The 72,089-nt window shown below is 42.9% G+C and overlaps 1 protein-coding gene across 2 annotated transcripts; it reads left to right on the forward strand.

The window, feature by feature from the left end:
* Positions 1–2,194: 2,194 nt before the first annotated feature.
* On the forward strand, positions 2,195–34,845 carry Zbtb10 (zinc finger and BTB domain containing 10). Of its 2 annotated transcripts, none has more exons than XM_075971484.1 (6): positions 2,195–3,142; positions 15,131–16,013; positions 26,633–26,731; positions 30,870–31,073; positions 31,234–31,406; positions 31,649–34,845. In XM_075971484.1, exons 1-6 carry the CDS (start codon positions 2,195–2,197, stop codon positions 31,952–31,954), a joined length of 2,613 nt encoding a protein of 870 aa, XP_075827599.1. In that variant the 3' UTR covers positions 31,955–34,845. The 2 variants fall into 2 exon arrangements, with proteins under 2 accessions (XP_075827599.1, XP_075827600.1); XM_075971485.1 differs by having other exon boundaries at positions 30,870–31,046.
* Positions 34,846–72,089: the final 37,244 nt, after the last annotated feature.

A 72,089-nucleotide genomic window follows, 5' to 3' on the forward strand; every position in this document is an offset into this window, starting at 1 on the left:
AGCTGGAGCTCCAGGAGCCAGCCAGTTCCTCGGAAGAACAGCTGTCCATCCAGCCTCCAGCATCTTGAAAACTGTAAAGTGGAGAGAATCTTTGCCGGCTCCCCTCTCCACCCCAGCCCAGCCCAGCCCACCCCACCCAAAAGGGAAAAGGGAGTCAGGCATGGTAGTATATACCTTTAGGAGGCTCGAGGCAGGGGAATCTCTGTGGGTTGGAGGCCACCCTGGTCTAGTGACAGCCAGAGTCTAGAGACCCTGTCTTTAAATAAATAAAAAAAAATCAAAAAAGGAAAAGAAAAAGGAAAAAGCCTGAAATAAGCTTGAACAAAAGAATTTTAAGATTAATCTTGTGGGGCATGGTGGTGTACACCTTCAATTCCAGCACTAGGGATACTGAGGTAGGAGAACTGCTGTTCACGATCAGGCTGGGCTAGATAGCAGGGCCCTGTTTAATTTTGAGATGAGGTCTCAGTGTGTTTCCTTGGCTGACGTGAAACTCGGAGATCCGCCTGCCTCCTGGAAGATCCTGTTTCAAAAAAAAAAACCAATAAAAAAAACAAATAAATGGAAACAGGTTATCACTCTGTAAATTACTAAAAGTCTAAACGTGTTAATGTTTTCCAAATAGAGCATAATTAAGGGGGAAGGTAAGTTTAAGGGCTAATTGGCAAGCCTCTTCCTGAAAAACTCGACTAATAGAAAGAACTACGGGAGGTTCGTTTGCGGCTTCGACCGTCCTAATCGCTCTAAACTCCACACGCGATGCCAACAGCGTCTTCTCAAAGTCCTGAAAATTCATTCTCATCCGCTCGGGCTGTCTCCGGAGCGGCTCTCTCCTCGCAGCCGCACGCAGCGCCCGCAGCAGCTGACTCCTCCCCGCTCGTGGGGAAAACCCTGCCTAATATTTATAACGCTATGACATACTGTAATACTCACAAGGTGGTTGTAGAAGTATAAACACGACTGGAGTCATCTGATTGGCTGCTGGTGATGTAACACCCATGTCAATACTTCCCAGTGAACGCACGTGTTCGACCTTTTATTTAAATTTCCATTTCATCACAGCAATAAGACACTCGGGGCGGTGCATTTTCTGCGAAACGATCACCGCCCGGGGCCAGAGGTGCTGCCCGGCGCACACAAGGCGCCCGAGGAGGTGTCCTCGCGAGGAAGGCACCGCCTGGTCCAGTCTTTTGTGAAGGAACAAAATAAGTTCACTTCCTCGGGCACGGCCACCCACCCCTCAGCAGATGCCACGGCTGCCGCGCGCTGCCAGCGCAGTTCCTCCTGGAGTCCCAGGTGAAGTCGTGGCGAGAGCCGGGCACGGTGCGCCGGGGCGAGCCGCGCCGAGGCGGTCCCTGACACCCGCCAGCTGTTTGTCCTGGCCGAGCCGGCCCCGCCCCGAGACCCCGGCCCCGCGCGAGCCCCGCCCGCCGCCCGCCGCCCGCTTCCTTCCCGCGGCCGCACCCCCGCCCGCAGGCCCGAGCGGCCGGCCCCTTTCCCGGTCCCCGGGCGCCCCCGGCCCAGCCCAGCCCGGCCCAGCCCGCCCCCTCCCCCGGCCGGCCCCCACCCTCTCCCCCTCCAGCGGTTACTGCTACCCCGGTGCATTGTGGGCGCACGGTCCGTTGTTCATTTGCCATTCGACCTCCGCCAGGGCCTGGTCGGACGGAAACGCTCCGCCGGCTTTATTGTCGGCTCGCTATGTGGCCGAGCCCGGCGGCTTAGCGCGCCTCTCGAGTCCGCGCCTCGGCAGCCGGCGTCGGCGGCGCGGCTCCCCCGAGGACGGAGAGCTGTTGGCGGGCCGGTGTGCGCGCGCGGCGCTGAAGCGGGGCAGCGGAGGGGCGCCCGCCCGCCCGCACTCCTCCTCAACTTCGAAGGCCGCACGCGCCCCGGCTCGCCGCTCCGCCGCCCGCCCACCTCTCCCGCGGGGGACGCTGCCCGGAGCGCGGCGGGGCGGGGCGGGGCGGAGAGGACGCGGCCGGGACAGCGGCGGCGGCGGACGCGTGCGGCGGCCCGGGAGCGAGCGCCAGCCGGCGGGAGGGTGAGGCCGGGCCGGCGGGAGCGCAGCGCGGAGCGGCGCAGCGCCGGGGGCGGGGGCGGGGGCGGGGGCGAGACGTTGGGGGAGCCGCGGCGAGCGCGCGGGACGCGGCCCGAGGCCGGGTGCGAGCCGAGGCACCGGGCGGCGGCGGCGCGCGCCATGTCGTTCAGTGAGATGAACCGCAGGACGCTGGCGTTCCGAGGAGGCGGGTTGATCACCGGCGGCGGCGGCGGCCCCACGAACAATAACGCCGGCGGGGAGGCCTCAGCTTGGCCTCCGCAGCCGCAGCCGCGACAGCCCGCGCCGCAGCAGCCCAATGGGCCCGGGGCCGACGAGGAAATGGACTCGGAGGGCCTGGAGCCCCAGGACTCGGAGGCCTCCGCCGGGGCGGCCGCCGCCGAGGACGCCAAGGAGTTGCTGCTCCCTCAGGACGCGGGCGGCCCCGCCTCGCTGGGCGGCGGCGCGGGGGGCCCCCTGCTAGCGGAAAGGAACCGTCGGACTCTGGCCTTCCGCGGGGGAGGCGCCGGGGGTCTCGGCAACAATGGCAGCAGCCGCGGCCGCCCGGAGACCTCGGCGTGGCCCCTCAGGCATTTCAATGGGCGCGGGCCGGCGGCCGTGGAGCTGGAGCTGGACGCGCTGGAGGGGAAGGAGTTGATGCAGGACGGCGCGTCCCTGAGCGACAGCACCGAGGACGAGGAGGAGGGGGCGAGCCCGGGCGACGGCAGTGGGGCGGAAGGCGGCAGCTGCAGCAGCAGCAGGCGGTCGGGAGGCGATGGCGGGGACGACGCGGAGGGCAGCGGTGTGGGAGCTGGCGACGGAGAGGCTGTCCAGCACTTCCCGCTCGCGAGGCCCAAGTCCCTCCTGCAGAAGCTCCAGTGCTCCTTCCAGACCTCTTGGCTCAAGGACTTCCCGTGGCTGCGCTACTCCAGGGATACCGGCCTCATGTTCTGCGGCTGGTGCCACAAGCCCCCCGAGGATGGCGGCGGCGCGGACCTGTCCCCGGTGGGGCACGACGAGCTTTCGCGAGGGACCCGCAACTACAAGAAGACCCTGCTCCTCAGGCACCACGTCTCCACCGAGCACAAACTCCACGAAGCCAACGCCCAGGTACAGTAGATCCTGCTCTTGCTTTTTTTTTTCTTTTAATTTTTGGAGATCTTTCTGGAAAGATTTATCAGTGAGAAAGACTAAAACTACAGCGGATAAAGAAAAAATAAAGATCCTCCGGGTGAAGGCGTCGTTCCCATCGAGAGAGGTTCGGGGGAGCTTCTGCGTAGGGGTTTAGAAAGCCTGGGAACAAAGTTTTCCAAAGTTGTGGATGTATTGGGGGAGGGGTGGAACGACAGTTCTCTAATGATAGCGCTGGATTTATCTTTTTTTTTTTTTAAATGACTAAGCGTTTGTTTAGGAGATTGAATCCGAAAGAGATTTTAACTTTAGGATTGACTTTCGGTCAAAAAGTTTTTTTTTTATCAGAGCAGATTTTAGAACAGCCTTGTGTTGGTACGCACGAAAGTGCTAGAAGTAGCCCGAGGAATGGATTTAAGCAGTTTTCTTCAGCTTTGGTGCTACTGGCAGTTCCCTCTTAAATTCTCATGTCAGGTCGAGATAATGTGAAATATGAGAGGCATATGTAAATGTGGAGGTGTCCATCTCTGGTGAACGCTCTTGGTAAAGTACTAACTTTAGTTTTAGTTGCTTGCTTTTGTCTGTATTTCTCCTCTAAGACTCTCTCATTGCCCTTTTCACAAACTTTGTTCAGGGTAGCATACATGAAGAGTTAAGCTCGGCTTTGGAAGTATTTAGTGTGAAGTGATTGGACATCATTCACTCCCTGGAAAACGGGCAGTCCAGTGTTACAAAGCAATTCTTTCTTAAAACAGTCTTATAATAACCTAACCATTTTGATAGCCCTTTTAAAGTCAAACAGATACTGATCAGTTCTCCTTTGAACTTCAATGACTCAGATGACCTGTGGTGTCAGCCTTTTGTATTGCTAGCCAGTCATTGATTTTTAGGAAGTCGGCATTCAGGTATTAGTACCTCACTGTGGCATTGGTGGGAGCCAGCCTGTTGCTCTTCATAGTACACTATGTAGTTTATTAGGCTCACAGCTAATCAGCTCATCTAGCAGAGGCTTTAGGTTTAAAAGCACGTTTGTTTGTTTTCCCCAGAAGGCAGGGAAATGGGGTTTGTTTGGATTGATTTTGATATTTTCAGAAATTACTTTTCCTAAATCTTACAAGGAAGATCACTGTTTTTTGAGATGAGGGTCTCGCTATGTAACTTTGACTGCCCTGGAACTCACTCTGTTGACCAGGCTGATCTCAAACTCAGGCCCACCTTGCCTTTGCCTGGGATTACTGGGATTAAAGGTGTGTGCCACCAAGCCTGGATGAAGGTCGCTTGTTTTTTCAAGAATGCCTAGAAATTTTTAGTAAATTGCCTTAAACCCTGGATGACAGCTGAGACTAGGGCCTATGTAATGAGAAGAGGCACTAACATTTGTCTTGTTGTAGATGTGCCAGGCTCATTCTCATTACTCTGGGCAGTAATTTTGTTTCTGTTTTACAGAAGATGCATTTCAGGCGTTAAAGAGTTAAGTGATACCTGAAGGTTTTTAGTAAGATGGTAGATGTCGTGGCTTGTAGAAATGGAAAGCTGTGTTTTTCATATATTGGTAGGTTAATATTTACAACTTTAAAAAAAACTTAACAATTTTGAAATTTTAAACTTAAAAAATGGATTGTGTTTTCTTAGTCTACAGTGGACCAAGAATATTCTGTTCTGTAGGCAAACATGAATGGGACTGAAAATTATAATTAGCTGCTCAGTGATCCGTATCTCCGGGAGAGGGAGTTAGTTGGATAATCTTATGGTAGAACTACTATGGGTGTATCCTGCAGGCATTTATTTACCTGGATCTCAGCTCATTCCTAGGTTTTTTGTTTTTTTTAAAAAATTTACTAAACTTGATCTCTGACCTACCCCTTCCCATCCCCTTAATGACAGTGCCTTTTAATGTGATCTAGGAGACATCCACTTTTTTAGGGCATTTTGTTAATTCCTTAGGGGTTATATATTAGTCTCCTTGATTGAATTTTAGGTGTTACCACTTTGAATTAATCATTTTTCTTAATTTGTAGCTAACCTTAGTTTGAGGGATAGCTTGCTCTTCAAAAAAAAAAAAAGCCACCTGAAACTCTTTCCCTTGCTAATATTAGTGACAGTTTCCTAGTACTTTGAGCAGAATTTGCTGTTTTGTTGTGGTGGTCATTGCCCTGTCACCTTTCCTTACCTTTAGGAGGCAGTGTAACACAGTCTGTAAGGGCCTAGGGTCGGTCTTGAGTCCTAATCCTCCACTTTCTCTGTAGGAAAATTCTTAAACATCTGTACATAATTAGTAAACACTAGCCCTATTTATTGTCATGCTTATTTTACTAAACTAAGATAGTGCCTTGTTGTAGTCCTGGCTGACCTGGTTGGCCTCACCCTTCTTTGGTCCTCTACCTGTTTCTCAGATGTTAGTACTACAGGCATTTCCACCACACCCCGCTGAAACTTTAAATTGATTTAAGCAGTGCTGGGTATCTAATCTGGGACCTTACACTTGCTAGGCTCTTACTGCTAAGCTTCACACCCCAGGCCCAAGGTTTCTTTATTTTCTGATCTCTAGCTCATCAGTGTCCTCTTACCCTTATTTTATTTCAGCAGGGTCTCTTTTAGCACAGGTTGGCCCCAGAGTCTCTCAGTGTCATCAGTTTTGAAGCCACTTTGTCATGGTGTTGCCCTTGATTCATACTTCCTAAGACCAAGGCCCATCATCAGCCTGGGCATTCATAAGTTTCACAGAGTATCTTGTATTAGCTTCCTTATTTAAAAAATGAAATGGCGCCTGAAGAGATGGCTCAGTGGTTAGGTGGTTATTACTCACTTGTTGCTCTTCAGAGATGGGGTTTGATTGACATCACCTACTCGATGCCTCACAGCCATCCCTAACTCCAGGCCAGGGGCTCCAACAGGCATGAAAGATGAATTTTGTATGCATACAAAAATGTTCTTATGTACAAATTTTAGCTTATGCGTGTAATCCCAGCTCTTGGATATATGTGTGTGTGTTTGCCTGGGCTGCCCAAGACACAGTCTTTTATTTTGTATTTGCGAGACAGAGTTTCACCGTGTAGCTTTGGAGCCTGTTGGAACTCACTTTGTAGACCAGGCTAACCTCAAACTCAACAGAGATCTGCCCGCCTCTGCCTCCCGGAGAGCTGGGATTAAAGGTGTACTGGGATTAAAGGCGTGCTCACCACCACCTGGCTAGTCAAGACACAATCTTAACAAACACTGTGTGGGAGTTCTAGAATTTAGGCAAAAACTGAGTTTGACTTGGGCGTGATGGCATACTCCCTAGAACTAGAGGCAGCAGGACCTCTCGGCTACATAGTTAGACCCTGTAAACTAGATTTACTTCCTCCCTATGGAGGCTTTTTCTTTTTTTGAGACAGGGGTTCACTTTCTAGCTCAGAATGACCTTGAATTCATTGTCACCCTGCCTGTTTGTGGTGTTCTTCAGTTGTGGGCGTGAAGAACCGCCACACCCCCCTGCTTCCTTATTCCCTCTCTCCTTCCTTTCCCCTACCCCCACGAGGTTTCACTGTAGCCCCAGCAGTCTGGAACTTGGTACATCGGGTTGGCTTCTAACTAACACATATCTGCCTAACTGCCACCTGAGTGCTGGGATTAAAGGCGTGTGTCAACACACCCAGCTCTCCTTTCTTTGACAACTGAGGATCGAATCCAAGGCCTCATTTATGCTAGGCAAGCACTCTACCACTGAGCTGCACCTGAAAGTCTCCCTTTTCTATTAAAAGACTGTATGTTGTAAGTTTTTAATTTTCATTTTTATTATGTGTAGATGTGTGTATGGGGTGTGAGGTGGCTGTGTACACATAAGTGCAGGTGCTTGAAGAAGTCAGAGACATGAGAACCCCCTGGGCTGAGTCTAGGGGCTTTTGTGAATCACTTGATGTGGGTGGTCGTAATGAAATTCCAGCCCTTTGGGAAAGAGGAGCAAGTGCTGAGCCATCTCTCCAGCCCCTTGTGTTTTTAAAGACAGGATTTTACTGTGCTTTGTACCGCAGGCTAGTATCCTACAGAAGATCCCAGTACTCCGGTCTAAGTGCCAGGATTCCCTGCTTGTACCATGCTGGAGTTTTTGTTCATTAGTGTTTTGAGACATAGTCATGGGTGGTCTGAAACTCACTTTGTAGACTAGACTGGCCTTGAACTCCCATGAGTTGCTGGGGTTAAAGGAATGTGCCATCACTCTTTGCTGCTGGAGTTTTGAGAATTCAGGCAGGTATTAGTACATTACTAAAGTTTATTTCTATTATTCTATTTCTCATTCCTTGGAGGTCAGGTACTGGAATTGAAGCTAGGGACTCTCACAAGCTAGATCAGAGCGTTACCACTGAACTGTATCTTTAGCCATCCTCTCGCCCCTCACCAGGTATCCCCTACCTAGGCTGGCCTGCAACTCTTACCCTACAAGACCTTGCACCTGTGATCTTTCTGCTTCAGCCTCCTGAGCTGTTGGAATTACAGACATGTTCCTTGCTATGACCAGTTTCTCATGCTTTATATAAATAAGAAAAGTTCTTTTAGTTTTTTTGTTGTTGGTGGTGGTGGTCGGGCTGGTTGAACTCCAAGCCTCCAGTGATCTGCTTCAGAACTCTTGGAGAGTATTACTGCACTTGGAGTTCATATTTGTCTTTTTAGTTATTAAGGACTGCTAAGGAGAAATGTTTTGGTGGTGGCAGTAGTATGTGGTTTTGTTGTTGTTTTTGAGACAGGATTTCTTGGCTGGCCTCAAACTCCTATTTTTAAAACGTTTGTGTATATGTGTATGGAGGTTTGGAGGACAGCTTTGTAGATGTTAGTCTCTCAGCTGTGACCTTCTAAGGGTTGCACTACTAGCTGTCAGGCTGTGTGATAAGCACTCTTACCAGCTTGGCAATCTGGGGCCCTGGCTTAAAATTCTTTTACTGCCGCCTCTGTCACTGTTGCTGGACTTATAGATGGGAATACCATGCCTGGTTTGGGGAGAGGTTATTTGGGGGAGTCTTTTGATCCTAGGGCCTCATGGATACTAGCTAGTCAAGTGCCACTGGTCTACATCCACAGCCCCTGGGGAGGGTTCCTTAAGATCCTCTGTGAATCTGTATTGAGGCTTTCTTAGTAAGAGGAGACCCTCCATTGGAAAGTGTCCGTAAGACAAACTTACTGGTTTGGTGCTGAAGTGTGTCAGAGTCAATTTCAAGAACTATCTCATTCAGAATTCGGCCATTTGGCCCAGAAAGATTTTAAAATTGCTTTAATTACAGTGATGACCACTGTAGCTTGGTTCAGAGCACTTTCTACCCGATTGTGAAATTCTCAGAGCCCAAATCACTCGTTCAGTCAACTCTCTGCAGTCTGCTAAGCCTACAACATGCACCCAAATTATTATTATTGTAAGTTTAGTTAACCTTTCCAGAAATTAAACAGTGGATTCAGCCTAGTGCTGTGATTGAAATTACTGGTTGGAGTGCATTGCTGTCAGGTAGAAAAGAGGAAGGTGAGGTAGGGCTTTGGAAACGGGAAGTCCCAAAGGTTGCTTGGTGTTTACTCTTACTTGGTTGGCTAGTTTTTAACAACTTAGGAAGAATTCTGAAAGTCTTTTTTATTGTGTTCCGTGTGTACATATGTGGTGTGTGTGGGAGTGTGTATGGAGAAGACAGCTTTCAGAAGTTGGTTCTTCCTACAGTGGGCTCTAGTGTCAAACTGTGCTTTTAGCTGCCGAGACATCTTGTGGGTCCTGAAAGTCTTTAAGTCAGGTTCTCATGTATCCCAAATCTACTTTCATATTCTGTATAGCTGAGGATGAACTCCTGACTCCACCTCCTGAACACTGAGGTGCGAGACTTCTAACACCACAGCTGGTGTATTCTGCATTGGGACTTGAACACTGGGCCTGATATATGTTGAGCAAATGATCCATGCCTCCTCAGCCCTTGAAAGTCTTCTGAGAGGGAAAGTTAGTATGAAAGATGAGGCTATGATCCATCAAATTACCATTGTATAATTTGTAATTGATTCATAAAACCTAGTTTATTTCTTTTGTGTGGAAATATAATTATTATATATCTAGAAGGGACATCTTCCTCCTATACTAGGTGGGTACAAGACATGAGGTAAACCTGAAAGACTTCCCTGCCCTCAAGGAGCAGCCACAGTGAAATGTAACCATGTAGAAATAGAGAACATTGGGGATTGGACAGAAGGCTCAGCAATTAAAAGCACTGGCTGCTCTTCCAGAGGACCCAGGTTCAAATCCCAGCACCCACATGGCAACTGTCTGTAACTCCAATAACTACCACCCTCACACAGACACGTGTACATAAAATAAAAATAAAAACTTAAAAAAATGAAGACACTACCATTCAGGCTGATGAGTCCTTCCTGCTAACTTAGGTTTTGACCAAGGAGGAAAGGGTGTTAGGCTGTGCATGAGGAAGGAAGCAACAGCAGGAGAGTGAAAATAGAGCTGATATGCCTGAGAGATGGATTGTTTAATTCCTGAGCAGGTGACAAATTAGGTTTTAACAGGTAGATCACCAGATCTTGAAGGATCTTTTTCATGCAATAAAGGTGGCGTTGTAAGGTACAGTAGAACATACCTACCATCCTAAACATTGTTTCGAGTAGGAAGTTTGTGGGAGTTCAGAGTGAGACCCTGTCTCAGTCAAACCAATTGAAAACAACAAAAGAATTGCATTGTATTCTGTTAGCAAATGAGCAACAATACCATTTTAAGTAGGGACGAATCAGATGTGTATGTGCTCCTGGAGACACCAGCATAATGCATATATAGGTTTAGAATTTGAGAAGGAAGCTGGGATAATGCATATATAATTGATTACCAAAGATGCCAGGGTTTAACCACCTGACACTCACCTTCTCATTCCCCAAACACAGAATTAGAATTTATAGTGGCTGTGGCATTCCACTACTCCCAGCCAGGTCTTTGAATTGGTCTACATAGTGAATTCCAGGCCACGGCTCTACATAAGGAAGCCCTGCCTTAAGCAAAATAAACGAAACAGAAGTAGAATTTGTGGGGATGGTGTTTAAGAGAATAGCATCATCCCACAAGGCTACCATGGAGAGGACAGACTACAGAGGAGAGCTGTGTCTTTCCCATCAGCTCTTGAATTTGCTAACACCAGAAGAAGATTGGGGTCATGTTTGCTATGGCCTTGTTTGTTCTCACATCCTAGAAGCTGGATTTTATTTTTAAACTTAGAAGCAGAAATTTTCTCTCTATATTGTTCCTAGTGGGTTCTTGAAGCAAATAATAGTGAATTTTTAGTACTTTAAGTTTATATTGATGATCGCTGAAAATAATGTTTTTTCTGCTATCTGATTATCATAAAAGGACTAAATTCTGAGTGAGAAAGAAAATACTTGCTAATTTTTATTGTTAATGATTTGATAAGCTATGATGAGGTTTTATTGCTTATTTATGATAAGCTTTTTCTCCTTCACCGTAAAAGGTGACTTGGCTAGTGCTCTATTAAGTGGTCTGCGAGTTGGAATATAGTTAGTTCTTCAAGGAAGAATGGTGAAAGTACAAGTTCTTCTTTGTTCTTTCTCCCATGTCTCATCCTTTAGGCTGTCTTATTTTCCATTAACATGTCTTTCCCTCCAGCTTACATTACACATGCACGCGCGCGCGCACACACACACACACACACACACACACACACACACACACCCTTTTTTGTAGAAAAGTTCTCATGTAGTAAAGGCTGGACTCAAATGCTTTTTTCTTTCAATGTAAAAGTATTTATTTTATGATGTAAATATTTGCCTACATGCATGTATGGATGTATGGATAGATGGGAACCACATGCATACCTAGTGCATATGCTGAGGCTAGAAGAGGGTGGAGGATCCATCCCCTGGAACTGGAGTTACAGACTGTGAGACATGGTATGGGTGCTAGGAACTGAGCCAGCCCACTTCTTCTGCAAGAACAGCAAACGCTCTTTCTTAACTACTGAGCTATCTCTCTCCAGCCCCTGAACTCATTCTTTGTCATTGAGGATGATTTTGAACTAATGATCTTCCTGTCCCATATGGGGTTGTAGATGTTTGCCACTGTGCCTAGTTTTATACAATGCTGTGGATCAAACACAGGACTTTATGCATGCCAGATAAGCTCTCTGCCAATTGAGCTACTATGTTAACACTGTTAATAGTAGGTTCTCAGCTGGTCACAGTAATTCTTGTTTAATTCTGTAGTATTGATCCCTCTTCACCATAGTCATTTCTTGAGTCTGTCTGCCAATCCAATACTGTACCTAATTTTTTAAGCCTGGATCTGGGTTCCACCACACAACACACAGACACATACAGACACACAAAACACGCATCCTACTTTTTGGGAGACAGAGGCGGGTGGATGGCTTGCTATGAGTTTGATGCCAAATTCCAGAACAGCCAGGGCTACACAAAGAAACCCTATCTCGTAAATTCTGTAATGCATCCGTAGCAGTGGCGCTTGCCCCTTTGAAAGATATACTTTCATTTATTTCTGTGGTGTCAGGGATTGAGTCTAGGGCTATGGTAGGCAGGTGTTACAGTTAGTTTTCTTAAATACTTTTTTGTTTGACCGGGTGTGTTAATGCTTTTAGTCCCAGTACTTGGGAGGCAGAAATAGGCATGTCTATGTGGTGAGTTGGAGGTTAGCCTGGTCTACATAGCAAGTTCCAGGATAGCCAGATTGACACAAAGAAACCTTGTCTCAAAAAACCAAAACCCACACAGGTCTTGAATTTGAGATCCTCCTGCCTTAGCTACCCCCAGTCACTGCCACCATTATAGGCCTTTGTCATCAGGCTCAGCTCTGTTATTCAATTTATTGCAGCCCTATATATAGTCCAGGGTGGCCTTGACCTTGTAATTCTCCTTCCCTACAGGCGTGTGCTGCTTGTTTATAAATCTGGTGGAAGTGAGACACGTTTATGTGTGAGAAATTTGATAAGTGCTTATTTGTGCCTTATGGACACTGGACACCTTGTAGTTCTTGTATAAATAAATCTAGAATTTTAAGGATGCTATAGACCATCTTGGTTATCTTTAAAATATCTCATTTGTTTAGAATGTTCATCCTCCTACCCTCTTTTTTCTTTTCTTTTCTTTTTTTTTTTTTTGAGACAAGGATTTTCTGAAACTTGTCCTGGAACTTACTTGCTCTGTAGACTAGGCTGGCCTTGAACTCACAGAGATCCACCTGCCTCTGCCTTTCCACCATCGCCCTGTTTTACCCTATATTCTTTATATAAAGATCCATGCATTAGTGTTTTGCTTACATGTATGTCTGTGTGAGGGTGTCAGTGTCCTCTGGAACTGGAGTTACAGATAGTTGTGAATTGCCATGTGGGTTCTGGGAATTGAACCCAAGCCCAGGTCCTCTGAAAGAGCACCCAGTACTCTTAACCCCTGAGTTGAATACCCTGGAACTAGAATTAAAGGAATAATATAGTAAGATCCCATCCAAAAGGAGAAAGTAAAAACCATAATTGGCAGTAGTTCTATCTAATTATTGCAGCTGTCCTAAGCTACGTCACTGGGTCCTGTAACCTATTTATGTAAGGTTTGTTGCATTTGTCACACAAAATGTCCTTATTTTTTGAAAAAATTCCCCAGTCAAAAGCATACCTACAACAGAACCTTCGTAGAAGTGCTGCCTCATTTGTCAAATGGTGAACACTTCTACTTCTTCCAAGGATTCAAACCTTTACTGTAATACCTGCTAGGTAGAACTTGGAACCAATCAAATGAGTCCATTTATATTTGCCAGATATACACCATTGACAGTTTAAAGCTAGGTTTGTACCAAAACAAACAAACAAACAAACAAACAAACAACAGCAACCAGAAACTTTCTCTTTCGTGTTTCCTACTGTCTGTGGAGAGCTTTGGTAAGTTAATGAATTTTATTCAGGTAGTCTGTTTTTAAAAGGATCCAGGTTTTTTATCAGGTCAGTGTGATTGGTTCTTTTATTTGAAGTTACGTTGTAACAACGCTTATTATAGACATTTTTAGAATTGTCTTTTGCATTTATTTACATAAGTCAAATATTTTTACTCACTTATGTTAAATATTTGGAAATTTTGTAATGTGGTTTATATACAAGATTCATATTTTAAAAATAACCTCATGCATGCATATTGTGCAGGAAGAGGGGAAGCACCCATCACTGAGCATCTCACCTTTTCACTCGCCTCTGCCTTAGTGCTGGATTAGAAGTTCATTGTGCCACACATTCTTCAGCTATCCTCTCAGTTTTGAAACCTCACTCTCTTTCAAAGCAAAAAGTTAGACTTACTCTACTGAATAAATAGATTTGTTGTTATTCCTGACTGTTAGAGTTTTAGTAGAAGAGAAATAGCTAATGTACAGTCTAGAAGATTGTGGTGTAAAAGGATGGGTTAGGAGGTATGCTGTGGTAGAATAACCTCAAGAAACCAAGGGTATACTGCAGTTGAGTCTATGTGTTGTCCACTCACCACTCCAGCAGCTATTTGTACCGCAGGTTTCCAGGTCCATCCTAGTCCACAGGCCTGGGAGCACTTCGTGTGCTAGAATGCTAATGCTTTGTTGCACATTTGTGGGTTTTATTTATTTATATTTATTTATTGACTGTTAACAATTGGAAAGCGTGCAGAAATAGTGCAAAGCAATATGAAGTTGATGGGGAATATAGAGCTCTGCCTGGAGCATTTGCCTACCTATTCCCTGAATGAAGCCACAGTTATTAATTAGAACTAATGTTTAATGTTGTTAATATCACTATCATTTAAGGCCTCAGGGAGAGTGAATTGCCAGAGGACACACATTCTGAAATTAGATCATACTCTTATATCATGTAGGTTTTTTTTTTTTAAGATTGTGTTTGTGTGTGTGTTGGGAAGATACAGTTGCACTGCACCCAGAAGATGGGTGCTATATCCCTTGAAACTGGAGTTAACAGATGGTAGTGAGCTCACCTGTGTATGCTGAGAATTTATAACCAAGGTCCTATGCCAGGAGCATTTAGGGCTCTTAACCACTGAGCCACCTTTCCAGCCCTGTGTCATATGACGTTTTGTTTTTCTTGCAGTGCTGGGCATTGAACTCAGCTCCCAGCCCCAGTCCCTCTCCTTTTTAAGCTGACCTCAAACACACGGTGTAGTCAGATGTCCGTGAACGCCTCATCCTCCTGCCTCAGCTTCACCAGTGATGGGACTATAGGCTCGGGCCACTATGTCTAGCTTAATTGCTCTCTGGGAATCATGCTAAATAGAACTATAATGAATACCTGTTTGCATCATGGGAAGTAAAATTTATATACGTTGAACCCTCTTGAATTCAGGAACTTTTAATCACCTTATAGATGAGATAGTATTTTGGGACCCTAAAGAGAAAGCATTTTGAAAGTTGACTAGAATTATAACCGAATATACTCATAGTGGAAGCAGGTTTTCTCCTGCCACTCTTAACATTACCAGTTTAGATTTAATTAACTTCATTGGCCTAAACTGTTTATGCCAGTGTCTGCCCAGACTTTAACTACCTAATAGTGTTAGGGAAGGTGATATGCTTACTGTGTTATAACTTGAGTATTTTAAGTTTAATGAGAAGAGGAAGGCTTCTGCTTTCCTATCAGAGATAAAACAGACTAATTTGATTCTCTCATAAATGAAAATTTTAAGAAAATAATTGTTCTTTTCATTTTAAAGTTTCTTAATTCATATCCTTAGTTTATATTTGAAAAGAGGAACCAATGATGTTCTGCTGATCCTCAGTAAGAGTTGTTCATTTAGTGAGTCGCATTCCTCCCAGTGTTGAGTATGGCGGACACTTCTGTCTCAAAATATATAGTTATCCATGAATTGATATACTTGAGTGTTTAACTATTTATTTTGGCAGTTACATTTGTTTTCCTTGGTTTGGGGGCTTTAAAATGTAAATAAAATTTAATGTTAATGTTTTCCCTCTAATTACAGGAGTCAGAAATACCGTCAGAGGAGGGGTACTGTGACTTTAATAGTAGGCCAAATGAGAACTCTTATTGCTATCAACTTCTTCGTCAACTAGATGAGCAGAGAAAGAAAGATATTCTTTGTGATGTCAGCATTGTGGTGAGCGGGAAAATCTTTAAAGCTCATAAGAACATCCTGGTTGCAGGCAGCCGTTTCTTTAAGACTTTATATTGTGTTTCAAACAAAGAAAGCCCTAACCAAAACAATACTACCCACTTAGATATTGCTGCAGTTCAAGGTTTTTCAGTCATCTTGGACTTCCTGTATTCTGGGAACCTGGTGCTCACAAGCCAAAATGCCATTGAAGTGATGACAGTGGCCAGCTACCTTCAAATGAGCGAAGTTGTCCAAACTTGCCGAAATTTCATTAAAGATGCCTTAAATATAAGCATTAAGTCAGAAGCTCCAGAGTCTGTGGTTGTGGACTATAATAATAGGAAACCAGTTAATAGAGATGGCCTGACTTCATCAAGGGATCAAAAAATCGCCAGCTTCTGGGCGACACGGAATCTTACCAGTTTGGCAAGTAGTATAAAAATTGAAAATGATGCTTGTAATGTCGACGAGGGCCAAATAGAAAACTACCAGATGAATGACAGTAACTGGGTCCAGGATGCTTCTCCTGAATTGGCTGAAAATGAATCTCAAGTTAAAACAAAAGTGTTTATTTGGAATAATGTAAGCTCTCAAGAGACTGGCAAAGCAAGGAGGAAAAACCAAACTACCAAGAGATTTGTTTATAATATACCACCTAATAATGAAACAAATGTAGAAGATTGCTCAGTGATGCAGCCACCTGTTGCCTATCCAGAAGAAAATAACTCCCTACTCATCAAGGAAGAACCAGGTAACTATCATGTGTGCAAAGGTACCTAGTTTTCATTCTGATTGTACTTCAGAAATCATTTTGAGATTTATTTTTTAGTTGGAAAATGTTTAATCATGAATAGTAGTAAGAACAGGGGTACTCAAATTTGGCTTTGTTTTTTTTTTTTTTTTTTTGGTGTGTGTGTGAGTTTAAAAGTTTTAGATTGGGTACTAACTAAAGTACTGTCTGTCTTATTAATAACTGAGTATTGCATATACAGATACTTTTTGACTTAGGATAAGGTTATATCTGTAAACACATCATAAGATGAAGCTGTCTCTAAGTCAGAAATGCATTTAATAAACTTAGCCATTTGAACATCACTGTTTGGCAGCTCATTCAACAAGAGCTCTATCTTATATAAGTAGTAAATGTCTTAGTAACTTTCAGTTAATAAATCAGTTAACTGAAAGTAAAATAAAGTGGTTGTAGAGAGCTTGCTTTTGTTTTATAACAATTTGGAAAATTTTTGGATTAAACTCTTAAATTGGACCCTTCAGAGTATGGCTCCTGCAGGACAGCCTCTGCCCTGTTTTTAGCATGACTAGAAGGGAGTGTTTAGTTGTCGTGTGTAGAGTTAATCACTTTGTCTTTTTGAAATATTTGTAGGAGCTAGTTAACATTAGCATATTTATTGCTATAGAATTTTGCCAAATCAGAGAATTCTAATTTGTTTAGAGCTGCTCTGTTTAGCACAGGGCCTCAGAAGCAGGAGGTCCTGAGTTGTCACCTGAGTCTCCTTATATATAATTTGTATAGTTTAGGAGGTGGGGCTTGTTTGTTTTTGAAGAATTTTAGTTTTCCTTTTCTTTTTTTTTTTTTTTTTTGGTTTTTCGAGACAGGGTTTCTCTGTGGCTTTGGAGCCTGTCCTGGAACTAGCTCTGTAGACCAGGCTGGTCTCGAACTCACAGAGATCCGCCTGCTAGTTTTCCTTTTCAAACATATGGCAAAGAGGACTTTGTTTTCACTATATTCTTAAGTGAGTATATACATGCCATATTGGTGGTAAAGACCTTTTTAAAACTGGAGTAAAAGACTGCTAAAGAATACAGATAGCATGGATTTAAATTGGCTGTTCCTAATTTTGAAGCATCTTGGGGGTGGGGGTTGAGATTTTCCATATTTTAACTATTGTGTGAAAATGCCTGTTTTACCTCAAAACCTGCTTGAACTGATAGGGTTGTGTATATACTCTGGCATTTTGGAGGCATAAGCAGGTAGATCTCTTGAGTTCAAGGCCAGCCTGGTCCACATAGCAAGTTCCCTCACAGACACTTTCAAAAAAAGACACCCCCCACCCCCCACAAAAACCATGCCTGTTGGTGTGTGATTTGTATAATGAGGAAGGAGTGGGGTTTTTTGGTTGTTGTTGTTGTTTTGTTTTTTCTCTCCCCAGACAGGGTTTCTCTGTTGCAGTCCTAGCTGTCCTGGAACTAGCTCTTGTAGACCAGGTTGGCCTCAGATCCACCTCCCGAGTGCTGGGATTAAAGGTGTGCGCCACCACTGCCCATCTTGATGGAGTACTTTCTGTTAAAAGTTACTATTTTTATTCTGTGTGTGTGTGTGTGTAAGTGTGAAAGCGTAGCACACACATGTGAATGTCAAAGGACTGCTTTCTGGTGTTCTCACTTTTATGAAAGTTCCATGGATCAAACTTGGGTTGTAAGCTGGCAAGTCAAACATCTTTCCCCACTGAGCCATCCTGCACGTCGTCACACAACTGTTTCCTTTCCAGAAGGCAAGCCTGGGAAATGGGTTTTGACTTTTTGGATTTGAGTTAGTTTTCTCTAGTAGAAATAATGATGTGGAAATAATACTAAATTTTCTTTGGGTCCCCACAAGATTATTAGTGCCCCCAATTATCAGGAAATAGCCTAGAACTGTCTATATTAGCAAAAAATGGACTATTAATATTTGTCTTTGTTTAACAGAGTGTTGGTTATAAGTTGTTATAGATAATGGTAAGAAAAAAAGCTAAACAAAGGAAATTAGATTCAGGGTTCTTGCTTTGAAAAGAAAAAAGAAAAATGCTGTTGGATAAGGCTCTTGTACATTTTTTAAAAATTCATTATTTTTTTTTTATGTGCATGAATGTTCCACCTGCATCTGTATCTATGTATCATGGTTGTGCGTGATGTCTGTGAAGGCCAGAAGAGGTCCTTAGATATCCTGCCTGGGACTGGAGTTGTGAGTTGCCGTGTGGGTGCTGGGAATTGAACCCAGGTCCTCTAGAAGAACAGCCAGTATTCGTAACCACTGATTGGCCAGTAGCCAGGCTGGAAGTATAGGCAGGGCAACCAGAGTAGAATTCTGGGAAGAGGAAAGACAGAGATGCAGTCAAAAGTCAGATGCAGAGGAAGCAAGATGAGAATACCTTACTAAGAGAAGGTACCAAGCCATGTGACTAAACATAGACAAGAATTATTGGCTAATTTAAGATGTAAGAACTAGTTAATAATAAGCATGAGCTAATAGGCCAAATGTTTATAATTAAATTAACGTGTGGGAATGTGCATGCATATTGCAGGGTCTCCCCATGTAACTCTGTCCTGGAACTTGCTATGTAGACCAGGTTATCCTCAAACTCATAGAGATGCCTGCCTCTGCCTCTGCCTCCCAAGTGCTGGTATTAAAGGTGTGTATCACCCTGCCCTGCTGCTGTTCTTTTTCCTTGTATTTTATATCAGTTTTATCAGCAAATCCCTGATGAGACTTTTTTGAGACAGCCTTATGTAGCACAGGCTGACCTCTGACTATAGTTGAGTATCACCTTTATATCCATCCTGATCCTCTTGGTTCCACCTCCCAAGTCCTGAAATTATAAGGGTGTGCCAACATACCTCCCTCTGAAGTAGTTTTTATCTAATGCCTCAGCTGGCATTTTGAGTATTGACTTAAGTCCTGACAGTTCAAAAATGATAATGTATTCCAACGTGGTAGTAGCTAGAGTGTTTTTAAAAAGTGTGTATTCACACACACACACACACACACACACACACACACACACACACACACACCCTAAACCACTGAAACATGAATATAATAAAAAAATTTTTGGGAAACAAGCAGGTATTTTGGGTGATGGCAGAACTAATTAGAGCAAATCTTGGTCTTATAAAGCCTAGCAATGGTGGTGCATGCCTTTAGTCCCAGCACTCAGGAGTCAAAGGCAGGCTGATCTCTTTAATTCAGTTCCAGGACAGGCTTTAGCTACAGAGAAACCTGTCTCAAAAAAACAAAAACAAAGAAACAAACAAAAAAACAGAGAAACTATCACATAAAATTGGAATGACTTTAAAAGAACAGAAAAAAAACAAAAACAACAGTATTGACCCATGATGAAAATACTTTGAAAAGTCTCAACATTGTTAGCAATTATTTTAGCAAGCACCAAAAACTGCTGGCAGTTTAATGTGTCAGTTTATCTCATTCTAAAAATGATAAATGTCATGCTTTTGCATCATTTATAGCGCTTTGGTGCCTGAACTTGGCTTCAGTCACACATTTGGTTTCATGGTGATGAGCTGCATGTCAACTGATGGTGGAGTAAGAGCCGAGATTCAGTTAGTCATTAAAACTGACTCCCCATTTCATGAGTGGGATTGGTATGATTGACTTGGTTAAGGTTGTGAGTATCTTTTTTTGTTTTGTTTTTGTTTTTCGAGACAGGGTTTCTCTGTGGTTTGGTTGTGAGTATCTTTATTTAAAAATGCATTCTATTTTCTTACAAGAGCATATGGAAATTAAACAAGCATACATGCACAGTTATCTACCATGGTCATGAAGTTATTTATAACAGTTTTCCAGTGCTGTGTGCTTTTTTTGCCAAACGTTAGATAATTGGTTTATATAGCGTGGCCTGCTTGAATGCTGACAAACATGACCTTAAGCAGCCTGTGTATATGATAAGTGTTAATAGAAGTTGCCATTATATTGAGCCAAAATTAACTTCTGGAATACCCTTATTCTGCTTTTTTAGTGTAATTTGGACATAGTTTTAAACCCTTTAATTGGATTAGAAATTTAAATACTTCTGAACTCATGTTTAATTTAGGTGCCATCCCTTCTCCTGTTTTGAATATAGAGAATTGGAATTCGTAAGGAAGTTCTTAACAACAAAACAAATCTGTGTGTTTATTAAGGTGAAGGCCTTTCCTAAGATTATTCCATAGTAAAAGGATTCTTCAGGTTCATGTCTCATGCTAAGATCTTAAAAAAAATTCATTCTGAACCTGAAAATTTGTTCATAAACTTCTATATAATAAATAATGAAAAAATAGTGAAACGTTTTTGCATGAATTTAAATCTCCTATTACAAACATCTGAAAAGTGCTAGTGAATATTTTGAAATCTAAAAATCAATGCTTGGCACATTTAGACTTGTGAAACCTGTAAAGGGAACGTGACTTCGCCCAGGTCGTAAGTCTACAGTTTGTAACTGCAGCTCTAAGAATGTATCTTCTTGTCCCGTTGTAATGTTGAAGCTGGTATTGCATCTCCGAACATTTTCTGGAGGTTATATTGAGTCTTACATTTTGATTCTTTAAAGTAGCATATCTTGTTTGACTTAACTGAATTGTCTTAATCAAAAGACATATCTATACACAGGAATACATGAAGGAGAATCAAGGATTTTAAAATTTTGTCCTTTCGTATTGGATTTATAGACTAAACTGAAAACTTGCCAATCAAAAGAGTTCTAATGATTTTTAATTTTTTTAATTGATTTGTTACTGGGAAATTTAGAATTTAGTACCAAATTGGGTAAATTATAAGATTTAAAATTTAGTTACTAGTTTCTTTTTCTTTTTCTTTTTTTTTAAAAATATTTATTTATTTATTATGTATACAATATTCTTTCTGCGTGTATGCCTGAAGGCCAGAAGAGGGCACCAGACCTCATTTCAGATGGTTGTAAGCCACCATGTGGTTGCTGGGAATTGAACTCAGGACCTTTGGAAGAGCAGGCAATGCTCTTAACCTCTGAGCCATCTCTCCAGCCCACTAGTTTATTTTTCAATATTGTGTTTTAAACACAGGGCGCTGTGAATGCAAGGCAAGAGCTTTACTTATTTTTTTATTGATTTTTTTTTTTTATTGAGCTCTACATTTTTCTCTGCTCCCCTCCCTGCCTCTCTCCCCTCCCCCTCAACCCTTTCCCAAGGTCCCCATGCTCCCAATTTACTCAGGAGATTTGTCTTTTTCTACTTCTATGTAGATTGGATCTATGTATGTCTCTCTTAGGGTCCTCAATGTTGTCTAGATTCTCTGGGATTGTGATTTGTGGGCTGGTTTTCTTTGAAGAGCTTTACTTAATAAAATACGCATTTAGGCCTTAAATTTTTATTTGTTATATCTGGCACAGGCTAATAGTAATGTCCTGGCCTTCATTGAACTTTGTGTATAGTTCATGAAGACCTTGAATTTGTGATCCCCTTGCCTCAGCTTCTGGAGCATTTTGGTAAATGGAATGTGCTACCACAACCTGTGTCTTTTATTACATTTATTTTGCATGTTGCATATGTAAGGTTTCCACAGTATGCATTTGGAAACAGGACAGTTTGCAGGAACTAGTCCTTACCTTCCACCTCATGGGTTTCAGGGAACCAACTCAGGGCAACAGACTTGGCATCTTTACCCACTGGGCCATCTCACTGACCCTAGCCTCACATAATTGCCTTTTAGTGAAATAGAGTATAATTTGACATTTAGAAAACAGGTTTTTGTTTTGTTTTGTTTTTTTGCTTTTTCGAGACAGGGTTTCTCTGTGGCTTTGGAGCCTGTCCTGGAACTAGCTCTGTAGACCCAGGCTGGTCTCGAACTCACAGAGATCCACCTGCCTCTGCCTCCCGAGTGCTGGGATTAAAGGCGTGCACCACCATCGCCCAGCTTAGAAAACAGTTTTGAGGAAGCAGTGCTCAAAGTACATACCTTTAGGGAATCTTAATAAAGCATGTATCCAAAATAACTAGTAATTCTAATTGCAGGAAACTTTTAGTTAGGATTATATGCTAGTCAGCATTTCTGTCCTATATTTGTGGTAATAATTATTGTTCATTATTACTTTGGGTATTGCAAAATTCTGAAATGCTTTCTAAATCATACATATTCTTTAAAAATTAACACGCTTGTGTGCATGCGCACGTGTATTTATATACCTTCTTGTGTGTGGAAGTCAAAGATCAGTTTATGGAGAATCTATTCTCCTACTATGTAACTCACAGAGCCTGAATGCAGGTCATGCCTTTACCCACTGAGATAGTTCACATGCCATTAAAATAGTTTTCTGTTGGGCATTTCTGAGCCCTCGCACTGTTTTGACCTTATAATAGAACCTCTTGTATGAACTGTTCAGAGTAGTCTAGAACTGTGGAGTTTGCTTTGATTGAAATGTGGGTTTTAGGTATGGTTCTGTTTCTTAAGAATCCCCTAGTGTAGTTCGAACAACTTCTCTAATGGGAAAGGAGGAAAGCAAACAGCTCAGAATTTAGAAATTATGTATAAGTGTTCAAGATCCCAAATTTTTAAAGAAAATTTTGTTAACCAAATGTTTTGTATATTTTAATGTTTTGTCTTAAATTTTGTCATAGATATGATTCTGTTGTGGCAAGGTCTGGTTATGTAGTTCAGCCTAGACCACCACTTTGCAGTCTGCATGTTGTGGTTGCAGGGTACTGCCTATGTACTCCAGTGGGTGGTTGGACTAATGTGCATTCTCCTCTCTGTTTATGGACTTGGACTCCATATGTCTAGATGTTCAGGCAACACTTAAGGGCTTCATTTGTTAAAGATTATGTTGTGAAGAATGAGCCTCTTCCAACCCCCCAAAAGGAAGGTTTACTGCTCACTTAGTAGTTGTTGGGCCATGAAATCTTACTAAATAAGAATTTTTAAATACTTAAGATGGAACTGTGAAAGTGTCTGCCACCACCCCCTCCCCACGAATTTGGCTCTTGATATTTTTTATTTTTCATTTTGGAAATGATCTCTGGCTATTGAGACTCCCTGCCTCTGCCTCTCGGGTGCAAGAGTTATATAGACTCTCAATTCTGGTTTCCTTCCTTTCCGGTTTCATTTGGGTGTATTGGTGGTTACAGCCTGCAAGTAAGAAACCCCAGGGAACAGAGGTGAAGCTATAGGAACTTAGTAGCTGAAGAAAGAAGCCTTATGTGAACTAATCCATAAGAGAGCTTTTTTGTGATTTGTTTGCTGCAGGCGATAAGTTGTCTGAATGCTATTAATGTGGACCTCTAAGTTTGGAGAAGTAGTTGTGTTTTGGTAATGCAAGGCAAACTGGGTGCTTTGTGTACCTATCATATCATCCTACCCCTCAAGTTTATATAATACTATTTGCTTCTGACAGCAATATAGTAAGTTGACCAGACTGTTGAATTTATCTCCTTTTTAATTTTTGCATTGAGTGTTTTGTTTGCATGTATGTCAATTTTTTTAATATTTATTTATTATGTATACAATATTCTGTCTGTGTGTATGCCTGCTGGCCAGAAGACGGCACCAGACCTCATTACAGATGGTTGTGAGCCACCATGTGGTTGCTGGGAATTGAACTAAGGATCTTTGGAAGAGCAGGCAATGCTCTTAACCTCTGAGCCATCTCTCCAGCCCTGTATGTCAGTTTTTTATGTGCATGGTTGGTGCCCGTGGAAGCTAGACAAGAACTGAAAATTGAAGATGATCATGATCCTTTAAGTGGATGAATTGAATCCAGGTCCTCTAGTAGAGCAGCCAGTTGTTCTTAACCACTGAGGCATCTTTCCTGTTTTGTTTTTTTCAAGACAGTTTCTCTATATAACAGCCCAAGCTGTCCAGAACTTGCCCTATAGACCAGACTGGCCTCGAACTCAACAGAGGTCTGCCTGCCTCCGCCTCCCGAGTGCTGGGGTTAAAGGCATGCACCACCACTGCCTGGCTGTTTTCTGTTTTGAATATCTATGTCTGCATGTAGACAGGTGTGCACATCCACCTTATTTCCACCCCCTTTTCTGTTTTTAAAGTGAGTCTCACTTGCCTTGAACCTGCTTTGCCAGGTGGGCTGGATTGGCTGGTAAGGCAATATCGGGGATCTGCCTGTCTCCGTTTTATCAGCACTGGTTTATAAGTAACTGAGCTATCACACTCCAGCCAGAGTATTTGAAAATTTTTGTTCTCAAAGCTGTACTCTTTGAAAAGGGTTACAGTATAACAAATGATACTTCTGGGAAATTCCTTTCCACATCATAAAGAGTCTGGAAACAAAATTTACATCTCAAGATACCAAGCACATTTTAGAGGTTAAGACTAAGAATATCTTACCTAAAACTAATTTGTAAGTAGTAATTCATGATCTATTGGGTGCTTAGGAATCCTGAGAAAGGTTCCAGTATGGGAGGTGGGCTGACAGCCCAGAAAAGATTTGGGAGAGAATGCAGTGAGAGTTGGTGTGGTGTTGTAGGGGAATTTGTTGGGAGAGGAACAAAGATATTCATGGCAGGGTAGCAAGAAGCTGGAGTGCAAGGACAAGAGGATAGAAGACAAAGTGAGTGGACGAGAGGTGAGTTAGGCTTAGGGCTATATTATATATTTGTATGCCAGATAGTGAGTTGTGAAGTTTGTTTTATGACTTGGGCAGCGGAGGGTTCTCAGGTAGAGGTTTGATCTTTTTAATTAGAATAAGAGTGTATTGAGGAAACTAGAGTGTATTAAGGACTATTTGTTGACAGAAATATGCCTTTGAATAGTGAGAAGAAACTATGTGGAGCCCAGTATAAACAAGACAGGGCAGTCAGTCTCTTGAATCAGTGAGTTTGGGTGAAGGAAAACAAGTTTGTAGGATGCTAAGAAATTAGCATTTACAACATTTGTGTTGTAAATGAAATTACTGAATAGGAAAGAGAAAGAAAAATACCCGTTTTCGTTATGATAAATAAAGGGCTTGCTTTTAAGTAACTGCATGCTTTTTTATATGCCATGGTAATAAATTATGGATATGTTTATATGAAAATGAACCTTGTATAGATCATAGTCTCTAAGAGTTTTTGTGCAATGGAATTTTACTATTTTTAAATTTTTTTCTGCTGTCAGTTTATACCCTGTTCTTTTCGAGAGTATTGGTATTGAGGGTGCTGTGTCCTGCTCATTTGTCCCCTGAGAGACAGGATCTGTCATTGAACCTGGCTAGCAATGCCCAACAATCTTCTCGGTGCCAAAACAGTGCTGGGTTACTGCGTTGCAGACACACTCACTGCACATTTCATGTAGGTCCTGGGATTTTGAAATTGTGTTATCAGTTTTCACAAACTCAGGTCAGTTTTCCTGTCTTCATCTCTCAAGGATTTGGAATTACTGGTTCGAGCCTAGCACACTCAGCACTGTTCTCTTGAATACTCCTACCTGGAGTTCTAGAGTCTTCTTTTTAGAGATTTTATTTTATGTATATGTGCATGGTGCTCCATTTGCATGACAGAAGAGGGCATCGGATCCCATTATAGGTAGTTGTGAGCCACCAGGTGTTTTCTGGGTATTAAACTCAGGACTCCTGAAAGAGCAGCCAGTACTCTAAACTGCTGAGCCTTCTTTCTACCCGCAAATTCTGGATTCTTAAAAATATTCTTCTCATTGTTGATATATGTTGAGTATCCTTGACATCTTTCAGTGACTTCTGGCAGCGTTTAAAGATGTTGCTTTTACCCCTAAAATAATTCTTCTCAGTTTCTCACTCTTCCATGTTATAGTCACATTTCATAAAACATTCCCTCATTCTTTGATTCCCAAAACAAGCCTGCCTTCTTTCCACTTGCCCTGTTAACCTTCCAAGTATTATTCTAAGAGTGTTATAAATACTTTGTGAATGGGATAAAAATAATTCAGGGGCCCTTTCATATACTTGGCCTTTTCTCATGGTCTTTGTTTCTCATTATCTGACACCCACATCATGGCATACAACTATCTGTAACTCCAGTTCCAGGAGCTCAAATGGGCACAAACATAGTGCACATACATGCGTTCAGGCATTATATTCATACAAAAAGTAAAATGATGTTGTCATTGTTTTTAGTATGTTCTGTCTCATCTTACATGATGACATTGTAAAGAAGGTAGTATTACTAGGATGTTTAGGACCTACGGAGCCCTGGTTGAATATTCAGCATCACAAAAAACATTTAATTAAAAGTATTTTCACAATTAATGGAAAGTCAGAAATAAGAGGACTGGTGAGAAGACTTGTAAGAGGTTGCTACTCAGGTCTGGCATCCTGAATTTAAGTCCTGGAACCCATGGTAAAAGGAGAGACTCTGCAAGTTCATACTCTTGGCACACATTAGGTACATAGAGTGTTACGTCTATTTAACAAGTATTTGGAGGGTGTTCATTTTTGACAGTAGGAAAGTTCGGGTCTTTGCTTCACCTGGAGTTTACATTTGTTTGTACTGCTGTAGCTATGCCTCTCTGGCTTAGGATTGCTCATGTGGTGGATAAACAATACTGGAAGGCCTCTTAACTGGCCTGCATCATAAACAAAAGAGGTCTAGAAAGAAACTACTGTTCTTGGGTGAATTGTTATGCTGTGATTGTAAATAAACTTCTTGTATCATTTTCAGATTTGGACGGTGCACTACTCTCAGGGTCTGATGGCGATAGGACCGTGAATTCAAATTTATTGGCAGAAGCCTGCAGTGGTCAAGATGCAGGTGATGCTGGTAGGTACAGTAAGATTTTTAGCAAGAACATATCTAAGGACCTGAAGGCTGTGGAGTGCTAGTGTACATGGTTACTGAAGTCTACCGTAGGTTCTTTGCTACTTGTGTGTAGTTGCTTCCACTTAGAGACCAGTCTGAGATTAGTTATGGTTGCGATGACTTTAGGAACTTGGTAAATACAAATTGATACTAAGAAGGAAGAGGTATGGATACACTAACGAGATCTGAGGAGCATTAATATAACCGACTGTTTAGAATGACTGTCATTGAAAACAACTTAATGAAATGGTATGAACCTATTGATGTGATACACTTTTGGGTACACAGCAACCTAGGAAGTATTTTATGAACAATGTTTAACCTGAATCTTATCTGTGAGGAGAAAATTTAAAAACACAGCAAGCAGTCCAAGCCCTAATGGCTGGAAAGAAAGACATACAGAGTAACCACTAGCTGAAAGGAGACTGAACTCAATGCAGTACGGTCTTGATCGGATCAAGGGCTTTTGCCCTTTTAGGAAGAAGTTGGAAATGTGGCTATGTATTTGTTAGCAGTATTCAGTTTAAAATTTGTATACATCTGGTTTTGTAGAAGAATGTATATGTGTGTGTACATATATATATATGTACACACACATTTTTATTTGTGTATAGTATATATGTATTGTATTTAGGCATAAAGCAAAAAGTACATGTTACAATAGCGGATAAAATGTGAGCAAAACACTAACATCTAAAGGTGAAATATAGATGTAATTTCAACTTCATATTTGAACTTTTTAAAATTAATGGTGGAAGAACAGGTGGCACTGCTTACAAAAGTTATTGGCTCCTGCCACTCCCTTTCAGGTGCTGGAGATCAAACAGGGCCTTGAATATGCCGGCCACGCCCTGTACTTTTGAGGGACACCTTTTTGTTTTGTTTTGCTTGAGTCGGGTCACACTCTTGTAGCCCTGGCTGGCCTGGAACTCAGATCTTCCTGACCCTATCCCCCAAGTGCCCAATATGCCTTTGGATTTTTTTTTTTTTGAGCAATAGAGAATTTTGAAGATCTTTTAAATAAATTACTTATTTATTGATTGTATGGAGAATTACTATTGTCTTAAGAGTATTTAGTAGAACCCAATTTTTTGGTTTAGAAGTTGGGTTCAAGAATGTAAAACTGTAAAACAACACACAAACAGCTTTCTGTGGAAAATGAGCCATTTTGTTTTAATTTTTAAGAGTAAGTCTTTGATTTAGGGTTATTTCCCTAAATATTGGGACTTTGGTCTGGCACATGCTAATCAAGCTGGCTCTTTTGGATTCCAGAGTTGTTTGTGTCATAGGTCGCCCTTTTGATGAGTTTGATCTCAACTGTTTTCTCCTTCATCTATGGAATGATATACCAAAGATATTAGTGAACATTAAGTATTTGTTTGAAATAGACCTTATTAACTCTTAGGTATGTTGAATTACAGCTTCTCATAATTTATACAAGTTATCTTTGCTAATATTAAGAATTAGAAGACTTCTATGAAATTTGGAGTGTGGGTTTCTTAATTTGAATTGTAAATATTTTTTAATGTTTTTAAAAATACTTTGATTTATTTGTGTGTACACGATGTGACACTAACGTCAGAAGACAACTGGGAACTGACTTTGTCTACCATGTGGGTCCCAGGGAACCCGTCAATTGATAGTGCTTGGAGGCAAGGGCCTTAGTCCACTGCGCAGTCTCCCTAAGTGTGTATTTCTGACTGTTAGTCATGAATGGTATATACAGAGAAGCATGGAACTGGAAGTGTGTGGTTTTTTAAATTTAATTCTAATCTTGCATTGTCAGTTTATTGTTAAATTTTTTTGTCTATATATAGTCAGCGTTATTTATTTGAATTTTAGCAGATCTAATATGATTTCTGAGGTCAACTTTTGAAGTATATTGAACACGTTAAAAATATCAAGTACATGTTCTCTTTCTAAAATATTTATTCAACAAATAGGTAAAGGTCATTTATGTTAAACACTAGAAGCACAAAAGTAAAACAGGTCTTGCTGTCCTAGAGAGCAACTGTAATTTGTTTTGTACACAGGTAAGAAATAGGAATCATAAAGCCCCAGCTCAGTTTAGAAATGGGAAAGTAGAAATTGAAAGGTTGACTGCCCCAGGCTGCCATTCCATTCCCCTCCCTGTCCCATGTCCCACTTAGGAGATCAACAGCATTGTATTTATAGCCCCAGAGGGGTATTCTTTGTTTTGTTTGTTTGTTTGTTGGTGATTTTCAAGAGAGGGTTTCTCTATCAGGCCTTGGCTGTCCAGGAACTAACTCCCCCCCCCCCCCCCCTCTCTCTCTCTCTCTCTCTCCCTCTCCCCCTCTCTCTCTCTCTCTCCCCCTCCCCCTCTCCTCCTCCCCCCCCCCCGTGTGTGTGTATAAAGCTATATAATAGTAATGTAGTACATTTTAAAAAATCATCCCACAAAGTTTTTTTTTTAACTTCTATATTCTTTTACCAAAGAAAATAAATTTGCTCTAGTTTTTTGTAACTTTGGTCCCTGTCCTGGAACTCGCTTTGTAGACTAGCCTGGCCTTAAACTCACAGAGATCCACCCACCTCTGCCTCCTGAGTGCTGGGGTTAAAGGCGTGCACCACCACTGCCTGAAATTTTTACTCTAATTTTTAACAGTACAATATGTAAATGGAAATTTTTATTAGCAAAGTGCTTGGGACCAGATGTTTTTAAAATGTTGGAGTCTTTTAAATTTTGAAATATTTTGATACATGGCCTTTACGGATAGGTTGACATCTCTCATCTAAAAGCTTGACAATGTCCAAGGTCTGAAAGTTGTTTTTTTTTTTTTTTAATTTTAACTTTATTTTACGTGCATTGGTTTGTTGGTGTGAAGGTGTCAGATCCCTAAGACCTGGAGTTACAGACAGTTATGAGCTGCCATGTGAGTACTGGTCCTCTGGAAGAACAGTCAGTGCACTTAACCACTGAGCCATCTCTCCAGCACCCTGTCTGAAAGTTTTCTGAGCATACGATGTTCTAAAAGCATTCTAGATTTGTGAGCATTTGAGGTTGTGTGGTTTTTTAGGTTAGAGATGTTCTGCCTGTGTTATTACTACATGTTCTGTGCTTGTCTATCTGTATTAAAAAGGAATGTTTCAGGGAAGTCAGAATTAAAAATGTCTATTTACCACACATGGAGAAATCTCCCAGAGGTCCTTATGTTGGAATGGAGCAGCCCAGAGAGGTGTTTGGAAGGAAAGGCTCCATCGTATTAGTCTTTGATCTGGCATTGAAAGTGAGTTAGATGGGTAGCCCTTGATTCTTGCGGCCTGACAGGCTCTGAATTAGTGTGTTGGGTTTGATCTTATTTTTGAAACAGGGTCTTTCTCTTATTAGTCTGGCTTTGCCTCAGCCTCCCAAGCATTGTGGTTTTATTGTCTTATAAACAATTGCTGACAGGTATGGTGGTGCATTTGGGAAGTGAAGGCAGGAGGTTGCTTAGTTCAAGGCTGACCAGCCTGGACTGCATAATACTACCCCTCAGAGGGGAAATGCTGTGACTGAGTGGGAACTGGGTAGCAAGTTGGCAACCACTGAAAAAGAATCCACATGTTAGAATTGATGGTTGGTTGGATCGAGTCTCAAACTGATGATTCTGTATACAGAAGAAATTCTTTGACCCAATAAATTGTATGTATATATTTAAAATGTAATTGAATCCAAAAAGAGGTAATTCTTGACTCTGTGTTTGTCGGGTTTTTATAGGACTAGGCTTTTGTTGTTAGTAAGCTCGAATTTTTGGAGGTTCAAGAATTTTATTTATATTGTTTTAGAATGGGAATTGAATCCAAGACCTGTTTTTATTTAGGTTTTGGAGTGAAGATGGGGTGAGGGAATTGGATAGTTTTTAGGACAGGATCTTCTATGTGACCATATCTGACTCCAAATTCACAGTGTATCCAAGTTTGGCCCTGAACTCCTGGCCTGTCTCACAGGTGTGAGTGAGTCAGCACATGGAGCTTTATTTAGTGTCTATTAGAAAGCTTATCATGTTCTTATAATTGTGTTTTATTTTCTTGGGCTCTAATTAAGGGATAACAGACTTCCCCTAACCATTTCCTCAAAATCCCTTTCCAATTGCTCTAGGAGCATCCCATGACTTCAAGTATGGTGTGATGCCTAGCACTTCAAATGATTTCAAGTATGGATTGCTACCAAGTACTTCAAATGATTTCAAATATGGATTGTTACCAGGTGCTTCAAATGATTTCAAGTATGGATTATTGCCAGAGTCTTGGCCCAAACAAGAAACGTGGGAAAATGGCAAGTATTATCAACAAATACAAAATGGTAATTTTTAATATTTAAAAGCTTCCACATTCTGAGCTTTAAAAAATAAATAGTAGCTGTGTTAACAGTTGCTGTTTTTATGGCTAAGCATAGAAGTATTGATATAAGGTTTCTGTTTAAAGGTATATATATTAAACAGTACTGTTTTTCTTCCTTTAAGGTGACTCATCTCTAATCATGAACAAGTTAAAATGTCCTCACTGTACCTATGTAGCCAAATACAGACGAACACTAAAAAGACACTTGCTCATTCATACTGGAGTGAGATCGTTTAGCTGTGACATTTGTGGGAAGCTGTTTACTAGAAGAGAACATGTAAAAAGACATTCCCTGGTGAGTGATCATGAAGATGAGGGCTTTTATGGCAAGGGATGTTTCTAGCATTTTATTCGCAAGTTTAAGGAAGAATGGCTAAGTTGCTTTAAACAATTATTTTTGAGCTGATACTGTCCTTCATCTAGAACGTATTCATCCATTAGCTATCCTTTTATTATTAAATGTATGGTTTAATTTGAATGGCTCAAATGTGTTCTTTATCTGTACTATCCTTATTTTGGTTTTTTTTTCCCAATTAGGTGCATAAAAAGGATAAGAAATACAAATGCATGGTGTGTAAGAAGATCTTCATGTTAGCAGCCAGTGTTGGAATAAGACATGGATCTCGACGCTATGGAGTCTGTATGGACTGTGCAGATAAGTCACAGCCAGGAGGGCAAGAAGGTGTAGATCAGGGACAGGATGCAGAGTTCCCTCGGGATGAAGAGTACGAGGAGAATGAAGGAGGAGAGCCTGATGAAGAGCTGGCTGAGAATGGAGAAGACCAGAATGATGCGTCTCGATGGGATGAATCGGGAGATGTCTGTATGTCTCTGGATGCTTAACTGACCTTACTATATTCCTCAAGAATGCTGCATTTGGACATACTATGAATCGACAATTTGGATTGTTGAACTTGAAGGCTTGCAAAATATGGTACATGCTGGATGGTAGTTACGTTGCTGTGAAAAACTGTAGGGTTAAAGCCTTATAGCAAAAAAAAAAAATTTTTTTTTATATTTGCACAGGACTGTACAGCAAACAACCATGTGGTTGGATACATGGAGTCCCCACATTCAGTCAGTTATCAAAGTAAAATATTTTTTATTTATAGGATATACAGTTAACTATTTGGGTTTTATGAAAATATAGTACTTGTCCTTTCTAGAGGTTACATTCATGTACTACTGTAACATGAATGAAGAAAATCCATTTGTGGAAGTACAGTGACAGTTGACCCAATCAAACCACTCAGGCTAGTTTGTACTAGTAGAGTTTTGTTTCTATTTTTATTTTATTAATTTTATTTTTTTTAATACAGATTTTCAGTGAGGGGCCTTTTCAACCCCATTGGTTCTATTTTCTTGTATTTTTTTCATTTTATTTGCTTTATAACTTAAACCAAGTCTCTTCTAGTCTTAGATATTATTTCTGAATTCTGTGCTGATAGGCATGTTTATAAGAACTGGAGAGGTAATTTATTGGAATGAACTGACTCCCCTTCCTTCCTTCCTTCCTTCTTTCCTTCCTTCCACTTTGACATGAATTTTCCCACTGCACAAATGAAGAATGATGTTACGACGTTGCCATGGTGAAGCTGACAAACCACTAAAATGATGATGACTTAGAAGTGACTTTCTCCTGCTGCTCTAATTTGATAAATGGTTACTATATAATGTTTTCTGACATAGTTTTTGGTTTTGGGTATCTGTTACTTTGGCACTATTCTTGTTTGCCTCTTAAATTTTGCCAGTGTACTATACCTCAGCCTTATTTGAAATACAGAAGTCTAATTGAAGAAAAGTCATAGAAAAACACATAAAATGATTTGTTTTATAATTTATCATCCATGTCCAGTTTGGTTAGCTTGTTATGCAAAATAAGTGAAATATCAGGGTTTTCTCCCCCTGTGCCCTTTTTTTAAAATCATTAAAATTAACCCAAAATGTGCATTCTCTTTTGTTTCATACTTACCGGGATATTGAGTGATATAAATTGTGGCTGATAATTTATTTTTCCATTCCTTAAAGTCACCATATCTTGATGAAATCTTTATAGTCACCATGATTCAACAAACTGCAGAAATCTTACAAATAAAATGTTGAGAGCCTTTATTGTTCCATTATCTAAATTCTTTAGGAGTCAAAGAGTGATTCATTGAGTTGAAATTGTTAGATTTATTTTGTCTGGTGACATGAACTAGCTGACAGTGGAACTTGAGCAGCCTTCTACGTGCTAACATGACGACATGGATCAAGAGCATATTGTATACTAGAGAAGAGTGAGAGACAGCATATTTTCAACTTTCTTTTGAATACAAATTGAGTATATTTTCCTATTTTATATCAAGTAACTAAAGTGGGCCAGTTGTGTGGAAGAAACCACAGAGCTGCTTTGACAGACACAATCTTTTTGGTGCTCCGTCTGGTCAAAGTTGTAAAGTTGATTTCCATTTAAAGAGACAAACTTGATCATTGCCTCTGATTTCAGCAGAATGATGGTTTGATACTGGTCAGTGACTTTCTGTGTGGCTAGATGAGAGATGAAATGTTCCATTGTGAGATCCCCCCTGGCCCTCAACTGTATGGTAGTCTCTGCACACCTGGGAGCCTGGCAGAAGACTAGTTCAGGTTTGAGTTTTGTTTAAAATGAAGAGTACACCTTATTCTCAGTGTTTGAAACAAATGAGTAAAATGTAACTCTAGTAAAGTCCAAAGTAGACATAGTTGGGCAGAAATATTATGAATGAAAAAGTATTTTAAACGTAAAATGTTCTGCTTTGTGAATATGTAAGTATAGTATAAAGATTTCTTTCATCCCATTTATCCCCTTCCTTTAAAATAAACCATAGTTTACAATTGGTAGATCTGTCTATATATAAATATATATGAAAGAGCAAATATATATATTTAAAAAAAATCACCTAAATCTGCTTTATTAGACAGTAGTTCACTTATTGCATAGAAACTGGACTTGGCTTTACATCCTTAATGTACTTTATTTTACTCGAGATATGACCTTATCTTGAAACAGAATTTCTTTTATTACTTAAATCATTTATGTATATCTGGTAAATTATGACCAAATTTTTGTTAGATTGCATACAGTAAATTGAAATACACATTTGGTACACTACGGGGTTGTTGTGCTTTTGTTTTGATTTTAGTTGGAAACAGGTTTGATGTAGATGACTTATTACTGTTAATTTAAAATATTCTATAATTGTCCATTGCCTTTTATGTCGTGTTGTGACAGATTTGGCTATATTTTTAGTCATCTGAAATATACTTTAAAAAGTTTGTCTTTAGGTAATCCAAAGGAAAAATTGTTTATACTCTTGAATATATATTTGCCTCAGCCTATATAAGTTTCTTTGAAGTAAACACTTTACCAGAACAGAATTGACAGATTTTTCTACTTGCTGACTGCCTAAGTTATTTTGTTTCACGGTCTTGAGGGATCGCCTTTTTCCCTTTGAGATCTTTTTTAAAAAATAGTTTTAGTACTAAGGTATACTACTGGACGTTTCTATTTTTTTAAGTATATTCCTTTTCTGACAATACAACTTCAGGAAGTTGATAAATTGCTTAAGAACTTATGATTGGTCTCAGAAAGGTAATGGATTGGATACTCATGATTTTGTCTGGAAGTCTGACAGAGTTATGTTGTACATTTGGTGAAGTTTTTCTTGTAATTTATATTTTAAATAAAATATTTTTAGAGTTTTTAATTTTAATGAAGGGGAAGAGCATACACTTTCATATTCCACAGTGGCAATACCATGTCATAAATTCAGACCATGTGTTATTTCTCCCAGACACACTTCCCATATGGTCCTTCATTTGTCATGGTTATTATTTCCTATACAAGCTGCTAAATTTTAGTGCCCTAGTGATCAGGATCTTGAGGGTGTGCAGTATTGGAAGGGGAAACAGGACAGTAACCAGTAGTTTTTACTTTGGGGGCAAAAAACACTATCTGGCTTAGGTTGAGTCATCCTGATGAAAAGTGAGCTAATTATTGCCGTTCACAGATTACTCAAGCACACTAAGTAGTTTAGACGTGAGCCAAGAACAAAATTAATGAAAGCTAGCAGAAAGGAAGTTAAAGGATTGGGAGGATGGCTCTAGTGTAAACATGGAAAGCAGTGACAAGCCCTGAGACCTTACCCTTCTCTGAGCCCACGCCTTTTCGGTATGCCTATACTTTTGTGTTGTCTGCCTTATTTTTTTCTAGACTCTAAAGTAGGTGCTATTCTGTTTTACAGATAAAGGCTCAGAGATACCAGACACTTGCCTAACTACTACAGCTTACCAGATCTGGGTTTGATCAGGTCTGCTTTGGAAGCCCTGGCTCTTTTAGGAGGCTCTATTTGCCCCATAAAACAGCTCTTTTGTAAATTTATATTCTCCCTGTAAAATGACTGCGTTAGGAATTTTGTACCCTATCTGCCCCCAGTAAGCTTCCTACCACACGGTCCTCTGGTAGCTCTCGTCACTTTGACCTAAACACCTCACTGTGGTTGGCGTCATTAGTGAGCCCTGACCTTTTCACTTTAGAAAAGGATGGTTTTTAGTCCGAAGAACTAGATGTAAGCCTCAGTTTTTGTGCCGTTCAGTCACCCAGATCCTTAAGCTTAACTATGGTACCTAATCTACACAGTTTGAACTAACAGATGTTTTCTTAATCAATTTAGGGTTTGAAATAGGATTATTTATTTTGTCCCTTCCCTGCTGTATCCCAGGCTTCAAGTGAACTTGAACAAGGTCGTTTAAAACATTTTAGGCATAAGCACACTTTCAAAGATGTTTTCTATTTCTAGCCCTGGAGTTTAGAATATTGGGGTACTAAATTTGGAATACACTATTAAGAATGAAATTTGGGGCTTATGAAAGGGATGATTGAGGCCATTATGATGTGGGAGAATCAGCATCTTAAACACTGTAAACAGAACGCTTTCTTCTGCCTGCTGTTTGTGAAAGCTCTCTGGGAAGATCTTTTACAAAGACCAACTTTTTTTTTTTTTAATGTAATTTACCCACCTAATATAAGTGTCCTGAGACATGTATGTAAACCTCCAAAATCTGTCTGTCTGTGTATTTAGGAAATACACAAGAATCTTTATCAACTTAAAATATAAACTTGTGAGCACTAAACTGCTTCTGGCTTTGTGAATTTTATTGGTATTGTGATTTACTTGCAGGTGTGCTAATTTAGAGTAATTGGGTAAGGGGAACACCTTTGTAAACTTGGGACATTCAGACATCTCTGTACTTGGACTTTACAGGTTCGAATTGTAGAATCTGATGAGGTTTTTCTGTTTTTTTATATGAAGGTGCATAAATAAGACTACCTCCAGCCCTCCTTGCTGGGCACTCTTGCTCATCACAGCAGTGATTTGTATTGTTATACTTGCCTTTCAGAAGACTTCATGACTTAGAGAACATGGAAAGTTCCCTGTGATTCACATTGTGAATGCTCTTGGAAGTGGGTGGAGTCAAAGCTGAAGCACTACCACATATATACTGTATATTAGACAAATTGATTGCAAGTAAATATATAAGATTACAAGTTTCAAGTCTTTGAAATTTTTTTATATAGAGAATGCATACACAGTTTAAGTTGCCTCCTTCCCTCCTTACTGGATGGACCTCGCTATAGTTTGGGCTAACCCCTGCCTCGGAATGCCAGAATTGCTGCTGTCATCCACTGCACCTAACTTCCTGAGTGAGGAGAAGAAGAGGAACTCGGAGTATCCACTCCACTCCACTTTACTAGAGAAGGGAGTTTAAGTTGCCTCCTTTGAAGGAGAGGGCATGTAGCATATGTCACAGTGAGCTGTCAGGTGTGTTCCACGTGGTACCAAGAACAAATTATGAACAGTTTTGACTTTTCCAAGTGGGGCTGCTTGGAGGTTGGGACTCCACCACTGAATGTTCTAGATGGATAAAAGATTAGTTGACGGTCATCTTGGCTAAATCAGTATTAGCAAACATTCCTGTCTTGTTACAGGTTTGGGGCATCGTAGTTGCCGACAGTTCATCTCCTTGCTTAGTACATGAAGTAGAATTGATGAAAAACTGTATGTATGCAGATATTTAAAGAAGCTTGTTTTGACACTAACATAATTTGTAAGAGGACTTACAAATTAGCCTTGCCTTATGAAAAAATGCTGTGTAAGCTTTTCGCTATAAATCGTGGTAGCCCAACGTTTGAGAACTGGCAAAGAAAATTACTGTATTTATATATAACTAATTGGTTTTAGAACTGAGCTTAGCATGGTGACTCCATGACTTTATTCCCAGTATCCTGAAGGTCTGTGAGGCCGAGGCCAGCCTGATCTAAGTACCAGACTTCAGGGCAGCTGAAACACAAGTCTTCAGTGTTAGAGCTTAGTCTTGGGCGTAATTATCATTCTAAAGTTAGTATATGCTGGAGGTACTAGAGTCAACAGGAAGGTATCTAAAGCAAGAAACTAGGCTCCAGGCACGCGTCTAACCCCAGCCCTGGGATGATGGAGGCAAAGCCTGTCTCACTGTCACGCTGCTCCTAACAGCATGTCTAGATCTTTTCTGCCAACAGGTGTAATCCAGTTTCTTCACAATATGGTCAGTCTTAAATGAGCAATGAAACTGACCTTTCAAGTCTAATTTAGGTATCTGTTAGGTCTCAGTGAGGGACAGGACTGATATTCTGGCACACCACAACAGTTACTAGAACAACATGAAACAGTTTCAAGACAACAGGAACGGGTTCAGAGTATTCCAGTGACATTGTAGAGTTTGGGGCCCAGAACTCCTGAAACCTCATTTCAGTATCTGTCAAACTGTTCCCTTGGATGTGTTGCCAGTTGTGAAATACGGCTACAGTTTGAGCCTTCGGGCCCCTTTTTCCTACAAGCAGATGACCATGCTTCAATAGGAAGGGACCAAACCTAACCTACAGCAGACAACATTCATGATACACTATCTTCAACACTTAAGAGTGCTGAAAAGATTAGCCATTTGCTGCAAGACCATTTGACCAGATACTCTAGTTGCCAGTGTTCTGTATTTGTGAACAGGAATATTGGAGCCTGTCGTTCTTAGTTAATCCTATGAGAGACATAACAAGGGAAAGTTACGATGAAGCTTAGCGTCCCTCTCTATGCCAGTGTTTTTTTTTTTTTTAAAGATTTATTATGTATACAACATTCTGCCTCCATGTATGCACACAGGCCAGAAGAGGGCACCAGATCTCATTACAGATGGTTGTGAGCCACCATGTGGTTGCTGGGAATTGAACTCAGGACCTCTGGAAGAGCAGCCAGTGCTCTTAACCACTGAGCCATCTCTCCAGCCCCTATGCCAGTGTTTCTGATGATGTTATATGAGCACAAATGCTGTGTCTCCATATGAAAGAGACAACTTAGTGGAGTCATCTCTTTCTGCAGTCAACTCCCAGCACTTAAAAACTTTGTGAGACCAAGTCTTGCTATGCAGCTGTTGCTAGTCTGCAAGTTCAAGCTATTTGGGATTCATCGTGATCCTCCATAGTGCTAGGATTGCAGGTGTGCCCACCACACTCACTTTGTGGTGTTTGTCCCCCCCCTTTTTTATTTTACTGTTTTTGTGTGTAGCATCCTTTAATACCGTATTTAATCAATTCCAGTCATCTGTGTGTGCGTGCACAGACGTACATATTTTGCTTTTAAGTCAGGATTCTGATTAGTGTAGGTACTAACAAGCTTGTTTTAAAGAAACAGGTAATGAATCTCAGGCCATGAGATCACTCCAACCAGCAACCTAGACCCAGCCATAGCTGTGAGCAGAGAGCCAGTTTTCTCCAGATCAGTATGTCTTCTCCACCATTGTTAGTCTCTCTGGAGCCGGAAGTCTGCAGAGGGAAGAGAGTGGCACTGTTTCAGCATTGATTCAGTAGTGAGACCTCAGTAGGAATCCAATCGTTCTGTAGCCTGATGTCCAGTGTGTTTCCCTGTCTTGACAGCCTGGTTCCCAGAGAGAAATCACAAATATTTCAAATTCAGAAACTCATTCAGAGCTTGGTGAGAATTTTACTTAGGAAAACAGGGACCTTTCTAATTCACATGGTTGTCACATTCTATCGGGTCGATCTCTAGGACAGGATCTCACCATAGCACATCTGACTTGGAATTCTCTGTTAACTCAGGCTGTCCCAGAACCGGTAGCAATCCCGCCTCGGCCTCCTGAGTGCTAGAATTACAAGTCTCATTTCTTCTAGAATTATGACCTGAAATGCAACTAAAGTAAAAAAAAAAAACAAAACAAAAAACAAAACTTCTCATCATTTGTAATATATATTCTAGAAGGAATTTATTAAATTTGTATTAAACCAATTATTATTTTTTGGTTTCTCGAGACAGGGTTTCTCTGTAGCTTTGGAGCCTATTCTGGAACTGGCTCTTGTAGACCAGGCTGGTCTCGAACTCACAGAGATCCACCTGCCTCTGCCTCCCTAGTGCTGGGATTAAAGGCATGTGCCACCACTGCCCGACAAAATTCCTTGTTATTTATTGAAACAGGTTCTTTGTGTAGCCTTGGCTGTCCCAGAACTCACTCTGTAAACCAGGCTGTTCTTGATCTCACAGAGATCTGCCTGCCTCTGCCTCTGCCTCCCAGGTGCTGGGATTAAAGGTATGTGCTACCACCACCCAACTTCTAGTTTTTCATATTAACTATTCAAATCTCAGGCTCAAAGTGAAGCCTGAATTATTACTGAACAAGGACAGTCGAGCATGGGTTTCTCACACAACAGAATTATTTCCTAGGTGCCATGAACTGCTAAGGCCCCAAGCATACCTTAAATACATGGTACCTTCTTCCTCCTTTCTGAGTCTAGTTACACCCATGAGAAAACATGGCCTCCAATAAAGACTTCTGGAAATGGGAGGAAGAATTACTGGGTGAGCTCTAAGAAGGCAGATTTCTACTTGACTTGGTACGAAGAAGAATTACTGAAGACAAAGCGGTGAGGCACTCGAAGATGCAAGCGCTTAGGAGGCTGCTACACTGCCCCTTGAGCACATTGGCCCTCCTGCCTCCACTTTTAGTGCTGGATACAGCTCTGCACAAACACGCCTGGCTTTATGGGGTGTTAGAAATCAAATCTGGGGCTCCGTGCATACTCAGCAAGCATTCTGGCAACGAAGCCACATTCCCCAGCCAAAGGTGGTTAGTTTTTCTAAAAGTGACTTTGCCATGCAATTATCAGTTCATTGTCATCACCATGGAGTAAAATATAAATCGTAAGACTTTTAACAACAGCCAGCAGAAACTCAGCAACTATTGCCTAAATGAGGGTGATGCCTCAGGATCCTGTGCGGACCAAATGGCAATACGTGGTGTCATCTACATCTTTCTAAGCTCTGGAGAGAGGTTAGGGATTAATCAGAGATTAGCCACTGTGGAACTGAAAATGAACACCACAGAAAGAAATAGCAGGGGTCTTCTGTTCTGCTTTGTAGTGGGTCTCAGGGTGGCCTCAAACTCCTCAACCTAGATCCTCCTGCCTCGGCCTCCAGAGTAGCTGGGATTACAGGTATACAGCACCGAACCAATCAGGCACTGCCAATTCTGTGGGGCCAAATAAAGGAGTGTGAAGGGATGTAGTTGTTCGAAATGTTCAGTGTGCAGAGTGGGTGAACTGGCGAGGAGGTTTGAGAGAGCTTTTCAAGGGTTTCCGGGGCTTTTGCTGGCCACCGCCCAGCCTTGATACACCATTTTAAAAAGTACATTTCTTACTGCCTTTATTGGCACAATTCATTTAGAGAGCATCTGACATTCAAAAACATTTTGGGGAGGGATTTATTTATTTTATTTTATGGGATTTGCCTGTATTATGTATGTGTGTGCATTCAGTGCCCACAGAGGCCAACAGAGGGCACCGGTGCCCTGGAACTGGAGTTACAGACCATTGTGAGCTGTTGCGTGGGTGCTGGAAAGCAATCCAGGTCTTTGAGAGAGTGGCCAGTGCTCTTACCTGCTGAACGTCTCTCCAGCGCCAGCAGCTGGCATTTTAGATGTCCTAACAAGATCATCAGTTTTATTTTTAACCACAAGCCCTCAAGGGAACCAAAGCTTAACTGTGTATAAAGAAATGTTTTAAGCAATTGAAACTAAAAACTAACTTTCCATGCAACTGAGCCTTATCATAGTAATTTTAAGATATTTCCCCCTGGGATTAATGATTAGGAAGTAGCATATGTTTAGGGTCTTTCTGTTTCAGGGATGAAGGTTAGCAAACATCTCTAAGAAGGAATAGTTTCCTGAGCGTGGCTCTCTCATTCCCTGGTGAGATACGTGAGATCTATTAAGGCACACTATGAAAAGAAAATTGAAAGTCAAAGTTTCTGACTCGCAAATGTGATCAGGAAGGTTTCAGAAGTAAGCCATAGTTAGATATGAACCGGCTTTACTTCCATTGAGCTGGTTAATTTTGTGACGAGTTGAAGCCTAATTCTTTCACTCTCCAGACAATTTGTTATGAGAATACTATTGCTAACAATTGTATTTCTTTAGCCTTGTAGAGACAAGTTATTTTTCATCAGTAAATATTGATCTAAATTTATATGTATGTACATTGTGTCTGTACGAATAATTTTTGTAAATAATCTACATAAGTTACTTATAATGTGACTTTTGTTTGAATAGGGTCTCACTGTCCAGCTGTGACTGGCATGGGACCATGGGCAGTCCCACTGTCTTGGTAGTGCTGGCGTTCCCAGAAAGAAGAGATATCAAGTCTGGAAGTTTGAAGGTTTTAGTTTAGGGGAGGAGGTTGTTTTTTGTTTGTTTTGTTTTATTGGTCTTATTTTTGTTTTGAAGACAGAGTCTTATATATCTTAGGCCTCAAACTAGTCAAAGATGACCTTGAACTCCTGACCTTGCTTGCACCTCCCAAGTGCAAGGATTGCAAGCCTGAATTTTTGAAGTTTATGTGTATGAATTTTAAGTTATGAAGTAATTGTTTCAGCATCTCCTCTTCCCTTTGTATTAGAGCACAGTGTGTCTCCCATACATTTTTCTGTCTTCACCTTAGAATTTCTATTTTAGCTCTCTAACTAACTTTTGGAATTCATTGCTGGTGATTATTTATTTACTCCTTTGTTTATATAATTACTTGAGAGAGATGGGGGTCTCACTGTGTAGCCCTGGTTTACGTTTACTTTGTACACCAGGCTATCTTGAGACTCTCAGAGACCCATGGGTCTCTGCCTCCCTTCCAGCCCAGTTGCTTCAGTGTATCCAGGCAGACTTGGGGGGAAAGGCACAGTTAAGGACCCTAAGGTGAGCTTTAATTCACACTTACTGGACAAAACTTACCTCGATGTTTACATTTTATTGTAGTGTTTGCCATGAATTGCCAGATCTTCCAGAACAGCCTCTGTGGCACACTTTCTCAGCCTTACCCTCGGCGGTCTTGCCCTGCCCCCGACCTTCTGTCTAAGCGGAAACTGGCTAAGAAACTCAGACCAAGCCTAAGAAGAGTAGCGTTGATTCTACTCTAAATAGCCTTCCACAGAGATTTTCAGGCTACTGTGGTGTCCAAGTGGTTCTTTGAAGATGCCTCTGGTCTAGCTAGCTGGGTGTGGGGGTAGGCAGAGCAGGTGGGGCCTGGGCCTTCAGCCAAGCCTCGGTGACTACAGCCGGGCTTGTTCGGCCTTCAGATCCGTGTGTGTGTGTGTGTGTGTGTGTTGTTTCTTTTATCTTTTTTTCTTTAAAGCTAGGCATGGTGACTCATGCCTATAATCGCAGTTTTTGGTAGGAAGGTTGCCGTAAATTTGGGCCATGCTGAGCTCCACCGCTCAAACAACAAAAGTCACTAATTTAAGAGCACCGGTGTGTCATTATAAACAGAAGTGCTATTATATGTCTTGTCGGCATCCCTGCTTCCACTTCTACTTCCGTATTTTTGAACATTGATTCTTAAAGGACTCAAGATTATTCTGTTCTAAGCTCGTTTTACAAATGTTACAGAGTTAAGACTTGAAATCAAGTCAATAACTTGCACAAGAAGTTTGAGATTTGAGTCTGTGAGTGTCAATCAACACTGAAGAGAAACCAGGCAGACCAGGCTCGGCCCTCATCTGAGGCAGGCTAGGCTAGTGAGCAGAAACCGCGGAGCAGGCTGCCCCCACCAGCGCAGCCTGAGAACCGAATGGGGTGCGGTGCAGCGAGGGTGCAGTGTGTGTGGTCGTCTCCCACTCCAAGGTGAGGCGTCTGATTCCAAAGCATCGCCGTGTGCTGGGTTTGCTGTTGACTGTGAAAACCACTGAGCCCACCCTCGACTCCTCCATGGAGGACTCCACCAAATCAAACTCTAACTTCGCTTCCTCATTCTGACAACCCTTCGGTACAGGAGTTTAATTTTTATATTTCTATAAGGGCAAGGGCAGAGAACTTCTTCCTGGTTACATCCGCCAGTTTCCATCGTCCAGATCTCCACTACCAGGATTCCGCACCCAAGGCTGGCAGAGCCCTAGGGTTGGGTAAATGCCTACACATTTTGAGAAGGAACACACCCAGTCCCCAGCTGATTTTCAGTGCTCTTGCCAGCAGGTACTGGGCCGTGCCCATTCTTAGCAGGGAAAGTTGGGTCCAATTAAAGTTTTTCCTGTTAGGTGCAAGACTGCGTGACTCATGGCAGCTACTGCTGCGGACGCCAAGAGGCCCAAGGCTGTATTTAGGAACTTGCTGTGAAATCACCTGTCAGTTCCACCCAGTTTTTCCAATCTAATATACATGGAATGCTAGCAAGCAGCATTATCATTTATTTTGAAATCATTTCAAACGTTTTTTAAACTGTGTCATTTTTGTTACTGTTGAGGACGAGCGTTAAAGTCTGGCTTCCTTAAATGGAGGGCCGCCCTCTCTTCAGAAGCCGTCACCGGTGCGCACGTTACCTCATGTGACCGTTGCCATGGAACCCTTCAGATTCCTCATAAAAACGTTGAGATGTGTCTTAAAGTGTTCTCCGTGAATAAAGAGCTTCTTCCTAAAAGCTATTTCTGATGAATTCTCTTTCTATTTTTTTTTTTTTTTTTGGTAAAATTAGGAATGGCTGGGCAGCACCAACAGGAATGAATCAGAGTGACGAAGGCAGTGACCCTTGGGCAGTGCTCCAAGCTGTGCTGTTCCTTAGGATAGCGTAAGGAGACCCTCCTGCTTGACCACGGGCAGGCACTGTGGTAACGGAAGAGCCTGGCCGTTTTTCTGCGTGGTTTTACTTCCATCACGGGAGAAAACAGGACTGTCTTGTTTTTAGCTTACTGTGGAAGATGACCAGAGGCATTCTCTGAGCTACACAGAGGGGTAACTGGGACTCACATTAAGTAGACAGAAGGGTCCATGGAGAGATCCTAGGGTACGGTTTCCATGAAGGTAGACAACAGACAGTAAAGATGAGGCCAGGGTTGCAATAGTGCTCGCTGGTAGCAGTTAAAGGTTGGTGCAAAAAATGCGAATTTTAGAAACAAACCTAGATTCTATTTCATTTTCCCTGTTGAGACAGTGACTCTTTATTGTAGGTCTAGCCTGGAACTCACTGTGTTAGCAGGCTGATTCCAGATTGACACTGCAGCTACCTTAGCAGGCCTGACTCCTCCTCCCAAGGCCTCAGATCAGAGATGTGCTCCAGCACTGAGGCAGACGACTCAGTGAGGACTTTTGTTCTTGAGAGGACTCCCAGCTCCCACATGGTGACTCACCACCATCCTCAACTGCAGTTCCAGGATGCATGTGATAGACCACACACACACACACACACAATACACATATATATAGGAACAAAATACTCCGACACACACCTTTAATCCCAGCACTCGGGAGGCAGAAGCAGATGGATCTCCGTGAGTTCGAGGCCAGCCTGGTCTAAAGAGCAAGTCCAGGACAGCCAGGGCTACACAGAGAAACCTTGTCTTGAAAAAAACAAAAAATACTCATACACATAAAATAAACAAATCTCTTTTTAAAAAGGCGTGGACCATCATGCATCTCATTTATGTATCTATTTGTTGAGGTATTGGTGATTAAACCATGGCCTCTGGTGTGTAGACAGATGATGCTCTGCCACTGAGCGGCATCCAATTGTCCATTTTGAGACGCTGTCTTGCTAGATTACCCCGTCTAACTTGAAACTCACTCTGTCATCCAGGGAGGTTTTGAACTTGAGATCCTGCTTACTTAGTCTCCAGAGTTTAGATTGGCCTGGATCACTAGAGTTGGCTTCTCTCTCTCTCTCTCTCTCTCTCTCTCTCTCTCTCTCTCTCTCTCTCTCTCTCTTTCTGTGTGTGTGTGTGTGTGTGTGTGTGTGTGTGTGTGTGTGTGTGTCTGGTTTTATGAGGCAAGGTTTCTATGTGTAGACCTGGCTCTATCCTGGAACTCATTTTGTAGACCAAGTTGACCGCAAACACAGAGATTCTCTTGCCTCTGCCTCCCAAGTGCTGGGATTTAAGGTGTGTGCCACTACCACCCTACTTGATATTGCTAAGTTACTACTGTTCTTGTAGTAGCCAAACCTAAATATTAAAAGTTCTGCTAGTGGTTTTGATTTGAGAGAAGTTCTTATTGTGTAGCCCTGACTGCCTTAGAACTCACTATGTAGAACAGGCCGGCCTCGAACTCACAGAGACCCATCTGCACAGCCTCCAGTGTGCAGGGGTTGAATGCACTGCACACCAGCCAAAAAGTCCTAAATTTTAAAAAACAAAAAATGATGTAAACCTGTGTTGTGTGGTTCCCTGATTCCACCCTGTAGTAACTATGTGAAAAAAGAAACTTCCTAGAAACAAAAATATCCTTTTGAAAATAAACTTAGAACTGTTTAGCAGAGGCAAATGTCATAGTCTGTGTAGTATGGAACATAGCCCCCTTTTTCTCTTAATGATTCAGTATACGGTGCTGACATACACAAGATGAACATGAAAACCTTCCACGTTCGCCAACCGAGGTTGAAACACAACCATCAAAGGTCGGGTATCAGGGCACAAGGGGTGTAAAAGCAGAAGAGGCCACAGACTGTCTGGGGGAAGAAGAGATCTGGCAAGCTAACGTGATAACAAAATGGTGACTTGGAGCCAAGTGGAACACATGGGAACAAAAATGCCGGAACCAGACCATTACAGAGCAGGTCAACTTTAAACATTAATAACCTTAGCCGGGCGGTTTGGCGCACGCCATTAATCCCAGCACTCGGAGGCAGAGGCAGGCGGATCTCTGTGAGTTCGAGGCCAGCCAGCTCTGCTCTAAGCTTGCAAATGTGAAGTGAAGAGAAAGTAGAGATAGGTGGCAGAGCCCTGGGAGAACATTGGTACGCACTATCACTCAAGTCCTTCGAATGTAAACCAGACCTTTCCCAGGGGAGATGGCTCTGCATGAAAACATTCTTCAGAGTATTGTCTATGAGAGAAAATGTTTTTAATTTCATGGGTATGTATGTTTTGTTGGCATGAAGTGCATGGTGCCTGAGGAAAGACCAGAGGCATGTCAGATCTCATGAAACAGGAGTTACAGAGAGTTGTGAGTTGGCATTAGAGCGTCTCTGATTCACTAAGTAGCTGGTGATAACCTTGAACTCGACTTTCCTACCTCTGCCTCTGGAATACTAGGGTTACAGGCATACACACATCACCGTGTCGAGCCCAGTCACTTCTTTTTATGATAGTAAACTTGTGAGTCTGTCCAGGCTTGCCGAGGCTCACCCATGCTCCCAGCACTTGGGAGTCAGAGACAGGAAGATTGGGAGGAGCTCCCAGCACACCTGAGCTGTGTGGTGAGCTCAGGGCCAGCCTGAGGTCACTCAGCCAGCAGCTGCAGGACCTGGATTTAGACCCAGGTTGAAGTCCTCCTGGGCTCTGCTCTGAAGCAGTGGACCCTTCACAACAGTGGCTTTTGGATTAAGCAGTTTCGGGCACTCAGTGCAAACCGCCTTAGAGGTCATTCTCATGCCACTGCAAAGCCTTGTCTTTGTCCATGCCCCATGGACCATTGGCTCAAAATGAACCAAGCTCCACCAGCGAACACTCAGCCCTCAGGTAGATAGGGCTGTCTTTCCCTGTACTGATAGGGTTGTCTTTCCCTGTACTGTAAACATAAACAAACCTTCAGCATTGTCTTGTGGTCTTTTAAGGTGTGAATATTTTTACATAATGAAACCATTTTGTTTTGGTTTGGTTTATGCCTCACATAAAGTATATTCTTCAATCCAAAGTTATTGGAATAGCCATTCGTCTTTTTTTGTTTGTTTGTTTGTTTTGTTTCTCAGTGTTTCCCTTTCATTGCACCAGGAGCCCATTGTGGGATGCTTTAGTAGTTTATCTGGAGGCAGTCCATGTCAGGGCTCCAGGCTCAGCATGTTTCTGCCTTCATGTGAGTACAAGAAGTTAGACGACAATTTGGTCATGGCAGTCTCTTCTCCATTATGAGTCTTGACATCTGAATTGACTGTGTTCAACTTTAATTCTGCTTTTGAATGGATTCTGTTGCCTGGGAAGCTGTTTCGGGTTTATTACCTGCAGAGCAGTCATGGGCAGGGAAGGGAGTTCCCACCACTACACATTGATCTTAAATCACTATCTAAACAACCAGCTAACCTGCAGAGTGTCTTAACCACTCTCTTATGAGCAGCCCATGAGAGATGTAATGTAATACAGAAATGGCCTGTTACGTGGCCTCTCTGTGTGGTGACCCACTAATGGATGACCCTCAGGCTGAGAATTCAGTCTCTGAAGGCCCACTAAGTTGGTTATATGTTCATGTGATTGAGATTTATGGTTTGTGCTCCACCAAATGAGTGCTCTGGCTTTACAGCAGCATATTGGCCATGAAAACTTCGTAATATCTTTCTTCAAATTTTTTTTTCTATGTGATCCAAAGGTACTTTGGTCTACAGCTTTCCCTTTGGGCTCAAGGCAAAGTGCTCCTAAGTAACCAGTAAAAAAAATTTAATTCCACCCACACTTCCTGTGGGAAATGCAGACTCACATGCTTTTATAGGCTGATAAGGAAGCCAAGAGGTGTGTTCAAATGGCAGCTGTTGTGAGTTTGTGAAAAAGAAGCAAAGCAAATATTGAAGGGGTAAACCCAGGGCAGATAATGTCTGCACCAATCACTTCTGTGTGGTGGAGCTATGGTGGTTACAGCTTACGCAGTAACACACATTACTTTCATATTACAAAATAAACATGGGGGGCAGACATTCACTTATGCCCCATTCCTGACACTTTAGGAGAGGGGACATTGTTTGAGGTGTGTATCATGGTTTTATTTCTGAGTAAAAACATAATAATGAAATGGCAGCCAAATATTCCAAAGGATCATCAAACCATTTGCTTGTTCCCTACCGTGGTAGGATAGGGAGCTGGACTGGAAGCTGACAGGTGACTGAGAAGTGGTGGGAAGATGTGTCCTGAGGACGGCTCACATCCATCTCCACTTTCAAAAGGGCCATATCCGACAGCCAGAAGGAAATATAAACACCAAATGGTCCCTGCTTTTAGCCAGTGCTGTAGGAGGTAGCATGACAGTTAGGTTGCGCATGGTTGGGGAGATGAGTTGGCACATGTAGACAGCACCCCAAGTGGAGCCATGGGTGGACATGGGCTTCACAAACCTCCAAGCATGGCTTTTGACTCCAGAATCTTGGCGGTAGTTACACGGGTGAAGCCGCTATGTAATCGTTCAAAAAATTATATATTTAAAGTGTGTGTGTTTGTCTGTGGGTATTATACTTAAATTTTTAAAAAAGTAAACTTGAAAAGGCCAAACCAAACCATCCTTCCACAGACCTGCTTCTGTCTTAATGGAGCACTCCACCACCACTTTGGATTCCTCAGAATAATTTCTTCTCCCTCTGGTCTGGCCAACCATAGCAGTCCATGCCCAGAGTTCAGTGACTGTGGGTGTGTCTCAAAACAGCTCTCCTGATGATATGATAGTGTTCATAAGCGACCCCAAAAACTCTACCAAAGAACTCCTACAGCTGATAAACACCTTTAGTAATGTGGCAGGATACAAGATCAACTCCAAAAAATCAGTTGCCCTCCTATACACAAAGAACAAAGAAGCAGAGAGGGAAATCAGAGAAACATCACCTTTCACGATAGCCACAAATAGCATAAAGTATCTTGGGATAACCCTAACCAAGGAAGTGAAAGATCTATTTGACAAGAACTTTAAGTCTTTGAAGAAAGAAATTGAAAATCATACCAGAAAATGGAAGAATCTCCCATGCTCTGAGATTGGGAGGATCAACATAATAAAAATGGCAATTCTACCAAAGGCAATCTATAGATTCAATGCAATCCCCATCAAAATCCCAACAAAATTCTTCACAGACCTTGAGAGAACAATAATCAACTTTATATGGAAAAACAAAAAACTCAGGATAGCCAAAACAATCCTATATAGTAAAAGTACCTCCAGACGCATTACCATCCCTGACTTCAAACTCTATTACAGATCTTCAGTAATGAAAATAGCTTGGTATTAGCACAAAAACAGAGATGTTGACCAATGGAATTGAATAGAAGACCCAGATATTAATCCACAAACCTATGATCACCTGATTTTCGACAAAGGAGCTAAAATTATACAATGGAAGAAAGAAAACATCTTTAACAAATGGTGTTGGCATAACTGGATGTCAACCTGTAGAAGAATGAAAATAGATCCATATCTATCACCATGCACAAAACTCAAGTCCAAATGGATTAAAGACCTCAATATTAATCTGACCACACTAAATCTGATAGAAGAGAAAGTTGGAAGTAGTCTACAACACATGGGCACAGGAGACCACTTCCTACGTAGAACCCCAGTCTCACAGACATTAAGGGCAACATTGAATAAATGGGACCTCCTGAGACTGAGAAGCTTCTGTAAAGCTAAGGACACTGTCACTAAGACAAAGAGGCAACCCACTGACTGGGAGAAGATCTTCACCAACCCCGCAAGAGACAAAGGTCTGATCTCCAAAATATATAAAGAACTCAAGAAACTAGACATTAAAACTCTAATTAATCCAATTAAAAAATGGGGTACTGAACTAAACAGAGAATTCTCAACAGAAGAAGTTCAAATGGCCAAAAGACACTTAAGGTCATGCTCAACCTCCTTAGTGATCAGGGAAATGCAAATCAAAACAACTTTGAGATACCATCTTACACCTGTCAGAATGGCTAAAATCAAAAACACCAGTGATAGCCTTTGCTGGAGAGGATGTGGGGTAAGGGGTACATTCATCCATTGCTGGTGGGAATGCAAACTTGTGCAACCACTTTGGAAATCAGTGTGGCATTTTCTCAGGAAACTGGGAGTCAACCTACCTCAGGACCCAGCAATTCCACTCTTGGGAATATACCCAAGAGATGTCCAATCATACTACAAAAACGTTTGTTCAACTATGTTCATAGCAGCACTATTTGTAATAGCCAGAACCTGGAAACAATCTAGGTGCCCCTCAATGGAAGAATGGATAAAGAAGGTGTGGCACATATACGCTTTAGAGTTCTACTCAGCGGTAAAAGCAATGACATCTTGAATTTTGCATGCAAATGGATGGAAATAGAAAACACTATCCTGAGTGAGGTAACCCAGACCCAAAAAGATGAATATGGTATGTACTCACTCATAAGTGGATTCTAGCCATAAATAAACGACATTGAGCCTATAATTTGTGATTCTAGAGAAGCTAAATAAAGAATAACATATAGTTAGCCTCCTGGATAATGGAAGTGGACAAGATTGCCGGACAGGGGTAGGGAGCACGGGGGTGAGGGTGGGGTGGGGGTAAGGGAAGATGGGGAGATGGGGAGAGAAAAGGGAGAAGGGGAGGGTGGGGAGAGCTTGAGGGAATGGGATGGTTGGGATGGAGGAGGGGTGGATGAGGGAGCAGGGAAGTAGATATCTTAATTAGGGGAGCCATTTTAATGTTGGCAAGAGACTTGACTCTGGAGGGGTTCCCAGGTGTCCAAGGAGATGTCCCCTGCTTGTTCTTTGTGCAGCAGAGGAGAGGGTGCCTGAACTGGCTTTATCCTATAGCCACATCTTGCATATCACCATAGAACCTTCATCTGGTGATGATGGAGATAGAGACAGAGACCCACATTGGAGCACTGGACTGAGCTCCCAAGGTCCATATGAAGAGCAGAAGGAGGGAGAACATGAGCAAGGAAGTCAGTACTGCGAGAGACAGCGGGACTGATCTAATGGGAGATCACCAAGGCCAGTTGGACTGGATCTGATGAAGCATGTGATCAAACTGGACCATGGCTGACGGTGGAGGCTGACAGAGAAGCCAAGGACAATGGTGCTGGGTTTTGATTCTACTGCATAGACTCTGTAGGAGTCTAGTCTGTTTGGATGCTCATCTTCCTGGACCTGGGGGGAACAGGGAGGACCTTGGACTTCCTATAGGGTATGAAACCCTGACTGATCCTTGGACTGAAGAGGGAGGGGGAGGAGGGGTGGGGGGAGGGGAGGGAAGTGGGAGGAGGGAAGGAGGTGGAAATTTTCAATAAAAAATAAATAAATTAAAAAAAAAACAGCTGTCCCCATCCCAGCAAACAAGAAAAACAGCCCCAGGAACTCCTGCTTTCTTGATTTTGGACATCTCAGCCCCCAGAACAAATTTCTGTTGTTTCTAAATTACTCAATTTATGCTGTTTTTTTTTTCAGCAGCCAGAATGAACTAAGGCAGCTTGTGATATTTTGTTTGAACATTTAGATGTCATGATCTCTGACAAGAGAATGTGAAAGTCTATCCACACTTTGAGGGCCCTTAGTTCCAATTCTTGGGAGTGGTAGAGGCAGGAGGATCTCTGTGAGTTCCAGGCCATCATGGTCTACATACTGAGTTTTAAGCCAGCCAGGACTACAAAACAAGCCAGTCCTGCATCAAAAACAAGAAATTTTGCAAGTAAGTTTGCAATTACTTTTTATTATTATTTTTTTTAAGTCAGGGTTTCTGTGTAGCCCTGGAACTCATTCTGTAGACCAAGCTGTTCTGAAATTCACAGAGATTCTCCCGTCTTTGCTTTCCAAGTGCTGGGATCAAAGGCATGAGCCACCACTGCCTGACTTGAAATGAGTTTTAAAAATGAAGAATTGAGATGATTCATATGGATCTTGCTAAGCTTAAACATTAAATATTAAGTTCATTAACTAAAGCTGGACATAGTGTACACGCCTTTACTCCAGCACTCAGTTCATTAACTAAAAGCTGGGCACAGTGTACACGCCTTTACTCCCAGCACTCAGTTCATTAACTAAAGCTGGGCACAGTGTACACGCCTTTACTCCCAGCACTCAGTTCATTAACTAAAGCTGGGCATAGTGTACTCGCCTTTACTCCCAGCATTCAGAAGCAGAGGTAGGTGAATTTTTGTGAGTTTGAGGCCAGCCTCGTCTACATAGAGAGGCCCTGTGTCAAAAAGAAAAAAAATTCTATGCATGAGTGACTTTTTCATTTCTGAGTTATTTAATATTCTCTATGTCTTTTTATCTCTGCATGGCAAAGGGCACATACTTCTAAATGAATTGTCTCTGTGATTACCAGAATGTGTGCCTGGATAGTTTTAGACAATGCGAATCATCTTAAGCCTCTGAATATGAAAGAGACATCGTGAAAAACAACAACAACAAAAAGTTGCTAATTTATGGTACCTGAGAATTTTGACTGATGTTTGGTGCATAAAGATTCTTAATTGAGCAATGAAAAAAAAATACAGAGGAATAGAAGAGATAGATGCAGGCCATATAAACTGTCAAGTTACCAAAAAAATACAAACATTTGTTCAGGATGTGGAAATGGCAACTTTGTTTTACCGTTTATTTTATAGTTACAGAATTGCCACGTAATAGAAGAGTGGGGGCCAGCCATGTGTGGTGGCACACGTATTTAATTCTAGCAACAGTCGGAGCAGAGGCAGGGAGGTCTCTGTGAGTTCAAGGCTAGCCTGGTCTACAAATGGAGTTCTACATAGTATGACCTGATATCTCAGAAACAAAGACCAATGGAATGAATATTTGATATTTTCCTGCAAGAGTAACAAGGGAGGATGCCGGGAATTGAGTCCTTCCCTATGTCATCCACACGGGGAAGGCAGGCTGACCAGGGCTATCAAATTCAGACCTTTAGCCTTTATTATTTTTATTGCCGTTGTTCTCTATTAAATTAACTGTACAATTTTTTTCCCCAAAATAACAAAGCTTTTGAGGGGGGTGGGGAGACCGGTTTTTCTGTGTACCCTAGGTTGTCCTGGAACTTGCTCTGTAGACCAGGCTGGCCTTGAACCAAAATAACATAGCTTTTATTGACAATTATTTCTTGTCCATATCAGTGATTTCTTGCATTCAGAACAAGATCTGTGTATTTATTTCTTTGAAACCACCCTTTGCTGGCCGCCCTTGCTCTGCAATGATATCATTGCCTTCTCAAGCCGGTGGATGTCCCTGGAAACCTGCATCTCCTGTGTCACTTTCTCCAACGAGTTCTTCTCACACATTTCGTCTGCATGACTCATTTTCACTGTTGAATAATAAACATAAAGTGTATTACATCTGAGAAGCAAAGAATATCTCTCCTGGACCGCACGAGAGACTGCCAGCTCCCAACTGTCTTCACTCTTCAGGGAGTGAACTCTTGACATTTTCCTTTAAGGGATTTCTCATATTGAGTCATAGATAGATACAGATATTGATCACAGTGTGATACACAATAATGTAAAATAGAAACAGTGCCCATGTCCAACAACTAGAATGGTGAAAGTTGAGGCTGAGTGGTTAAGCCAAGTTTCCAAACTCAAGGTGAATGAGGTACACCTGATTTCCCCCCAGCCCTGATCACCCTGCTGCTCTCCTCATGACCCTGACGTTGGTGGTCCTGTCATCTGTCCTGAGATCTTCCCATTTGTCTCTCAGGTTCCAGAACTGGGAGTCAGTCTCTAGTTTGCTTTGTTTCTGTTCTGTACTTCTTCTGGAAGGCTTCCAGCCCTTCCGGCCTGGGTGAGCCTTGGTGCTGTAGGTCCCAGTTAAGGTTTCTTTTTAAAATTGATTTATTCTTCGGACTGGAGAGATGGTTCAGTGGTTAAGAGCATGGGATGTTCTAGAGGAAAAATGAATGAAATTTATGCCCTGGCAATTCTGAAGCATGCTTGGCAGCCCATATTGGGTTTCATGGTCTTAGTTGATGAGGATGACTGACCAGGTCTCTTCCTCAAGAAGGTACCGGATTTCATTGCAGGTGGTTGTGAGCCACCATGTGGTTGCTGGGAATTAAACCCAGGACCATTGGAAAAACAGGCAGTGCTCTTAACCACTGAGCCATCTCTCTAGCCCATGTTTTAGAGGACGCAGGTTCAATTCCCAGCATCCACATGGAAACCATCTGTCACTCCAGTCTCAGGGGGATCCGACACCCTCTTCTGGCCTCTTTGGGCACTAGGCACACATGTGGTGCATAGACAAACATGCTGACAAAATGCCTAGATACATTTGTTTATTTATTTATTTTGGTCTTTTGAAACAGAGTCTCTACACAGTTCTAGCTGTCGTGAAACACATTCTGCAGACCAGCTGGTCTCAGACTCATAGAGCTCTGCCTGCCTGAGCGCTGTGATTAAAGGCGTGAGCCACCATGGCCAGCTCCCATATGCATTTAAGTAACTGATTGTTCTTTTATCGTTACATATCTAATATAATCTTATCATTTACTCCATTATCTTCCTAATCCACTTCCTCTTCCCACCTAATCCCTTTCCAACACGTCCTCTCCTTCTCCCATGTCTTTGTAAGTGCGTGTGTGTATGTGTGTATCTGTGTGTGTATATATGTATGTGTCTGTGTGTCTGTGTATTGTCTGTATGTCTGTGTATGTGTGTCTGTGTCTGTCCTATGTATGTGTCTGTGTCTTTGTGTGTGTATGTGTGGGTAACTGCATTTAATCAGGGTTACCTGAATGACCATGGGCGGGTGATTATCTACTTGAGTAAGAACAACTTACCATTGGCTACACCACTGACCATGTAACTCCCTTCCCTCAGCAACCATTAACTGCCTCTTGCTCCTTGGGGAGGGATGGAACCTTGTGAATTCCTCCCCAGTCATGGTGAAATATTGATGGCCTCAGACCCGTATGGGTCTTGGGCTGTGGGTTTATGGATTCAACAGTCCTCCTTATCCTAAAGAGAGCTATTATGTTCTTCCCCCACTCCTTCCTCGATGTTCCTTGAGCACTGGAGAGGGTGATGTAGATGTTCCATTTAGGGCTCGGCACTAATCACTCACTTCTCAGCGGGCTAACCTTAGCCATCGCCCACACCAAGTAAGATTTGTTGGAGGGCAAACACAAAGCAAGTCATGTTGATCAACAGCAAACCCAATGTCTGGCTCTCCATGGGCACCGCCATGCTGGATTTAGCTCTTAGCACCAGGGAGAGTCTGTATTGGACCCACAATGGTAGACCTCTGAGTCTTGAACTCAAGGGGAGCTTAACCTGTGCTGTGTCATCAAGACGACCTGACTCATGAACACTAGTACTGGGAATCAAACATCACCCCTGCAGGACCCCTACACACCCTTTCTGACTTGTTAAAAAACAACAGTGATGGGGGGCCTCTGCCAAGTCTGTGTGGGGGAGGCACAGCGGTTGAATGCTTCTCTCCACTGACAGAAATACCACAAGGCTGGTCTTCCAGCTCTAAGTTGGATTTCCTTTTTAGTTTCACATTATCTGAGTTGGTTGCAGTACCTGAACAAGTCAAGCCAAAGATCTTTCGTTTTTAATTAGATGCCAACTAGTATCCATTGTACCCATGTATTGAACATTGTATCCATGCATTGAACATTGTATCCATGTATTGAACATTGTATCCATGTATTGAACATTGTATCCATGTATTGAACATTGTATCCATGTATTGAACATTGTATCCATGTATTGAACATTGTATCCATGCATTGAACATTGTATCCATGTATTGAACATTGTATCCATGCATTACACCCTAGTGAAGTGATTCTCAACCTGTGAGCTGTGGCCCCTTTGGCAAACCCCGATCTCCAAACTATTTACATTATGACTCATAAAAGTAGCAAAATTACAATTATGTAATAGCAACAAAAATAATTTTATGGTGGGGGGTCACCACAACATGAAGAACTGTATTAAAGGGTCTCAGCATTAAGACGATTGAGAAACCCTGTCCTGGTGTGTTACAATATTTATATAAATATAGAAGTCGTCCTGGGCAGGAGAGATGGCTCAGTAGATGAATGTGTTTGCCTCACAAGCCTGATGACCCGAGTTCAGTTCTTGGAGCCTACAGTGGAAGGAGAGAACTAAGTCACAGAAGTTGTTGTCTGACTTTCCGCTGTGTGCCATTGCACATGTGTCTGCACACAGGTGCACAAGTGTGCACACAAACAATAACACCAAATTAAAAATGTAAAAATAAATATGAAGTCTTGGGGAAATGTTAGCTATATCTAATTACCTTAGCCAGTGATTCCCCGGGCAGATCAGGGTGTCTGAAGTTCTTGGCTCTCTCCCAAACCTGTTGCATCCCCTGGTATGGAGGTGAGCACAGCTGTCTTTCCCGTACCAAGCCCACAGTGCGGCCTTCCTAAATTATCTAGGCTGACAACCTGAAGAAGACGGGTCTCTTCTTCCACCCATGTAGCGGCCGGTGACTTGAACCTCTACCAGCTGAACCTCTACCTGCTGGCCCAAGACTTTCATTTTGTCAGAGAAAAGAGCAGTGCGTGCGGTTTCTGAACTGAGCTGTCCAGTGTGTCTCTGCAAGACTGAAACTTAAAAAGAATCTCTACCAATAGTTGCGGCATTTTTTATTTCAAGAAATATTTCTTGAAATTTCAAAGCGAACTGTGCCAAAGAGTTGAAGATTAACTTGTTTAGGAGACTTTGTGCTGCCAAAATTGCCAGGAGACAACACCAATAATAAAGAAGTGGCCCATGCTTCACCGATGCTCATGATAACCATGACTGTCTGGCACTTGCCTTTTGAAGCTCATTAACTCTATGCTTCCCGGGCAAGAGCTCTGTGGCATTCTCCACACTGATAGACATAGAACTACTTTATAGAGAAGTCTGGAACATCTGCGTGTATGTGGACATAAAACTAAGAGAATGTCCCCGTTGCTGTGGACTTTATTTTCAACCTGCAACACAGGGGTACTTCCTTCCCGTTCCCACTTCATTCTAGCCTGTTTCTTAACAATCTTGTTCCTTCTATTTCTTTTTGTTGTCCCTTGTTATTTGGGGACAGAATATTATTCTGTAGTTCAGGCTGGCCAGGAACTCCCTGTGTGGTTCAGGATGATTATCATCCTTCTGCCTCAGCCTCCTGAGGGCAAGGATTGTAGGCATGATCACACCTGGCACCTCTTTCTTTCCCTTCTTTCCTTCCTTCCTCCCTCCCTCCCTCCCTCTCTCCCTCCCTCCCTCCCTTCCTTTCTTCCTATCTTCCTTCCTATCTTCCTCCCTTCCCTCCTTTCCCTTTCTTCCTCCCTTCCCTCCCTTCCTTCCCTCCCTCCCTTTTTTCCTTCCTGTCTTCCTCCCTTCCTTTTTTCTTCCTTTTTTCTTTCCTTTTCTTACTATGCAGCTCTGGTTAGCTTGGAACTGCTATGTTGATCAAGCTAGCTTCAAACTCACAGAGATCCCCCTGCCTCTCTGTCTCCCAGGGGCTGGGATTTTTCCTGCATGCGCCACTATACCAGGCAGATGTTTGTCTTTAAATGACAAAATAATCTAGACTTTCTGGTAGATAAATCTACATGCAAGATGATACATTGTTTGAGTTCCAGCTAAGAAAGATTAATTCCAACATGTTCTCAACTGTTTACCCCAAATGTTTCCTTTACTCCTTTATTGTTTGCCTAGCTGGAGTCAAAGGGGAGTGAAGAACGGGATAATCAGAAGGCTTTTCTGGAAGACTCCCTTAGAAACAAACGTTCTGAATTCAAGCCAAATGTGGGCCAGTTATATAAGTGAGCTTTTCTCTGGCAAGCTTATGTATCTGATGCATTGATACCTAGTCATAAAACAAATTGTGTATTACTGCAAAATGAAATTTGTGAAAATATAAAAAGCAATCTACTGTTTCCAAGATATACCATTGTTAATATATATGTATATATTTGATTGATTACTTATTGAACATATATATATATATATGTAAAGCTGATGGCATCATTTGTAATGGTGAAATGGAAGTAACAACATCCACAGTAAATAACAAATGGATAGTACTAAAGTCATAATGTTAAGACAAATTCAAAGAATCAAGAGCAACCATGCAAATATGCCCAGGGAGCTGCCCACTGTCGGTGTATGAGTTTAAAAGTCTTAGAACTACATATGCAACATAGTCATATTATGTTTAAAATTCATACATAAACATTTAAATTTTTAATTAAAATCTTTACTTTTTTTTATTCATTTTACATACCAACCACAGTTCCCTTAACATCCCCTCCTCCCACTTCCACCTTACCCCCATCCACTACTTAGAAAGGGTAATGCCTCCCATTGGGAGTCAACAAAACCTGGCACACTCCCTTGAAGCAGGACCAAGCCCCTCCCCTCTGCATCAGAGCCCAGCAAGGCATCCCACCATAGGAAATGGACTCCACAGAGTCAGCTCAAGCGCCAGGGATAGATCCTGATCCCCCTGCCAGAGGTTCCACAAAAAGACCAAGTCACACATCTGTCACCCACATGTAGAGGGCCTAGTTTGGCCCCATGTAGGCTCCCCAGATGTCGGTACAGAGTCCATGGGCTCCCGTGAGCCTGAGCTAGTCCTCTTTGTGGGTTTCCCAGTCATGAACTTGACCCTGCTTGTTCATACAATCCCTCCTGCCTCTGCCGGACTCCTGGAGCCAGCCCAGTGCCTGGCTGTGGATCTCCGCATCTGCTTCCATCAGTTACTGGGTAAGGTTCTATGATGACAATTGGGGAGTCACCAATCTGATTACAGGACAAGGCCAGTTCAGTCTCCATTATTACTGAGAGTCTTAGCTGGGGTCATCCTTGTGGATTCCAGCGAATTTCCCTAGCACCAGGTTTCTCCCTAACCCCACAATGGCTCCCTCTATCCAGATCTCTCTTTCATTGCTCTTTCACTCTGTCCCTCCTCCAGCTCAACAGTCCCAATTCCTCAAGTTCTCACCCCCCACCCCCATATAATTTATTTTTTGTGTCCTTCACATCATGCACCCCAATCCCACACATCTCCTGTCTCCTCGAATCTTCCCTGTACCCCTGAACCCCCCCCCCCATTGCTGCTTCATGTTGTGGAGATCCTGGAGCCCTGAGTCCACAGGACACTCCCGGCCCCCACCTGTGCTCCAGCAGACCACAGATGGGGTGGATGTTGGCGTGGGCCAACACTTAACCCTGGTTCTGGGCCTCAGTAGTTGCAGAGTTGGTCAGCCCACCAGCTCTCTCCCCTGTCCCTCACTGTTGTTTGAGGCTACTCATTCGTTTCCTGACTGCCGTGACTCGAAATAACCACACAGAAACCGTATTAATTAAATCACTGCTTGGCCTATTAGCTCTAGCTTCTTATTGGCTAACGCTTACATCTAGAATTAACCCATTTTCATTATTTTATATTTTACCATGGGGCTTATGACAGTGAGTGATGGGGACAGCTTTCCCATGCTCATAAGTTTGGAACTGGTTCACCCACACCTCTGAGGGTCAGAGGGTCAGCTCTGCTGTGCTGCCCAGGTGAGGTGCAGGGTCCTCTCTCCTGAGTGCTCCAGCCAGTGAGGGGTGGGGCTGACTCTGTAGAGCCCTATTCTCTGTGCCTTTGGTGGTATCAAGGACATAGTTCATCAACCCAGACCGTGAGAGCATCAGGGCCATGAACTTTAGCATGGGTGCAGGCAGCAGCCCAGGCCCGGATATCAGCATGTCACCCACTTCAGTTTGCTCCTCACCACTTTGGCTCCTTCAGATATGCCTCTGTGCACAGGAAGTGACCCATTCCCTTTGTGCACCCTCCCCACAACACACTGTGCCCTACCTGCCGGGTGCCACAGGGTGGGCCTGTGTGGGGCTCTCCTTGCCCCCCTCAGTCTGCGATGGCACCAAATATTTGGATTTTTATGTGTTATCCAAAAATTATCTCCTTTGATCTCTCATAGTCATGGCTTAATTTTTGTAGCAGTCCGAGAACAAGGGCAAGTAGCTATTCACTTGCTCAAGTCATATCTCTTGATTGATAATGGTTGAAAAACGACATTCAAGTGTGTCGTGGAAATCTGTCCTGTATTTGGTGTTACTACATTTACAATATTACATGTAACACAAAAAGTGTATCTAGCAAGCCATTCTCTTAGTACGACTAAGCTATGAAAGACATGTTGAGACAGATGAGATGAACTCAAGATACAACCAGAAAACCTCAGTCAAGTGCATTTATGTCTAATTCCTGCTAGGTCGGTATCAGTCAGGAAGATGCAGTGGGAACACCTTGTCCCCACACAGACAAGGTCCTCCCCTTTGTATTAGCACACTTTCTGGGAGCTGTCATGGCAGGGTCCCATTATTGACTGGGATATTGTACATGAGTGTGTCTCTTATGAATTTATCATGGTCAGAGCTTCTCCCAGCGGCAATCCTCCTGCCCCACGGCCACTGCTGCTACATGTCCTTATGGACTGGGATATTGTACATGTACGTGTCTCTTATGAATTTATCATGATCTGATGTGGGAGTGATTTCTTATTAATAAAGAAACTGCCTAGACTCATTTGATAGGCCAACCCTTAGGTAGGCGGAGTAAACAGAACGGAATGCTGGGAGAAAGAAGCTGAGTCAGGGAGTCGCCATGGTTCTCCCACTCCAGACAGACGAAGGTTAAGATCATTCCTGGTAAGCCAGCTCGTGGGCTACACAGATTAATAGAAATGGGTTAGATCACTATGTAAGAGCTAGCCAATAAGAAACTGAAACTAATGGGTCAGGCAGTGTTTAAAAGAATACAGTTTCCGTGTAATTATTTCGGGTAAAGCTAGCCGGGTGGCGGGCCACTCCGTATTTCAACAATGGTCAGAGCTTCTCCCAGCGGCAGTCCTGCCGCCACACGGCCCCTGCTGCTTTATGTCGCTTCCTCCTTCTTGTCTTCTTTTCTGACCCTGAACTTGCCATCCTCCTGCCTCAATCTCCTGAGTACTGGGATGACAAATGTGTACCACCATAACCGGCAAATTGTACTTTTCTTTCTCCTCCTCTCACATACCTCAAATTTACATGTCTTCAAGGCAAGAATATTTTGCCTTTGGACCCAAGTCCCTGCTGGAGTCTCAGCCAATGCCCATGGCATCCCTAGGATACGGCCGCTGTTTAGATAGTGGTGTGTAGATGGCAATGCTGACCTCTAACTCTATACGCACCGAGGCATTTTCAAACACAATTCTTTTTTAAAACTTTTTAAAAGATTTGTTTCTTTATGTGTCTGAGTGTTTTGCCTGGGTGTTTGTATGTGCATGCGCGGTACCCTGGAGATCAGAAGAGGATGCTGGGTCCCCTAGAATGGGAGTTATATAGATGGTTGTGAGTCACCGTGTGGGTGCTAGGAACTGAACTCAGATCCTCTGCAAGAGCAACGGGTGCTCTTTATTTCTGAGTCATCACTCTAGCTCCGAGTATTTTTTATTTGTTTTGTTTTTGTATTTTTGAGACAGGGTTTCTCAAACCTGTGTAGCCCTGGCTGTCCTGGAACTCCCCCTGAAGACCAGGTTATACTCAAACTCAAAGAGATCTACCTGCCTCTGCCTTTTGAGTGCTGGGATCAAAGGCGTGTGCCACCACAGACTGGCTTCAAGTATTACTTTTAAATGAGCATTTTTATCTGTTCATTAACGAACTGTGGAGGATTTTATTTTCTGAAGTTAGCTGCCACGTTCTATCCGTTTTTAACGGCTGTTTGGAGAAGTGCTGCTACTCACACCACGTGGTGCGAGCTGGACCTCCTCCTCCTGAACCTAGACAGCCCCAGAGGGGGCTGCTTACCAACGGACGTAAATCACAAGGTCGCCATAAAGCTGATGTTACCATCTAGAAGCGTTTGCTCTTGGAACCCTACAATTAGGAAAGAAAACCACATCAAGAGGCCATATGCAGATGCTAAGTGAGGTCCCAGCCACCATTCATCATCAATTACCTTGTCCAGGACTTTGTCTTCAGGTGGCCGGTACCGTCTGACTGACTGTCGAGCAGTCACCAGTGGGGCAGAACTAGGCTGTCCTGCTGAGTCTTATCCAAACTGCACATTCAAAACCAAAGTAAAAGATGCCTGTTGTTTTAAGCCCTTGAGTTTAGGGAGGCTGGGAGATTTATTGCATAACAATAGACAAAGGTAACGTCTTGATGGATTTACATTCTAATCAAAATGTAGGAAAGAGTTCTCCAGGGCTCTATGCTCTCTTTGCTTTTTTTTTTTTTAATACTCATTTTAAAAAAGACTTGTTTTGAAAATACTTAGGCTCATATAAAGTGTTAATGTCACCATTGGCATCTGCATGTCTGCCTAAATAAACATTGGCAGTATCTCAGGGTATTACTGGCATCTGCTGAGTCAAGGGCTAGGGTCCTTGCCCTTAGGAAGTAACAGGGCCAAATGGAAGTCCAACTGGAACTAAATGGTAATTCCTACCTCGCATAAACAAACGGGGCAGAAAAAGAACTAGCACCCATTAAATTCTTGTTGGTAGTGTATGTTGTGTGTAATTGCTCAAAAGAAAATCTTCAGCAAATGCACTCTGACTGGCAAAGTCTCCTAACATGGGGTGTTAACTATGTTTGGGGTGGCATGGTGGCAAAGGTTTTTAATCCTAGCACTCAGGAGGCAGAGGTAGGAGGATCTCTTGGTTTGAGGCCAGCCTAAGAGAAAGAAACAAAAGCACACATGAAGGCACTAACTCTGAGTTTGAGGATATCCAACAGGGGACTTGGTACCTATTGCAGGACTCGAGGACTTGTCCATGGCTGCACACCAGAGGGACAGTGTTTTGACACAGTTAATCCAGTGGCCGTGAAACAGTTCCACAGACAGAAGGGTGAGCCACAAACGTAGATGGGGCAACAGCTTCTCCACGGACATAGGCTGCTTACTTTCTTGGGAAAGTATTTGTGACAAGGAAATTAACTTTAAGGACTTGAAGGTTGGCAAAGACTTGCAGACATTTTTTTCTCATTTTTTATTTATGAACTGCCAAGTTCTTTTGAGAGCACAACAGTGCACTTTTACATTAACAATGAAATACATTATTTGGCAGGAAGCAATGAAGAACGAGAATGAAGAATCCAACTTGAGGCTTATCAACGGTTTCAATCTGAACCGCGGCAGCAGGGAACCTTGAAGAACTCCTTCTGAGCTTCAGTGAAAATACTGTGTCAACTGTTTCTCATAAGAAGAAAAGTCTGCTAAGAGTCCAATTCTTTCTTAATTGTCATTTAAGCCAAGCTAGCTTTTTAAAGACAAGAAATTGTTATATAGCCTAGGCTGGTGTCTAAGGGGCCCTTCTGCTCAGCTACCCAAGTGCTAAGATTCCAAGTAAGTGGTCCTTATCTGGTGCCAAGCTACCTAGTCTAGACTTTGAAAATAATTATTATGATAATAGCCATTATTTTGCATGCTAACCTTAAAAATTAATTAATTAAAGAAAATATCTGGGTGGTGATGGCACACACCTTTAATCCCAGCACTCAGAAAGCAAAGGCAGGTGGATCTCAGTGGGTACAAGGCCAGCCTGATCTACAGAGTTCTAGGGCTGTTATACAGAGAAACCCTATCTCGAAACACACACACACACACACACACACACACACACACACACACATGAAAATACCTGATAATTGGACAGTGATCTTTGAGTTAGGCCAACAAGAGCACACAGTAGGACATCAAACACAGCAAAAGTGGGTCTTTCCTTCTGTTGTGCTGAAACAGTAGGAGACTCATTCTTGATGAAGCTGGAATAAGAAGAATTATAACCCTCCCTATGCTGTTGCTGGTGTCTGTGTGCATGGAACTCTGACTCACTGATAAAAATTATTTAATACAAAATATTGATTAAGAACACACAGAAAGATATTTGTCACAATATTATTTGTGATTTTTGAAACAGCCAAAAATTAAAGATTGCCCAGAACATTACAAATTAAGGATAGCTTATGAAGTAGAGCGTAAAGAAAGTTTAGCAACTGGATAGAAGAAAAAAGGAAGACGATGTATTGAAATGCTAACAGAGACCTCATAAAAGTGGAGAAATGAATGATTATCCCACCTCCCATGTTGTGAAAAGGATTTAAAAACACCATTAACTGCTTAATACCTGAGTCCCCAGGAGCCGAGCGGTGCTGCCGCTCAGGAGAGAACAGAAGACATTTGAATCATACGTCAAAAGAAGTGACTTATAAATCTGGAGGAAATCTTGACAAAGGACTTTCTTCTGTGATGGACAAGAGGCGCAGATGTGATCTGCACTTGAAACACAGTCTCCCTCACCAGCGAATCCGACCCCATTCACGTGTTTCCCCAGAAGTCTGCCTAAAACCTCAGCTCTTCACAGCCTGACAAAAGAAAAAAGGAAAAAAGATTCTGAAAACAAGTGGGGATGGATTTTTTTTATTTTGGAAAATAGCAAATATACACTAAGAACTACAAAGTCAATTTTGACAAAAAATGAGGTTGAGTTCACAGCTGGAGTTTTGAGTGAAAACTATGTGGAGGTCATGCTGGCTTCTGGGGAAAGGCTCTCATCCAGGGAAAGAGTGCCAGGAAAGTGTAAGCTGAAGCAGCATGGTCACAAACTTCATGGAAAAGTTCCAATATCAGTTTTGGGGGACTTTGGACCCCAGACCCTAAATTTCCTGTGACACCCTGCCTCCAGAATAAACAACTTGTTTTCCTGTGTTTGCAGCTGCTCTGAGCATGAGACCTTCAGGAGATCCTGATGGCAGGGCAGTAGTTTCTGGTGGGCTTGCAGCTGAGAGTTGGGGCGTGGCCATTAGTCAGGGAGACCCTATATAAGCCTCCCTGGAACACAATAAAGGGGCATTCTTGGTGTTGCGTGCGTGTGTGTGTGTGTGTGTGTGTGTTTCAATCTCCAGGCCCTTGCCCGACTCACGAACCTTCCTGTAGCACATGACACGTAGAGCAAGCATTGAGCTACAACCAGTAAAGATTGGTTATAGGTTCGAAACTGACTGGAGCTTAGGGGAAATTTGTAAAGAAACTCAGTGCACAGGGTTGGTTTACAGACATAGAGTCATCGGGAGGCACAGCGGCAGGGTGGTGATAGAGTCATCGGGAGGCACAGCGGCAAGGTGATAGAGTCACCGGGAGGCACAGCGGCAGGGTGGTGATAGAGTCATCAGGAGGCACAGCGGCAGGGTGGTGATAGAGTCACCGGGAGGCACAGCGGCAGGGTGATAGAGTCATCGGGAGGCACAGCGGCAGGGTGGTGATAGAGTCATCGGGAGGCACAGCGGCAGGGTGATAGAGTCATCGGGAGGCACAGCGGCAGGGTGATAGAGTCATCGGGAGGCACAGCGGCAGGGTGATAGAGTCATCGGGAGGCACAGCGGCAGGGTGGTGATAGAGTCATCGGGAGGCACAGCGGCAGGGTGGTGATAGAGTCATCGGGAGGCACAGCGGCAGGGTGATAGAGTCACCGGGAGGCACAGCGGTAGGGTGATAGAGTCATCGGGAGGCACAGCGGCAGGGTGATAGAGTCATCGGGAGGCACAGCGGTAGGGTGATAGAGTCATCGGGAGGCACAGCGGTAGGGTGATAGAGTCATCGGGAGGCACAGCGGTAGGGTGATAGAGTCATCGGGAGGCACAGCGGCAGGGTGATAGAGTCATCGGGAGGCACAGCGGCAGGGTGATAGAGTCATCGGGAGGCACAGCGGCAGGGTGGTGATAGAGTCATCGGGAGGCACAGCGGCAGGGTGGTGATAGAGTCATCGGGAGGCACAGCGGCAGGGTGATAGAGTCATCCGGAGGCACAGCGGCAGGGTGGTGATAGAGTCAATGGGAGGCACAGCGGCAGGGTGATAGAGTCATCGGGAGGCACAGCGGCAGGGTGATAGAGTCATCGGGAGGCACAGCGGCAGGGTGGTGATAGAGTCATCGGGAGGCACAGTGGCAGGGTGATAGAGTCATCGGGAGGCACAGCGGCAGGGTGATAGAGTCATCAGGAGGCACAGCGGCAGGGTGGTGATAGAATCATCGGGAGGCACAGCGGCAGGGTGGTGATAGAGTCATCGGGAAGCACAGCGGCAGGGTGATAGAGTCATCGGGAGGCACAGCGGCAGGGTGATAGAGTCATCGGGAGGCACAGCAGCAGGGTGATAGAGTCATCGGGAGGCACAGCGGCAGGGTGGTGATAGAGTCATCGGGAGGCACAGCGGCAGGGTGGTGATAGAGTCATCGGGAAGCACAGCGGCAGGGTGATAGAGTCATCGGGAGGCACAGCGGTAGGGTGATAGAGTCATCGGGAGGCACAGCGGCAGGGTGATAGAGTCATCGGGAAGCACAGCGGCAGGGTGATAGAGTCATCGGGAGGCACAGCGGCAGGGTGATTGAGTCATAGGGAGGCACAGCGGCAGGGTGATAGAGTCGTGAGAGTCATAGCTGCAGGCTTGAGGAATTCTGATTGCTCTCCCTGAAAAGCTATACTGTTGAACTTGGGACATAAGTTCAGACTTTAGAACAAATCAGAACATTGTCCCTTCGCCCTTCTTAACCAGGTTTAATCTTTGATAATACTGGGTGTCTTAGTCACTCTCCTGTTGCCATTAAGAGACAATACTGCGAAAACATTTAATTGGGGGCTTCCTTATAGTTTCAGAGCTTGAGTCTTTGTGACCAACATGGCAGACAGCCCGCAGGCAGGCACTGGAGTGGAAGCTGAGAGCTTACATCATACCCACACGCAACAGGCAGAGAAAGAGGCAGAGGGGGAAGAACTTGAGCCTGGTCTGGGCTTTTTGTTGTTGTTGTTTTCAAGACAGGGATTTTCTGGGTAGCCCTGGCTGTCCCAGAATTCACTTTGCAGACCAGGCTGGCCTTAAACTCACAGGGTTCCTTCTGCCTCTTCCTCCTGAGTGTTGCAACTAAAGGTGTGAACCACCATTGCCCGACTAGAAGTGGGGTTTTAAAGTCCACCCCAGGCACACTTTCTGTCACAAGGTCACACCTCTTAATCTTTTCCAAAACTGTTTCACTAACTGGGCCCAAGAATTCAAATATATGACCCTGAGACAACCCTTCTCTTTCAAGCCTTCGCTTGAAAGAGGTGTCTTGTTCACTCTGTTTAGTGTGATGGGGTTGTTTGTTTTGGCAGAGTCTCTCTCTCTCTCTCTCTCTCTCTCTCTCTCTCTCTCTCTCTCTCTCTCTCTCTATCTATCTATCTCTCTCTCCCCCTGTAGCCCTGGCTGTCCTGGAACTCAAAGGGATTCACCTGCCTCTGTCCCCCAAGAGCTGAGATTCAAGGCATGCACCACCACACCGAGTTCACACTTCTATTTTGAAGATCATTGCAGTTGAGAGTAACTAATATTTGTGTTAAGGTAAATTTTATAAAATTAAAAAAAATATTCTGTCTGCTTAGCATGGAGGTTTACGTCTTTAATCCTAGCACTCCAAAGGCAGAGGCGGGTAGATCCCTGTGAGTCTGAGGCTAGCCTGGCCTACATATCGAGTTCCCGGCCAGCCAGGGTACATAGTGAAACCTTGCCTTAAAAGGGGGGATAAAAATATTCCTTCTGATTCATGAGTCCAAAAATAATGTTATCAGAAGTTTGTGTTCTGAGTCTTGGGCACACATGTGACACCATGACAGAACCTGTTTACTGTGCACAAGGGCCTGAGGCTGGTTCCAGTATTAACCCTCCAGCATTTATATTCCCTTCCTACATATGAAAATGAGTCGTCCTGCAATTCCAGCTGAGCTTCCCAACACCACTGATGTTTGCTATAAACTATAGTGTAGGAATGGAGACGGGGCAAGCAATATACTGCATGTGCTTTGCTTGAAGCCAGTCTTCCTCCCTGAAGAATATCACAGAAAAATATCCTTCCAATAATCCCATGTCACAGTCCTGACACATGGCATTTGCTTGTTGAGACAGTTCTAAGATTCTTCTCAGAGCAGCAAACTGGAGGTCACCAGCCATTTCTCCATTTGTCTGCCTCTCTCTTTGACAAAAACTATAGACAGGATTTTTGTTCATGTCTTGGTGTTTTGAGATGGGGTCTTTCTTTTTCTCTCCTTTCTTTTTGTCTTTTTCTTTCTCTCTTTTTAAAAAAAAATTTACTTACCTATTTTTGAGACAGGATTTCACTGTATAGTAGCCCTGACTACCTTAGAACTCAGTGTAGATGGGGCTGGATTCAAGCTCACAGTGGCCCACCTGCCTCTCCTTCCCACGTTCTGGGAGTTGACGTGTGTACCGCCATGCCTGGCTAGGAAGTGAGTCATGCTAACTTCAGATTTGCAGCCATCCTCCTGGTTCCGCCTCCTAAGCCCTTGCTTTCCAGTTGCGCACTGCGCCCAGCTTAGAGTAGCTGTGTGTAAAAGCATCTTGTTAATGCATCTTTTAAAACTGTTCTTCTCCTATATATAACATATATAAATAATTCTAGTCAAATTTCCCTCACACTCACTGATATGCAATAGTTTCACCCCGTTTAAAAAAAGCGCAATGCGTATTGGAATCAGATATTCTCAGTGATGGTTCCCAGGATGAGGAGGCTAGTGTCTGCTCTCCATCAAGGCTCTGTATGTGAGCGCAAATCTGTCATTCACTGTTACGCAGGGCTGGAATCTGAGCCCAGAACGTCAGTATGATTCATAGGTGAGCTGAGGGCTTCATTCACACCTTCTTTTCTTTTGACAGTAATCCTTCTTAATTCCTTAATTGTACAGTAGACTTCTAGGGGAATTAACCTGGAAAACTTCTTAAATTATGTAATTAATTACATTCAGCTTCTAATACAAGTGCTTGTTGATCTCAGTCTCCCAGTCTGGCAGCCCCCAGGCAGAAGTTCAGTGCCTGGTGTCGGTCACAGATGGGTGGCAAGGCCTCTCCAGTTTCTGGTGTGTATGGATTAATCACAGAAATTACATTTATTTTTGTTAAAGACAAAACAAAGCAAAACCCTTAGGAATGAGCCAAGTGTGTGTCTTTTACTGGGTTCCCAGGACTTGGAGGGAAACAGGGGTAGAGGTGAGGGGGACTTTCAAACATTCTCTCCTTCTGTTTCTGTAAACATTATGAAAGAGTTTAATTGGTGTCCGTGAAAAATTTCCTGTGGGCACATAAATTTGGCTCGTGAATTACGAATGAAATGGTGTTTTGTTTTGTTTCTCACTTTGGAGTTGCTGGCTCTTTAATGTGTTGACCCATGCTATGGCACTCACAAAGGCAGGGTATATACCTTAAACTGCTGGACAGAAAACACCCCATTAGAACAAACACTTTCACTGAGGTAAAATTTACAAGTCATGAAATTTACTATTTAAATGATTTTAAGTAAACTTATAGGGTTGTGGCATCATTACATAAGACCAAGTTCAGAGCACTTTAGTCTCAAGCAGATCTTACTCTCAGACTGGAGAAATAGCTAAAATCATAAGCACTGGGGTTCGGATCCTAGCACCCATGAAACCCCAGCTCCACAGGGCCTGCAAACACAGAGACAGGAGGATGGCTGGGACTTGTTGGTTTCTAGCCTAGCTGAGAAAATATGAACCATAGGCGAGGGAGAGACCCCGCCTCAAAGTAATAGGCAGGGAATGATGAAGGAGATCCTTCAGCACCCTCCTCTGGCCTCCGTGCTTGCTTACTGGTGCAGATACACACACAAGTGCGTATACTCATGTAAACAACTAAATATTTTTTAAATGTAAAAAGATCTGTCTTTATCATCACAAACTATCCCCACCTCCAGCCTCAGACAACCACAACCTTTCCCCTGACTTTGTGGGTTTATCTTCTTTTGATATTTTGCATAAATGAACTCTCACTGTTTCCTTCTTCGGTAGCAGGAGGGTCACCATAGACTTAGTAACATACATCCGCAGTGCGCATCTCTTGGTTGCCAGGTGGCATTCCACATTGATGGGCCCCTTTTCTTCTCTGGGCATCAGCTCCTGGTCATTTGCATTGCACCCCCTTTTGGCTCCAGTGAAAATCTTCCCATGAGCCTTTGTCTGGAAACCTATTTTTAAACTTTCTTAATTGTGTCTTTTCAAGCATAAGCATAAGTTTATTTAGTGTGTGTGTGTGTGTGTGTGTGTGTGTGTGTGTGTGTGTATGCAGGGATGTGTGCCATGGTGTGCATGTGGAGGTCCGAGGATAATTCTGGGAACACAAGTATGTGTGCACACACATTCCCATGCCGGGCACGAGGGTTAAATTTTGACAAAATTCAACCTATCTTTAACAAACAAACAAAACCTTGCATGCCTCTGTTGTATCAATAAAAGTCAGGAAGACTTGTTTTCAGCTCTCCGGGGACCTTACAGCTTTGGTTCTTCTTCTTGCAAGTGTGATCCACCTGGAACTCGGAGGGGCTGCGGTTGAAATACCCACATCACCCGCGGGTGGGTTGCCAACGCTGGCTGTTGCCGACAAGACCACCCTTCCCTATTGAGTTGCTTTGGAACCTTTGTGGAAAATCAATTAGGCATAAATTTACGAGGCTTTAATATGTTGATCTTGTTGTGAGTCTCCAACAGGGAGACTAGAGAAATGCTTACTAAAGTGATTTTTAACAAGGAACCCTCTCCCCACCCTGCGAAGCTCCTACTTCGTTTCTGAGGCTCAGACACCTGGTATTGTTTCTCCAACTTGTTCCGGTCTCTCACTTGGATTTCTAACTCTGAGAAGTGAGGAGGAGACTGAGTGCTGGTTTTGAAACCACAGAAATAAAGACAATTTCTATTAATTTGCTTACTTCAACGTTGTCTCACAAAGGGGCGGGGAATGAGGCTCGGTTACTCTGGCCGACTTGAAGCCCAGGGATTCCATCCTTTGCACCTCATAAAACACGATGTAGCAGCGCGGGCCTGCAACCCCACCACTTGGGAGACTGAGGCCTGAGGATTGCTACGAGTCCACGGCAGCCTGAGCGACACAGCGACAAATGTGGGCGCATTCCCGCGAGGAAAATTCATCTTCACCATCGCAAGCCTAGGAAAGATCAAAAGCGGTCGGTCAGGTCTGGAAGAACACCCTGGTACAGTCACTGCCCGACCAAGGGAGCTCGTTCCTCTGGGCCGGTGAGATTCAGCTGAGAGTCTAGAAATCCAAGAACAGGGCAGGCATGTAAGTGTTTTACCTATGTCTCCTTCTGCTAGGAGCTGCAAGTCTTTTCAAAAACACAGTACTGTTTTTAGAACGGCGCCATCTCATAGATGGAAAGGCGTTTTTAAATAGGTAACTTTTTGGCTGTTTTTTGTTTATTTATGTCAAACAAAAATGCGTAAGATAGAATGGATTTTTCTCTGTGTAAACAGAGTTCCAAACAGAACACAAGCTAGAACCGCATCCTAACCCTTGTCTCCTTCTCTTCTCGCTACACTTCTAAATAAGTGTTCATCTTAGTTTAGATCGCATATCTTTTTCCTGACTGGATTTTAGGAACTGCCCAGTTTAGAAGTGTCTTTCATGGGTTTTCTAGGACCGTGGTTGGCTTGTGCTGGGTGTCGGAGTATCCTCGGAGCTGCGTGGAAACTTCTAGCCTCTTCCTTGGGATGGGCTGCGGACACAGCGGCTTTGGCAGGCCTGCGTGAGTGCCCTCGTGTTTTTCTCCTGTCCTACGTGCTGCAGGTGGCCTCGCGAGCACGCTCCTGGACTGCGAGGTGCAGCGACTGGCGTTAAACAGTGACAATCTTCTCCCTCCCTGACCTTGACCTCCTG

Source organism: Microtus pennsylvanicus, chromosome 5 (genome assembly GCF_037038515.1).
Source record: "Microtus pennsylvanicus isolate mMicPen1 chromosome 5, mMicPen1.hap1, whole genome shotgun sequence".
NCBI classification, from domain to species: Eukaryota; Metazoa; Chordata; class Mammalia; order Rodentia; family Cricetidae; genus Microtus; species Microtus pennsylvanicus.

Coding starts and splice junctions, on each gene's coding strand:
- Zbtb10 (XM_075971484.1), top strand. CDS start 2,195: ATGTCGTTCAGTGAGATGAACCGCAGGACGCTGGCGTTCCGAGGAGGC. Junction 26,732..30,869: donor TCAAGATGCAGGTGATGCTG/GTAGGTACAGTA, acceptor CAATTGCTCTAG/GAGCATCCCATGACTTCAAG. Junction 31,074..31,233: donor TTATCAACAAATACAAAATG/GTAATTTTTAAT, acceptor TCTTCCTTTAAG/GTGACTCATCTCTAATCATG.